The 71483-nt window shown below is 44.8% G+C and overlaps 2 protein-coding genes across 2 annotated transcripts; one reads left to right on the top strand and one right to left on the bottom strand.

The window, feature by feature from the left end:
• The first annotated feature begins 22562 nt into the window (after nt 1-22562).
• LIG3 (DNA ligase 3) lies at nt 22563-42803 on the top strand. The gene is made up of 19 exons (XM_007937316.2): nt 22563-23112; nt 25040-25180; nt 29167-29364; nt 29928-30079; nt 31262-31428; nt 31554-31631; nt 32130-32298; nt 33844-33999; nt 36013-36144; nt 36509-36588; nt 37605-37692; nt 38084-38161; nt 38594-38717; nt 39291-39433; nt 39734-39808; nt 40226-40372; nt 40898-41087; nt 41268-41389; nt 42570-42803. Exons 1-19 carry the CDS (start codon nt 22563-22565, stop codon nt 42801-42803), a joined length of 3024 nt encoding a protein of 1007 aa, XP_007935507.1.
• Nucleotides 42804-48741: 5938 nt separating this feature from the next.
• Nucleotides 48742-66101, bottom strand: RFFL (ring finger and FYVE like domain containing E3 ubiquitin protein ligase). Its single transcript, XM_007937313.1, has 6 exons — nt 65922-66101; nt 57786-58196; nt 54199-54282; nt 52826-53036; nt 51595-51618; nt 48742-48923 (listed from the first exon to the last, which is right to left on the bottom strand). Exons 1-6 carry the CDS (start codon nt 66099-66101, stop codon nt 48742-48744), a joined length of 1092 nt encoding a protein of 363 aa, XP_007935504.1.
• Between the last annotated feature and the right edge of the window lie 5382 nt (nt 66102-71483).

Here is a 71483-nt window from a genome sequence, read left to right as displayed (position 1 = left end):
AATTTGAGATGATTGTAAGCAGTTACAGGGGTTAGTGGCTCTATTCAACATTGGAAAGCTCCTTTATACCTTTTTGAACTTGGTCAAATAAGTTTTGGTGTCAGACTGAACGTCACTAAACTCACTGCCGTCAAGTCAGTTCAACTCACAGTGACCCCTCCTTGGATTTCTACAGAAGTAGATTGCCCAATATTCCAAGGAGCAGCAGTTTGTACTGCCAACCTTCTGGTTAGCAGTCAGATGCCTTAGGCACTACACCACCAGAGCTCCTGAATATCACTAATATTCCTAAATGGTAAGGATTAGCCCTAGGATTCCTTCCAGTCACTTGTTCTCTGTTTGTAGAACCCCGTAATTCAATCCATATCAAGTTAGAATTATTGCTAATGCTACAAAAGTATCCTCTCACCCACTCAACTTAACCATTTCAGTACAGTTCCCTTAACTTGGGGGAAAAAAAAAAAAAAAGCTGCTCTCCTAGTCTTAAAACGTACATTTGTCCAACCTGCCCCCCCCCCTCAAAAAATAATATAACCTACTGCCATTCAGTCATTGCCGACTCATAGGGACTCTAGAACAGGGTAGAATGCCCTGTAGAGTTTCTAAGGTGGTAAATCTTTAGGAAGCAGACTGACACATCTTTCCTGGGGAGCAGCTGATGGGTCCAAACAACCAACTTTTCAGTAAGCAGCCAAGCTCTTTAACCCTTGCACCACCCAGGCTCCTACATTTGTCCAGTGCCTTAAAATTTACAAAATGCTCCCATGTATATTTCATTTAATGTTGAAAGTAGTGACTGCTTTCTACACACAGGAAACAAAATACGAGGCTGCAGAATTCAAATGACAGGATAAAGAATATAATTTAAAACTAAAACCTTTCGAGGTAACAATCACTAGGTTAGTATGGAGTGATGGAAAGAACAAAGAACTTGGCAGTAGAAGCCTGCATTCAAGCTCCCACTCCACCTTAGGCAGATCACTTCTCTGAACCTTAGTTCGCTCATCATAAAGTGAGGATATATACTAATGATAAAATGAGGATAGGAATTAGTATATAATTCCTCACAGAGATGTGGTGAGACTCAAATGAAACATGCATTTGAAAGAGCTTCGTAACTGAAGTGCAATAAAAGTATTACTTCATGCTAATACCATCTGGTCTTCTTCCCTGCCCCATGCTACTAACTTGCTGACTCGATCTTTGTCTAACAATTTAATATCCCTTAATTTCCTTTTTTAAATGAGAGAATTATACCAGATGATGTTTTGAGACTTGTTTTAACTTCAAAACCTTAACTCTGCTATCGTTGGTTGACATGAAACAAGTGGCATCTCACCTTTTAAAGATTTTAAAGTCGATCCATTGGCTACCTGGAGGCAGAGATAGCTAAAAGTATTTTTAATCATACATCTGAGATTTTCTGAGGATTGCCCCAGTTTACATGCTATATAATTAATAGTGCCCCCTTTGACTCAACACTCCCTTTTGGGACCACTTCCTCTCCAGAAAAAGTTATATTTTCACTTACCTAAAGGTTTAATATGAGGAAAATCTACAACTCAAAAATAGAGCAATCTGAACAGAATGGAAGGTCTTAACGGAAAAAGCTTGTTTCATGTCAATGAAGCATGAATTGGCTAGCTACTTGGCTAGATGTTGTATATAGGATTTGAGTAAACATATGGGTAGAAGTGGTTAGATGACCTTAGATTGCTTTTTAATATTGTTGTTGTTGCTTTGTGCTGTTGAGTCAGACCCGACTCATAGCGACCCCTCCTTGAGTTTCTGAGGTAGTATCACTATGGAAGTAGATTGCCCAACCTTCCTTCTGAGGAGTGGCTGGTGGTTTGAACTGCCAGCCTTCTGGTTAGCAGTCAAGTGCCTTAGGCACTACACTACCAGAGCTCCTTTTTTAATATTAGAAGTCCGTTATATACCTGTATTATACCAGGAATTTAGAAGCTTTAAATTTGAATAGAAAAAAAATCCTGAAACTCACTGTATTCTAACTACCTTACCTCCCTCAGCATGCCATTCATTCCGTGGGTTCATTCATCACCTATGTACTGATGATTTTCAGTTGTACTCCCAGCCTTGACCTTTCTAAGCTTCTGACTCATCTAACTGCCTACCTCACCTCTCGAATGGATGTTTAATAGGCATCTTAAATTTACTAAATCTCAAATAGAGCTTTTGATTTTTTTTTTCCACAACTGTTCCTCCCCTAGGTCTTTCCTATCACAGTGAATGGCACTTGAGTGCTCAAGGCAAAACCCTGGGACTAAGCCTTCATTCCCTTCCCTTATCCCCCCAATCTAAAGCATCAGTTACCTGTCAATTATACCGCTAGAATATGCCCAAAATATGTCCAGTTCTTTTTGTCTCCACAGATCCTACCCATCAGCACTCTGCCTGTTCCCCCCTACCCCAGCCACAATCTATTGTCACCAAGAAGCCAAAGTGATCTTTGGAAAATTTAGATCAAGTTACTCTGAGCCTTAAAACTCTCCATTATACACTTCATCACACTTAAAAAAAAAAATTATCCAAGTCCTGATGAATCCTATACGGTGTTCAAGGGTGGCTAATTCATGTGGCATGGTGCCTAAGGCATTTGACTGCTAACCAGAAGTCTGGCGGTTCAAAGCCACCAGCTGCTCAGCAGAAGGAATATGGGGCAATCTACTTCTGTAAAGATGTACTGCCTTGGAAATCCAAAGGGAGTCACTATGAGTCGGAATCGACTCAATGGCAGTGGGTTTGGTTTTCGGTTTACTGACCACAAGCCTCTGTTAAAGGGAAGGAAAGTATAATTCTTCTATATTGAAATTGTTTGGCATTCAGGAATAATAGCCTGGCACAATCAGGTTTTCTTTAAGTTCAAGAGAAACTGCAAACCAAGATTTTTAAGTGAAATCTCAGAAACTGTTGGGTGAATGTTATCCATGAGTCTTCACTTTGAGATGTATCACTCTTCTTTTACACTCTTCTCCCTGAATCTCTTTGTCCATTCTCACTGGTTAGTTTTCTGTCTCCCAGACATGTCAACTCAGGGCCTAGGCCCTTGTGGTTCCTTTTGCTTATCTGACTTCAGATAACATGGCAGTCTGCTCATCATACCTAATACCTCTTTCTCAGAAAGGCCTTATCTGATTAACTGATGACATAAACATGCATCCCCTCACCTCCTGTCAGTCTCTAGGACACTACTCTATTTTACGAATTATTTTATGTGTACATAAGTTAATGTCTCTCCACACCAGAATGTAAACTTCACGACAGCAGAGAGTTTATATCTGACTTGTTCACAACCTGAACTAATGCCTGGCACATAAAATAGGGCTTAATAAATATCTGTTGAATAAATAATAGCCATAGAGCAGAAAGTTGCTTGAAAAGTGGTTTTAAAAACAAAAAGACCAAGCTAACTCGTGGGAATTATAACCAGAACAGCAGCTTGAACAAAGGGCTAAGAAATCTTCCTGCCATGTTTCTCCCTTACTTCCCTGGCACAGGAATCCCCTACCCATTCTGAGAGCACACAGCAGCATGAGGAGGCATACACAACAGCCTCTAGAGTGCAATGGGCCACCCCTGCATTTAGCAGCTAATAGGAATTCCTCATGGCACCAAGCAAACAAAAAGGGATGTCCATATGGCAGCGGGAGCAAGTGGGCAGCCCTGATTGTCTAGAGGCCTCTTAACTGGAGAACAGAAGGAAGAAAGTGATTCAGTAGCAGGGTAAGATCAAAGAGTCAGCAAATACACTCTGCCTCCCAGCTGCTCTCAGCCCTCAGTCCCCTTGTCTGCCATCACCACTGCCTTTGGCTCACTCCTCCTGCTGCTTGGCAGTCAAAGCTATTTCAGAAAGAATTTTTGTGCTCAGTCATCCTTCACTGAAAGCACTTCCACTCTCTCAGAGGAGAGAATTCCATCTGGCTGCACCTCCATTTTGCTAATGGCATTTGGTTGGCTTCCTGTATACTTGGGGGCCGGTGTTCACCTTTATTGGGGTGAGGAGGATCACACTGGTTGGGTAGTTGATGGTAGTGGTGGTGGTTTTTCTATTGTGTGTCTGTTTGCTTGTTTTGCCAAATATGGTTTGAGTATCAATCAAGCCAGGCTGTCAGATTAATAAAACTACAATCTACTGGACACCTACTATGTAAGTCCTCAGAAGGAAGACTAGGCAATCTACTTCCGGAGAGATACCGCCTCAGAAACCCAAGGAGGGGTCGCTATGAGTAGCAGTGAGTTTCGTTTTTGTGTTTACCATGTATGGCACTATGTTAGAGTTTGAAATACACCATCTCTAATCCTCACAACAACCCCGTAAATTACATAATATCTTCATTTTACAGATGAGGAAATTGAGGCTCAGAATTGAAGCAAGTTGCTCAAGGCAACATCCTGAAGCCCCTGTTCTTCCCACTGGTGCCCTGCATTGTTACTACTTAATGAGTGTATTGTATTTGTATTTGCACATTGAGGGTATTTTTCTCTCCACCCTCATATCAATCTCCTTCAAGTCTCACACCCTGCAGAAAGGCAACACAAATATTATCACCTTCATTTTAGATGTCTGATGACTTGTCAAGGTCATTCAGCAAGTTAATTGCTAAAGACTAGATGTAACCACTCCTCGGAAGGAAGGTTGGGCAATCTACTTCCGTAGTGATGCTGTCTTGGAAACCCAAGGAGAGGTCGCTATGAGTTGGGTCTGACTCCACGGCACATAACAACAACAGATGTAACTTGATTCCCGTTCAATATTTCTTCTACTAACTAATAAAATGTGGAAAATGGAGGAAGATCCCCCAAACACCCAAGAATCAAGGTTAGGGATTTTGCTGTCAAGGTTAAGGGAATTTAGTGTTCTTCAGAAACCTGTCTGGATGGGAAAGCCATATATTTTGAAGTTTATTACCCTCAGATTCTCTCCACACATTCACCCTGCCCTGCCCTACCCCCATTTCACCCGCAATATTTTATCCCTCAGTAGGCTCTGATGGGAAGAAGGACGATTTCTGTTGCAAGACATTTCAACTAGGAAATAGCTACACAGTGCCCTGTTATCCACCACTTTTTAACAATGTGACCTTGGGCAAGTTACTTCCCCTTAGTTTCCCTCAACTTTAAATCAGGGAGAGTAACCATTCCTACCTTCTGGAGTTATTGAGAAAATTAAAGGAATTAAATGCACATAAATGCTTTTAGTACAGCATCTGCCTCCTAGTAAGCATTCACCAACTATGAGCTAATATTATTCATTATTCATGTTAATATGTGTTTTATGCATTATTCATGTTTATATGTATGTGTATACACACATTTACACATCAACCAGTATATTCTGTTGTTAGGTGCCATTGAGTTGGCTCCAACTCATAGCAACCCTGTGTACAACAGATGGAAACACTGCCTGGTCCTGTGCCATCCTCACAATCTTTGCTATACTTGAGCCCATCATTGCAGCCACTGTGTCAGTCCATCTTGTCAAGGGTCTTCCCCTTTTTCACTGACCCTCTACTTTACTAAGCAAGCATGATATCCTTTGGTTTGATATCCTTCTCCAGGGACTGGTCCCTTCTGGCAGCATGACCAAAGTAGGTGAGAAAAAGTCTGGTCATTCTTGCTTCCAAGGAGCATTCCAGCTGCACTTCCTCCAGGACAGATTTGTTCATTCTTCTGGGAGTCCATGGTATTTTCAGTATTCGCCAACACTGCAACTCAAAGGCATCAACTCTTCTGTTTTCCTTATTCATGGTACAGCTTTCACATGCATTGAGGTGATTGGGTTAGGCACACCTTAGTCTTCAAAGTGACATCTTTGCTTCTTAACACTTAAAGGTGTCTTTTGCAGCTGGTTTGCTCAGTGCAGTATGATATCTGATTTCCTGACTGCTACTTCCATGGATATTGATTGTGGTTCTAAGTAAAAGGAAATCCCTGACAACTTCAATCTTTTCTCCATTTATTGTGATGTTGCTTCTTGGTCCACTTGTGAGGATTTTTGCTTTCTTTATGTTGAGGTGTAATCTATGCTGAAGGTTATACTTTGATCTTCATCAGCAAGTGTTTCAAGTCATCTACACTTTCAGCAAAATTGTGTCATCTGCATATCGGAAGTTGTTGATGAGTCTTCCTCCAATCCTGATGCCGTGTTCTTCATATAATCCAACTTCTTGGATTATTTGTTCAGCATACAGATTGAATGAGAATGGTTAAAGTATACAACCCTGATGTACACCCTTCCTGATTATAAATCCGGCAGTATCCATTTGTTCTGTTCTTGGTCTATGTACAAGTTCCTTATGAGCATAATTAAGTTTTCTGCAATTCACATTCTTCACAGTGTTATCCATAATTTGTTATAATACATATAGGTGAATGCCTTTGCATAGTCAATAAAACACAAGTAAAGATCTTTCTGCTATTCTTTGCTTTCAGCCAAGATCCATCTGACATCAGCAATGCTATCCCTCATTCCACATCCTCTTCTGAATCCAGCTTCATTTCTGGAAGTTCCCTGTCAATATAATGCTTCAACTGTTTTTGAATTATCTTCAGCAAAATTTTACTTGCATATGATATTAATGATACAAAAAACTAAACCAAACTCACTGCCATCGAGTCAGTTCTGACTCACAGCGACCCCCACTGGGTTTCCAAGGTGGTAAATCTTTACAGAAGTAGATTGCCCCATCTTCCTTCTGTGGAATGACTGGTGGGTTTGAACCGCCACTCTTCTGGTTAGCAGTCAAATGTCTTAGGCACTACACCACCAGAGCTCTTTGATTTTGATAGTATTGTTTGTTAATTTCCACATTCTGTTGGATCCCCTTTCTTTATTCTAGGACACTGCTTTTTCCCCATGGCACCACCTTCAGTGGGGTTTTTTGGGAAAATACAAAGTAAGGGGTATGTGCTGTTGGGGATAATCTAGAAGTAGGAGAGAACCTGGATTAAATAGAGAGAGGTACTTCCCAAGATGAGCCCTGGCAGTGCCGTGTTTAAGCTCTTGGCTGCTAACCAAAAGGTCAGTGGTTCAGGAGAAAAACGCAGCAATCTGCTTCCATAAAGATTACAGCCTTGGTAACCCTGTGAGGTAGTTCTGCTCTGTCCTGTAGGGTTGTTATGAGTTCGAATTGAGTCAGTGGCAACAATTTCATTCCCTCTCATTTGTATATCTGACATTTACTGAGAACTTACTGTGTGACAGATACTGGGGATCCGAAGATGTGGTCCCTGAACCAAGGAATCTCTGTCTAAATCATGGTTTCTCAACTTTGGCACTATGGACATTTGAAACCACGTAATACTTAGCCAGAGGGAGATCCGTATGGGCTGTCCTGTGCACAGAGACAGGGAATGTATACAGAGTGTTGGGGAAATAGTAGCTTTGAGTACATGGAAGGTAGTGGTGAGAGGTAGGACAGGAAGTCTACTGGGTCCAGATTGTAAAGGGCCTTGTATGCTACCCTAAGGAGTTTAGATTCCCACTCAAAAACAGAAACCAAACATGGTAAAGAAGAGAGAAAAGCTAACTCATTTCTGAGGAAGTCTTATCTTCTTCAACTGAGAAAAGAGAGGATGGACAAAACTGAACAATTCTTTCTTTTAGTTTGGATTTTCCTTGTAGTTATGGATTGGCTCTTTACAACTTCTAAAAACCAAACTAAACCTACTGCCACTGAGTCAATTCTGACTCATAGTGACTCTTTAGGAAAGAATAGAACTGCCCAATAGGATTTCAAAGGCTGTAAATCCTCATAGAAGCAGACTGCCTCATCGTTCTCCCACAGAGCAGCTGGTGGGTTTGAATTGCCGATCTTTTGGTTAGCAGCCAAATGCTTTAACCACTATGCCACCACAGCTTCTAGAGCCCTTCAAATAAGAGGAAGGTAAAAATAGAGATGACCTCATTTACTTAGAGCAGCTAATATTGGCTTACGTAAAGGGCCCTGAATTTTTCTCTCCTTTTTAGAGTTCAAGTCCAAGAGGCCATGTTGCAAACCCTCACTTTGGAAGGTGGTAAGGTGATCACATACCTCTATATGTGCATGTGTGTGTTGTGTCTCTTTTTTTAATTTTCAAAAAGTTTAATTATGAAATACAAGCATACAGAAAATAATATAATAAACAACATGTATTCACCACCCAGCATTTTTTTCAAAAATTAAAACCGTTTAGAAATGGCTAAAACCAAAGTTAAGAGTGTTGAGTAGACACATTCTGCTGACCAGAGAACTGTTATTGACATATCTCAAAGGAGCTCAGGGGTTAAAGTAAAAAATTTTTTGATAGATGCTTGAGCAGACAGATACCTGACCAATGTTTGTGCCATCACATCAGTCTGTAGATTCTGGATGAAGCCTTGTCTCACCTAGTCAGCCTGAACAGGCCTCCTTGAAACAATAGTTCCCTAGCCAAAATATACTCAATCCCTCTATCTTGGCCTACTTGAGATTCTAGGTCAGTGGGTCTAGGTTGGAACATTGGAAATTTTTTTTTTTTTTTTCAATTTTATTTATTTTGTTGTTGAGAACACACACAGCAAAACATACACCAATTCACCAGTTTCTACATTGACAATTCAGTGACATTGATTATATTCTTTGAGTTGTACAACCATTCTCACTTTCCTTTTGTGAGTTGTTCCTCCCCTGTCACAGAAACTCATTGTCCTCTAAGGTTCCCAGCCCTCCTGCTGCCACCACCCCTGGCTCCCAACATAGATGCTGTCCCCTGGGAACCGTAGCTGCTATCACTGACTCCCGTTTGACTAGGCCCGTCGACATTTGAGCCCTTCAGCCCATTGGTCATGCTCTCAAAGAGGCTAGGAGCAGCTTGGTTCAGGGAGACCGCAGGAAAAGTGCAGTGGGGGACCAGGGAGCTGCTCGGAGAGAGCCTGCTGGGTGCCTTGCCCTTCCTGTCGGAGGATGGCGAGAGACTTGGCAGGGATAGCGGGGTGACCTCGCCTGGTCCCGAGCAGCCCCATCTCAGGGCCTGGTGCAGGGGCGGGGCAGCAGCACAGAACCAGACCGGGTGCTGGGGCCGCTCCGCTCAGCCAACGCACCAGGAGAGGCACGCAGTCCACAGGATGCAGTCACCCTTCCCTTCGCGTGGGAAGGAGGCACCGTGTCAGCCCTGGCATACAAAATCAGGGAGGCGCTCCTCCCAGAGGCCGGCTGACGTTTACAGTTTTCTAAGCTTTTGGTGGGCTTGGAGGTTGCTGTGCAGCACTGGAGAGCACCTGACTTTGGGAGTGTATATGCAATGTTTAAGGTTGAAAACCAATAAAATCGCAAGAGCAAAAAAAAATCTTATCTATCTTATCTTTCATGTTGCTGTTGTCAATTTGATACCATATAACCAGGGACAGGAGGGGAGGGAAAGGAAAACTGCTAGACAGGTAAAACAGGAGTATTAACATGGGTGAAAGGAAAGGCAATTTACCAAATCAAGTGACCAACACAATAGCACTAAGGAAAAGGAAGACAGGTGCACAAGAGGTACAGACAACAAAGCAAAGATAAACACTTTCACACATACAATACTGTGTTATCAGTGATAACAAACATTAAACTACAGATAAATAGATGAATTAAAAAAAAAAAACCCTCACTGCCATGGAATCAGTCCCGACTCATAGACACCCCTCCTTGGGTTTCCAAGAGGTATCTCAACGGAAGTAGATTGCCCAACCTTCCTTCCGAGGAGTAGCTGTTGTTGTTGTTGTTATGTGCCGTCAAGTCAAACCTGACTCATAGCGACCCCTCCTTGGGTTTCCGAGGCAGTATCACTACGGAAGTAGGATTGCCCAACCTTCCGAGGAGTAGCTAGTGGGTTTTAAAAGCAGGCCTTCTGGTTAGTAGTCAAATGCCTTAGACACTAGATCACCAGAGCTCCTAAATAGATGGATAGACAGGCTGAATGATCAGGTGTGTCCATGCAAAAGGGAATCTACTCATGACCACATATAAGGTTGGCAGACAGTATTTCTATGTACAAATTTGTATGTGCTATAAAAATGTCCATATAAATAGAATTAACGGGGCAAAGTTATGATAACTTCTTAAGCACAGTTAACCACCCTGATGGAGTAAGTTGGACCTGTGGGCTCAGGACCATAGTCACAGGGGGCTTCAAGCTCAATTGGCATTAACATACTACATAAAAACATTGTCCTACATTCTACTTTTTTTTTTTTTAACAGAGCAGAGTTTGTTTTACATTCAATATTACATGTACATTTAGTTTCACTCCCCATTTGCCATCCCCTCTACATCCTACTTTGGTGAGTACTGACTAGGGTCTTAAAAGCTTGCAAGCAGCCATCTAGGTGAAACAATTGCTCTCCTTGTCTGGAACAAAGAAGAAAACCAAAGATGCATGGAAACAATTAGTCCAAGGGACTAGTGCACCATGTGAACCTTAGCCTATATGACCGTGAGACCAAAACTAGATGGTGCCCAGCTACCACTGTCAACCACTCGGAAAGGGTCACTGCAGGAGATCCTGGATAGAGTGAGAGAACAACGTGGAACAAAACTCAAAATCATTTAAAAAAAAAAAAAAAAAAAACAGGTATACTGGTCTGATAGAGCCTGGTGAAACCCCCAAGAAACCCCCTAGTTACCTTTCAGGCCTAGAATTGAACTCATTCACATGCCTTTCAGCCAAACACTAGACAGGTAAATAGGGTGAACATTTGCATCAAGTAGATATACTCCTTAGAACGATCAATCATGGGAGAACAGAAGGGCAGTGTTTGCACAGGGAGACAGTTCAGGGGTTAGGAATGCACAGGAAAGAAGGACACAGCAAAGAGGTAACTACAGGGAGGAAATGTGGGGATTGTTGTCAACGTCATGAAACAAAATGTGTATGAAATGCTGTATGGGAAATGAATTTTCTCTCTAAACTTTCACACAAATCACAATAAAATTTTTTTAAAAAATTGATCCCATATAGATAGTTAAAAGAGCATAATACTCGAGAGATATTTTTGCTAGTTAAGCTAAAACCACTACTTGGTTTTAAGAAGACTTCAGGAGATATTTTTGGTTTAAAGACTATCTCAAGGGCAATAGTTTGAGGGATTTGGATACAGCATTTTAAACAAGTTCTTCAGGTAATTCTGAAGTAGCAGAAACCAACCCTTGAAGCAGTAAAAGTAACCTATCTCATTTGTTGAGATAATAATAGAACCTGTCTCATAGGGTTACTATGAGAATTAAATAAATACACAATTACTCAGCACAGTGGCATATAACAAACACTCAATAATACACTCAGTAAATACTTATTAACAATAATAAACATTCATTGAGTACTTCCTTTGTGTAAGATACTGTACAAGCACTTATAAGGAATTCAGAGGTGTATATCAACTGCTCCCCAAAAGCAGCAGTTTACCTTATTCACCCAGAACCCAGCCAGTGCCCTGCACAGGGCAGACATTCATATACTTGTTGAAAAAATGAATGAAGACATGGCCCTTACCTTCAAGAAAACTACAATCTGGTTGCATTGTAAACAGTATAAGAAATTGGGCAGGACATTATCATTTATTGAACTCTTGGTATAGTTAGTGGAATGAGGGCTAATCGAGTCTAGGGTCAGAATCCCACCTCTGCCACTCACCAGCTATGTAATATCTACCTACTCAGTTCACCTCTCCAGTCCTAGTTTTACTCCTTCTGAGTATTGGGCTGTATCTGAGTACTCTCTAAGGTTCCTTCCAGCTCTGTCTATCAAGGCAGGAGGTGAAAGCAGGAGGGAACACAGTGGGCTACATGGCGAGAAAGGCTTCAAGAAGAGGGCTTGGGTGGAATCTCCTGTGGAAGGTGTGGTGGTTATGTTTGTATGTCAACTTGGCTAGGCCTGGTTGAGTGGCTGGGCAGCTGGTGGTAGTTATTCCCCATAATGAGACTGGCAATCAACTCCATGGTGGGATCTACCACAAGCAGTTGAGTAGCTGCTTTGGGTATATGGTCTGCTTCCTGTATATAAGGAGAAGCCTTGGGAATGGTCTCTTGCATATGACATGCTTGGACACTCCATGTAGCCATGTCGTTGTTCAGCAGCTTGCTATGCTCTGTCGACCTTGGGACTTACAATGGACTTAAGTTAATGGCCTGCTGTGTGGTTTGGTAACATCAGGACTGTGCCTTTTTACTTGTCAACCTTGGGGCTTCTCAGCCTCAGCAGCCAGAAGCTGTTTGAGTGAAGAAACTCCTCTAGCTTCAGTGGGCTGGGAGCAGGAGGAAGAGCTGGACCCCAAAGTTGAGGGGCTTTCAAGCCCCTAGAGCCTGGCACTTTGAACTTGGACTTAAAGCCTCCAAATTGTAAGAATAAACTCCTGTTTGTTAAGGCCATCTCATTTGTGGCATATATTCTTGTCAGAGCGGCACTAGGTAACCAGAACAGAAGGGGAGAAGAGTGGTGGGCTTCTCCTGGTGTAAAGGAAATGTGTGAGGAACAACAGAAGCAGAAGGTGTTCAACCCAGTCTTCAACCACTGCCACCATACCAAAGCTGGAAAAATTGTCATCAATACTACTTATCAACCAGCCAAGAGTCCAGTGAAGATGACAAAGTTGAACTTTGGTACTCAGATAGGTTCATCTCTTCGTAAAACCTATTTTCCCTTTGAAAATTATTAACTTGTCTCCTGAATAACATATCCACCAGGACTTAGGACTAGAAGGCCCAACCCAGGAGTGGCAACAACTTTTGAGTCTTCCTCACTCCACACCTGTGACCTCAACCTTCTCTTCTTATCCCTGCCCCAAAAGCCTTTGTCTCTCTGCCATAGACCAGTTACTCCCAAAGGCACCCCTGACTCCTCTTGGCTCTGCCCTACCTCAACCTGGCAGCTACAGCACAAAGATATTTAAAGGAGAGGCCAAGAAACGCCTCCAGTTAAAAATCAACGTCTGTAACATTTATTGAGAATGAAGAACCGTGGGCCTGTTTGAATTATTGTTATCTTCCAGCAGCTGTTTCCTTTTAAATATTTATTCTGGCAAACACCACCACCATTTTTTACAGCTTATTTTAATTGTGCGACTATTAAGCAAACCAAACCATTAAATCAGCTCTAGCTGCTGAGATTTATGTGGTTCACAGACCAGAGCTTATTAAGAAAGAATCTACTGAGAACAAACGAGCCTCACAAATGTCCTGCACTCTCTCTGGAAGTCTTTTCCCTGTTCCTGCCAGGGTTCCCAAGCTTTTCATGGTGAGTGGCATAGAAAATGAGCAAAATCTACCCATTTCCTCATGATTACGTTTTCTGCTTAACAATCTTGATGGTCTAAACTGGAGCTCTGAGAGGCTCACAAACAGGGTAAATTGCTCTGGAGGATTTATGATCAAGGTCTAAGGGAAGGATTTAATCATGGGACTTTGATGAAACAGCTAGGAATAGGCATGAAGTATCCTCATTATTCATCATCAAGGCAGTTCTTAAGTTGGACCAAGGAACTATTTTGACACTCCAATACAAGCTCTCCCCACAAAATGCACATACACACAAACATTTGTGTAAAATTTCAGGATGTTCAACAACACCCTTGGGCTTCTCCACAGATCCCCTAGGAGTCCATGAGCCTCAGGTTATTTTTTCATTACTTCCATTTCTACCACCCTCCCCAAGCTACCCTCATTTCTCCCCCCAGGTTATTGCAGTAGCCACCTAACTTGTTTCCCCATTTCTACCCAGCACCTAGAGTGATCTTGTTAAAGCCTAAGTCAGATCATGTCATTTCTCTGCTCAGTAAAATTCACTGATTTCCTTTCACCTGGAATATAAGCCAAAATCTTTATAATGATTTACAAGGCACTTCAAAATCTGCCTCCCTACGATGTGGAACAAAACTCAAAAAAAATAAAAAGGCCAAGTTTGCTGGTCTGATAGAGGGTGAGACCTCTGAGACTATGGCCCTGAGCTACCCTTCAGGTCCGGAACTGAATTCACTCTTGCGTCTTCTAGCCAAACAATGGACAGGCATATGGGGTGAACATTGACATAAGGTAGATACACTCCTGGGAGAGATCTATAGATCAATTGTGGGAAAAGAGAAGGGCAGTGTTTGCACAGGGGAGACAGCTGGGGAAGCAGGAGTTCATGGGAAGGAAAGACACAATAAAGAGGTAACTATATGGAGGAAGTGGGAAGAGAGCTGTTACATTGTGAGGAATTGCAGTCAATGTCACGAAACAAAATGTATATGGACTGCTGTATATAAAATGAATTTGCTCTGTAAACTTTCACTCAAATCACAATTAAAAAAAAGATCTGTCTCCCTGCTACTTTGCTGATCTCATCTTCTGCTCCTCTCAGCTTTAACTCTGGAGTAGCCACACAGCTCTCCTTGCTATTCTCTCATACGCCGGGCACATTCTAACCTCTGAGCCTTTAAAGATGTCCCTCTACCTTATATCTCTATGTGGCTCTCTCCTTCACTCCTTCAACTTTACTCAGTTGTCACTTTGTCAGTGAGACCTTCCTGACCACTGTATTTAAAACTGAAACCTCCCACTCTGTGGGCACCTCTGGTCCTCCTCAGCTTCCTTTTTCTCCGTAGCACCCATCATCTTAATCTATGCAGTGTACTTTGTTTTCTTTTTCAAACAAAAGTTCTTACATATTTATTGTTGAATCAATCTATCACTGGGTAAGCACAAAAACAAAGGAAGAAACCAGAACTTTTCCAAAATAACATGATCAATTGTTCAGACAGCAGCAAAATTTTCAGCTGGTTATGGAAAGATGCTAGTCAACATGATAGAGATAAATATGTGAGTCATCACGTATATGACTCTTTATAGACCTAGCTTAGTTCTTCTCCATTATCTCCATTGTTTCATTCATTCCATTCACTCATGGGTTTCATTTACTTATTCATAATATTTACTGAGTGCTTACTATGTGCCAGGCACCGTTCTTGACAATGAGAACAAAAAGATGTATAAGACACAGATGCCACCCTCCACAATCTGGTTTGAAGTCTAGGACAGTGCTGTTCAAAAGAAATGTAATGCAAGTCACAAAAGTAATCTTATATAACGTATTAGCCATGTTTTTTAAAAAAGCAAAAATAAACAATTACCATATTTTCATGCAAATAACATGTTATAGGATTTTTTTTGCAAACCACACAACCTCCTCATGTGCTAGTGTCTTATATGTGTGTGCATGCTATTTACATGGGTGTATTAGATGAGAAAAATACAGTAATTTTAATACATTTAACCCAACATATCCAAAATATGATCATTTAAACATGTAATCATTATAAATATATTTTTATTGAGATATTTTACATTCTTCTTCAAAATAAGTGTGCATTTTATACTTACAGTACATCTCAATTCGGACTAGCCACATTAAAAGCACTCAACAGCCACATGTGGCTAGAGGTTACAATATTGGACAGCACATGGTGAGGGGAAGAGACAGCTACATTCAAGGAGATTTTCAAAACAGTGTAATAAATGCAGCGATAGAGAGGACCACTCAACTACCAGAGTTAAGACCTGAGCCTCTAGTGAACTTCCAATTCCAAAGCCCTTGTTTATTCTGCAGGATGTTAGAGAAGAGGCTTTACCCCACTTCAAACAATTGGCCTGAATCAACCAAGCTTAATATATCCAAAACAAAGCTCATCCTCCTACTCCAAATACCCCCTCCCCCTCTCATTTTCTGTTTCAGTTGATTATCTATTATGTACTTGCTCACTCAAGTCATGCTCATTTCATCTTTAGATAAATGAGCATTTTATCTAGAACAGTGGAATCTAAATGTTTCTCAAAAGTGCATCTTCCTCTCCATTCTGGGTTTGTTCAGGCTATTTTCATCTTTCTCATGGGTCACTGTAAGAGCCTTTTAATTGGCCCCCTTGCCTCAGCTTCTCCCCTACTGAGCTTCAACAGTAATTTCTATACAGAAAAGCCCTCCACAGCTCTGTAGAATGAAGGGCAAGTCCTTTAGCACACAGCACACAATTCCACCAGGTTATGATGCCTGCTTCTCTCTCCAATAATGCCCAAATGTTTGCCATTCTCAAACCCTGAACAAGGTCACTAACTTTCTCTGAGCCTGCTACCCATTTATAAAAATAGACATCCTATAACCAAACTATGGTATATACACACAACAGAATACTATGCAACCCTAAAGAATAACATAGAATCTGCAAAACACCGCATAACGTGGATGAACTTAGAGGACATTATGCTGAGTGAAATAAGTCAATCACAGAAGGACAAATATTGTATTAGTCCGTTATTGTAAAAAGTCAAGGAAAGGTTTCCATATGGAAAGAAACTTTCTTTGTTGGTTACCAGGGGTGGGAGTGAAGGGAGGGAACACTGCTAGATAGGTAGAGCAAGTATTGATTTGGGTGAAGGGAATGGCAATGCACCAAATGTGAGTGATCAACACAGTGGCACTGAGGAAGAGGAAGACATAGAAGTACGTGGGAGATACTGACAACAAAGATGAACCCTTTTGCATATATAGTACTGCATTGTCAACGATGGGAAATATTGATCTACAGGTGGATAGATAAGTGGACAGGCTGAAAGATCAGGTATGTCTAGCAGGGGGGAGTGTGCCCATGACCATGTATAGGGTTGACAGACAATGTTTTTACAAGTGTATTTATATGTTCTGTAACAATGTCCAGGTATATAGTAGAGCTAACAAGGGACAAGGTTGTGGTGACTTCTTGGCCAGAGCCAGCTACCTGGAGGGAGCAAATAGTTGGACCTGTGGGCTCAGGACCATGGTCTCAGGAGATATCAACCTTAATTGGTACAACACACTACACAAAAATATTGTTCCACATCCTACTTAGATGAGTAGCAACTGGGATCTTAAAAGCTTGCAAGCGGCCATCTAGATTCAACAATGGGTCTCTCCTTGTCCAGAGCAAAGAAGAATGAAGAAAACCAAAGATGCACAGAAACAATTAGTCCAAGGGACTGGTAGACCATGAGTCCTCAGCCTATATGACTATGAGACCAGAAGAACTAGATGTTGCCTGGCTACCAGTGTCAACCACTTGGAGGTGGATCTGTTTAAGAGATCCTGGATAGAGTGGGAGAACAATGTGGAATAAAACTCAAAATCATAAAAAAAAAAAAAAAAGATCAGGTTTGCTGGTCTGATAGAGCCTGGTGAAACCCCTGAGACTATGGCCCCTAGCTGCCTTTCAGGTCTGAAATTAAACTCACTCCTGTGGCTTCCAGCTAAATAAAAGACTAGCATATGGGCTGAACATTTACATTAGGTAGATACACTCCTTTGAGAGAGCAATCATGGGAGAATAGAAGGGCTGTGTATGCACAGGGAGACAGCTCGTGGGGCAGGAGTGCATGGGAGGGAAGGACACAGGGAAGAGGTAACTATAGTGAGGAAGTGGGAAGAGAGCTTGTTACACTGTGGAAAACTGCAGTCATCACGAGACAAAATGTGTATGAACTGTTGCATGGAAAATGAATTCGCTCTATAAACTTTCACCCAAAATAAACATTGAAAAAAAAAGACATTCCAGTCTCTCATAGGGGGCCCTGGTGATGCTTCACTGCTAATTGAAAGGTCGGTGGTTCCACCCTGTCAGTCGCTCTGAGAAAAGATACGGCAGTTGGCTTCAGCTTCTATAAAGAGTACAGCCTTGGAAACCCAAAGGGGCAGTTCTACTCTGTTCACCAGGATCACTATGAGTCAGAATCGACTAAACAGCAATGGACGTAATCTCTCATAAAGCTGATTTAAGGTTTAAAAGAGATGATGCACTTCAAAGTATATATAGGCTCTCTCCTCAGGGTTTTACACACCTGGAAGCCAGTCCACTAAGTAGTTACGAGGCCAAGTGGAAGCCAGAGCTACAGCTCCCACATGACCTTTCTGGCCCAGATGTCAATCATTGCCACCAACCTGGCAATGTGCTCTACTGTCGGGCACACACTGGGCCAGGCCATCACTGGAGGCTTTAATGGAGGAAGTAATACTGAGCCCTCAAGGCCTGGCATCACATACCTGGAACCTCAGGAAGCCCACCATACCAGCAGCAGCAGCGTAGCCTTTGTCACTACAAGATGAAACAGTTTCTGAAGTCTGCCCAGAAACCTCAAGCTTTGTGAGGGTTTCATCAAGATGCTAAAGCAGTGTAGATCTGCAAATGGATTAGCATAATGAAGAAGTTCCAATTGAAGAAATGGAAAATTGGTTCTCATGACCAAGTTAATTTGGCATAAAACTATAATTGATAGTGACAGCATAAAGTGTACCAGCACCAGTTAAACCTCTCCTCCATCATTAAGTTTCCTTGCTTCAGAATCATCACGGAAGAGGGTGTTATTATACTGAGATGAGGTCAAGTTTGCTGGGCAAACGTTAGTGAGGCCTTCTGTTGTGTAGGGAATTACTTGGTGTGGCTCTTCTAGGCATGGTCTTTGTGATGCCTACCAGATGACTGAGTGGAACTATGTGAATGTGAGGTGCTTGTGGTCTACCAAGGGAACTGGAGAGCTTGTTAGTAATGTAACAAGGTGTAAGGAACCCTAATGTGGGGATTGGTCAGTTTTGTCATCCGCAACGCTTAAAATGAGCCCTCCCAGAGGCAGAAAGCGGGGATCTCAAGGCCATCAGAGAGAAGAGTCAGTGGTGGACTGGAAAGCATTCTTGTACCTGGAATCCCTATGCTGGATCTCCTTAGCAAGATGGTGGCAGAGATATGGCAGCAGAGGGGTGGTGGCAGCAGAATCGAGAAACAGAGTGGTGGGCATGCCAGCCCACAAAGTGAGAAAGCTGAGTGCTTTTGGGCAGGAGGCCTCCTGGCAGAGTGGGGTACACCTAGGTGTACCTATTGCCAAGAGCTAAACAAGCTTTCTAACACTTACTGGAGCCGGGCAGAGGCCAGGCAAAGAGACCAAAGGCCAAAGAGAGGCATGCCTGAAGGCATTGCCAAGGGAATACTATCCTGATTAAAGAATTGTAGCCTGGGCCTTCCTGAACCTGAATGGTAAGAAGTTACTCCCCTAATAAACCCCATAATTGTGGGTCAGTGAGTTCTCTGTGTCCACTGCAACAAATTATTGAACCCGTAAAAATAGTGAGTGTTGTGGTAGGGATGGCTGGTGTTAGAATTGGTAAAGTTTGTAGGGTGGTGGTATATCTGGCCTCATAGGAATACGCCTTGGGTATTCTTGGTGATTCTGTCTTCCCCTCATTAAGTTAGAGGAGGTCAGAGGACACCAACTCCCATGTCCTTTTTGCACCTCCTTAAACTAGATGTTGTTAATGTTAGTTTGTTAATTAGAATAAAGTGATTTTCTTCCCTACCAAAAAAAAAAAAAAAAACTATATATAATGTAAGGGGTTATTTTTCCATCTTCCCTTTACAGAGTTTCATATCTACATATATGTTTTAATTCAATATTTTTTGAATACTTACTACATCCTAAGTACTGTGCTAGGGATCTCTGCCTTCTTCAAGCTCATTATAATGTAGTTTCTCAACCAGTATGTTTACCTAGATAATCGCTAATAATGAGAAAATCAGCGAGATCCTTGGAATTTCAGGCAAGAATGCACTTCAGGGCACAACCACATGCCCTCAGCTTCGCTCCTTCAGGACCTGATCAGACCTAAATAAAGCCCCCTCAGGTCAAACTCACTCCAGAGACACCGGCCACATGCGGCAGAAACTGACCACTACCCACGTGATAGACCAGGGGCGGAGACGAGTCGCGTAACTTAGGTCGTCGCTTTTACGCCTGCGCACTGACACGAGCTCAAGGACCCGGATTTAAAGAGACAGGCGTTACAACCGTCTTGGGCTGCGCGCGGCCTGTGGGCGCCTGGTCCTGAGGCCTACGGTGTGCTCCGGAGCCCGGAAAGCAGGTGAGAGACGGCGCAGCGGGCAGGACACTGGAGGGAAGCGGGCTAAGGCCCGAAGCTAGGCGCGGCCCGGATTTAGCCCCTTCGGCTCCTCCCCCGCCCGCCTGCTTAGCCCCGGGGCACACCCTCAGTGACGTGACGGCCCCCTGGGAGCACATGGGGGAAGTTGGCGGCTTCTCACGACCCCCCACGGGATCCACTCGAGGGGAGATACCCCTTTGTTCCCCCGGACTTAAGTCCTCTAGGGGCTTCCGCAGGGGGCTTTTCCGCCATCTGCACCCTTCTCGCGTTGAAGTTGGTGACTTTGGGAGCCTTTCTTGTTACCTCCCCCACATCTCTTGGCCTGGTGAAAGAGTGCTCAGTTCCCCAGCTCCTCTGCCTAGTGCTCATGGATCCCCCGCCGGGCTGAACCTGAGGGACTCGGGGTTGCTGGAAACACGCCTTCCCAGCTACCGCGCAGGCCCGCCTCGGCACCCTGGATAGTACACCCAGCCCAGTCTCAGAGCGCCGTCTGCCCTCGGGAAAAGCGGCTGCAGAGGTTTCACTCCCGGCCCGGTGCAGCTCACCGGCCCAGGCTCAGCGGTTTCCTCCTCGGGTTCCTTTGATGAACTGCTGAGCTGCGGCCGTCGGGAGCTGTGGAACGGGCAGTTTCCTTCCAGCAGCTTTGTGCCCCCGGAGCTGCCAGTCACGCTGAGGGCAGGCCGCTGACGCCAGCCTCTTTAATTATTCCCACGGAGGAGGGGGCGGTGACTTTATAGGTGGCTCTGCAAAGAGAAATACCCAAACCTAACTTGTTCTGTGCTTCTGTTAAGGATTTGCCATACTTTCACACACCTGATTATTCAGGTTTTGAGAATTACAGATTTCATGTGATTCTTATGAAAGTTATGGTTCTTCTGTCCAAAAAAAGTACATTTACAAATATGTGCATTTTGTGTATGTTTTCAGGGAGTTCAGAAGCCCCCACCAGCCAATCCATGGAGTCATTTTAATTTTCACAACTATTCTGTGAAGTAGTAATATCTTCCCTGTTTTAAAAATAAGAAAGCTGAGACTCAAAGAAGTGAAGGGATTTCTCAAAGGTAATAATCATAAGCTGCATGATCAGACTTGAAGCCCCACGGTAATTGAAACGTTTGTCACATATTTAATGCATGTGCCAGTCAGCAAACTAAAAGGTTAAAGGTTCAGGTTTATCCAGAGGCGTGTTGTGAGAAAAACATGGCAGTCTACTTCTGAAAAATCAGCCATTCAAAACCCAGTGCAGCACAGTTCTCTGACACATGAGGTTGCGGTGAGTAAGAGTCAACTCATGGCAACTGGTAAACTGGTATGATCAGACCTGACCTCCCAGGACTTCCTGATACCAAAACTCTGTACCATGTTGCACTACAGTAAACAGAAGCCTACCTTTTATTATAATGCAATAGCAGTTTTACTATGGTGTGCAAACTGAAAATAATTTCCAGTCTTTTTAAAGTACAACTGTAAAGATACTTTCAAAATATGAACAGGAAGTGCAGGTAGAGGAATGCCATTAGATGTAATCCCTCTTTCTATATGGATTGATTTATCTGTTCCTTTGATTCTTGCTGTCCCATCACTTCAGCATACCCTGATTCAAGTTGCTGAGTTGGAATCAATCACATAATTGTACCTAGGAAGGCATTGCTTAAAGGACAGCTTCATTATAATAAAGGTTAACATTATTGAGCCCCTGTTGTGTGTCTGACTCTGTTCTAAGGCCTTAACCCTTGAGATAACCCCTTGAATTAAGTACTATTACTATTCATACTTTATAAACGTGGAAACTGAGGAACAGAAACTGAGGTTAAGTTACCTACCAAGACGCAGCTAAGTGGTTGAGCTAGGATTTGAACCCAGGCAGTCTAATTCTAGTCTCTCCTAGTTAGTTGCCTCTCAAAATGGGGCTTCTGATTAAATTTCTTATCTGTGAGTTGCTTAGTTGTTTTCTGAGGATGGCATACATGTTATGTTTCACATTAAAAACTTCATGAACATGGTATAATTTTCTTGATGATTAAACAGACATATTGTTGTTAGGTGCTGTTGAGTCAGATCTAACTCATAGTGACCCTGTGTACAGCAGAACGAAACACTGCCCAATCTTGTGCCATCCTCACAATCATTGCTATGCTTAAGCCCATTGTTGTAGCCAGCCACTGTGTCGATCAATCTCGTTGAGGGTCTTCCTCTTTTTTGCTGATGTCTACTTTACCAAGCATGATATCCTTCTCCAGGAACTGGTCCTTCCTGATAACATGACCAAAGTATGAGAGACTAAAAGACTTTAGGCCCTTATAAATTTTAAGTCTTGACTTAAAGGTCATTGTTCGGTATGAATATCAAGTATTGCTGATGGCCATAGAAAATGAATAAGCTTTTATTTTATTTGGATTCTTTTAATTGTGATTTACTAGATATGCATGTGTTCATTAGGTAATTGACTAACCTTTTGCAAACTGTATTTTGCTGTTGGAATTTCTCTTCATCCTATGGAGAATAAATCTTTAATATTTTGGGAAGCTTTTGATTAGTCAGCATGAACTGTATAGAATTCTGGCCTGTGAGAAACCCAGCTTCTCATTTATATCTTACTTTTTCTGCCTTCATGCAGCTATATGACTTTGGCTTTCAAGACCCTCTTCCCACAAACCCTCCGTGTACTCAGCCGAAAAGAACTATGCCTATTCCGAGAGCAACATCACCGGCCTGACCTACGACAGTTCAGCCAGTGTTCAGAAACAGATCTTCTTCATGAGCACTGCCTCCTCGTGAGAAAAAAGTGTGTTCTGTCATTCCTGAGAGGCGGTATAAGACCACGCGCCACCTGTCTTGTTTTCTCACCAGGGTCGCATGTGGGACTTTGCAGTGGCTCCAGTGAAATGGCTGAGCAGCGGTTTGTTGTGGACTATGCCAAACGTGGTACAGCTGGCTGCAAAAAATGCAAGGAAAAGATTGTGAAGGGCGTTTGCCGGATTGGCAAAGTGGTGCCAAATCCCTTTTCTGAGTCTGGGGGTGATATGAAAGAGTGGTATCACATTAAATGCATATTTGAGAAACTGGAGCGGGCCCGGGCCACCACGAAAAAAATCGAGGACCTCACAGAGCTGGAAGGCTGGGAAGAGCTAGAAGATAATGAGAAGGAACAGATAACCCAGCACATTGCAGGTGGGATGGAAAGCATTGCTTTTTCATCTTAACTGATGCAAAGAAAAAATGCGATAAGGAGAAGAGAAGTCCAATTTTTTTTTTCCATTTTAAAAACCTTTTATTTGAAAATTATTTCAAAGTCATAGAAATGTTGCCAGAGTCAAAATGGTGCAAAGAACAATCATAGTCCTTTTACCCAAATTCCCGTATTGTTAATGGTTTACCCCCTTCACTTTATCATTTACACTCACACACATTCTCCTCTTCTCTCTCTCTACACCCACATACACACACTTTTTTTTCCCAAACCATTTGAGTGACTTGCATACATCTTGGCCCTTGATCTTTAAATGACTCAATGTGTATATCCTAAGAATAAGCTTATTCTTTTATATAACCATAATACAGTTATCAACTTAAGTAAATGTATATTGGTATAATACTGTATCATCTGTATCTCAAATTTGTCAGTTGATCCAATATAACATTTTTTTTTTCCCTCTAGTATAGTATCCCAGTCTAAGATTAGGTGTTGCAGTTAGTTGCCATGTCTCTTTGGTTTCCTTTAACTCACTGGAACATTTCCATAGTCTTCCTATTTGTTTATAATTGACATTTTTAAAGAATAGAGTACTCATCATCCCCTATTGTATCTATCAGTTTATTATCTGTTTAGACTCATGGATTACTATTTTTTTTCACTGGCTTATAATTCATAACTGTACTTAATTATTTTGGTACTTGTCCTATACTTAGCCAATAGAAACTCCTTCAAGCTAGGTTTTTTTGTTTTTTTTTTAATGTCCTTGTGACATGTGCTCATCTTTGTTAATTTTTTTTTAATGATTTTAAGTACTTCCTTACTTTCTTGCAAAACAAGATGTTCTCAGGTTCATCTTGTATATATCCTGTCTTAGCCCTGGCATCAGCCATTTCTTTTAGGTGCTCTACTTTCTGTTAGTGGAGAGTGGTTTTAGAGACCAAAATCTGAATGCTAGGTGTCCCCATTTCCACTGAATGTCTTTGCTTCTAAACTTATTCAACAGACAGAGCTAGAATGTATATGCATGTTTATACACATAATTAATTACACATACAGACATACATACAAATACATGTGCACATGTACATGACATTCATATATATCTGCATATGTTAGAAATCTTAAGTTTATACCAATACCTCTAAATCCAGTTAGTTCTTTATTTCTGTGTCCTTATTTATAAAGTAATATTCACATTTTCAGTTAAGTATAATTCTGGTCACTGTAGGAGGACTCTAACAGTGGCTATAAAAATAAGAATCTGTCCTTGTGCTTTAAGTGGAAAAAAGACTTGCAGAATAGAAAATCTCTTTTTCGTGCAGTCCATGCTCAAGCCCTGCCCAACCTAGCCACTGGCTTCAGCCCTTGTTACTTTTTGACCCCTCTTTCATTCAGAGGAAGAGAAATACAAGGTAGAACTGAACTGTCAGCACAGCTCAGATGATTCAGCAGCTGGAAATTTTCTTGACTATGCCAAACTGACATTCTCAGTGATCGTCTTCATTTTACTTTTTCGTTAATCTATAAATTATGTCTAATTCCAGGTGAGGTCCCCAATTATCTTTTGAGATGTGATTTCTGATTTCCACTAAGTCCTGTCACTTCAGGAGACTACATAGGTGGGATAAAAGGTGGGGAGGGTTGATGAAAATTTAAGTCACTGATAGAAGCAAATGATAGCTGCATCTTTTGTACCCAGAACAAGTACCTCTTCCATCTCTCAATACTCTATCACCTACAACCTCTACAGAAAGACCAGCCAGCCACCAGTGTTGAAGTAGTGCTATGGTAGTAATGTACCAAGCAAGATTTTAAGAGCAGTTGACGGATAAATTCATGAGAAGCTTTGTCAGGGATATTTCACTGAAAATTATTTTCCCCCCTTCTTATGGGGCCCTACAGATCTGTCTTCGAAGGGATCAAGCACACCAAAGAAGAAAGCTATTGTCCAGGCTAAATTGACAGCCACTGGCCAGGTGACATCTCCAGTGAAAGGCACGTCTGTAACCAATACCAATCCCCGGAAATTTTCTGGCTTTTCAGGTGAGAGAGATTAGAGCTACTTTAGCTGTTATGTGCCTTTATTTGCTTTAGTTTTATTTGCTATCCTACTCTGGCTAAAAGTGAAAATTCTGTGCTATTTACTCTCATTCCATAATTGCTCCTTCTGCCTGAACAGAGACAGGTAATAGCTAATGCTCAGTGTTCCACTTGTATTTCTTCATACACTTTTATCTCTTTTAGGGCAGAAAAATACTTGTTTGTTTTGTCAAGACTTTTCTCCCTTGAAATAGTTACTTGGTCAGATAGAGATTGTTATAACCTGTCCTTTACTTCCTATTTTTTGATAATGAAAGAATTTCGAGAAATTACATCCTTAAATTTGCCTGAACTGGAATTGAAAGTTTGGAAGAAGGGAGATGTCGTGCATGGATCACATCCTTCGTTTCTCTTAGTTTTACAGCTGTTTGTTCAAAGGGGTGGCATATTTGTGAAATATGGATCAGGAGTTAAAAAGGCTCTGAAGGGTATTTTCCATTTGCTGGGGGACAGTATAGCCTAGTAATAAGGCATGTGGACTTTGGAATTAGTCACCTGGGTTCAAATTCTGTCTCCAATAACTATTAGCTGGGTGACCTGGGAGAAATTACTTAAATTCACCTGTAAAATGAATTCTCAGTTCCATATATGGAACAACACCTTCATGGCATTCGAAGACTTACATGAAATAATAGTTGTAAAGTACTCACACAGTACCTTGTATGTAGTAGGTTGCACATGTTGTTGTTATGTGCCATCGAGTCGGATCTGACTCATAGCGACCCCTCCTTGGGTTTCCAAGGCAATATCACTACAGAAGTAGATTGCCCAACCTTCCTTCCAAGGAGTGGCTGGTGGGTTTGAACCACCAGCCTTCTGGTTAGCAGTTAAGTGCCTTAGACACTATGCTACCAGAGCTCCTCTGGTTGCACATAAGTATTCAGAATTCATTTAGCACATATTTTCTGAGTGCCTACACTAGCCCACCACAGTATGCGGTACTGGAACTACAGTGATATAACCTGTCCTCTCATGGAGCTAATAGTCTTTGGGAAGATGTGCAGTTTCCAGAAATCACTAAGAAATCTATAAATCCAATTTGATGCAGGCTATAAGGGAGAAGTATAAACAGTGCAGTAAAAGTATTTAGTGGGATCCTGACCTAGGCTAGAAATGAGGGAGGGCTTCTCTGAGAAAGTTGAAATTTAAGCTGGAAACTAAGTCACAGGGAACTAACTAAACGAGTGCTTTGTAGCTGTTATTTGTATCTTCTTGGCAGGATAAATTTTCTTCCCTTTCTCTTCACCTATTTTATATATATATATATATATATATACATACATACACACACACACACACATACATATATACATATACATACACATACATATATGGGAGCTCTGGTGGCATAGTGCCTAAGGCATTTGACTGCTAACCAGAAGGCTGGCAGTTCATACCCACCATACACTCCTCAGAAGGAAGATTGGCAATCTACTTCCATAGAGATACCACCTCAGAAATCCAAGGAGAGGTTGCTATGAGTCAGGATAGACTTGACAACAGTGAGTTTTGTTTTGTTTTGTTTTTAGTGTGTGTGTATATATATGTACATGTACATATATATAATGTGTGTGTGTACACATACATGCATATATACCCATATACACACATGATTTCTCTCATATGAAATATAGAATTACTGTCTCACAGGTGAGAGTTGGGAAAACTTTATGAGGACATTTGGTGTACAAGGGAGTTGGAAAGATCAGTTATCATTTATTAGCGTTCCCTAACAGGTAGCATTGGACCAATCTAGGGCCTTTTCCATATGTAGTTTCATTTTTCTTCAGTTAATCCTAGGAGGTAATTTTACCAGGCCCAGTTTATGAATGAGGAAGCTGATACTCAAGGTCAGTATGGAGTTCATGTTTGCACTGATGTCTGTTTGACTCCAACACCTATGTGTTTACCCTACACCTTGTTGCCTCTTTACCAGTGAGAGACATTCTTAGGACTGACTCAGCCAAAGGATATTAATAAAGCCAGGCCACTTAGACTCCGAGGTGGTTTTGGGAGATAGCTTTTACATAGTTCAAAGAAGCCTCAACTGGAGGTCAGAAGACTTGGGTTCTGGTCCCAGCACTGTCACTTGACAGCCTTCTCAACCTGAGCAAGGTCCTTCACCATTCTGAGCCTGTGGGCCCACATCTGTGAAACGAGAATGGCAACACCTGTGTTGTCTACTGCACAGTATTTTCACAGGACTGAAGGAGATGATGTTGCAAAAACGGTACCTGATGGTGTGGGAGTTTTCTTCTTTAAAATTCTGGGGCTTTTTTGTTTGCTTTCTGTTTAATGTTAGGCCAAAGATAGAAATATGAGAGTCCAGGTAGTGAAAAGGACAGCGTGTTTCTGGAAGGGCCCTGGTTTTGGAGAGGAAGTTCAGGAGGAGTTGAGAGACATGTTATGTTCCAGTTACCTGGTCATCTGCCTGAGCATCATGCTTTGGTGATTTAGTCTCCTAAACTCCTACTTAGACTCCAGGTCAAGAGATGAGGATAGATTTATAATTTTCGGGGCCCAGATAAGAAGAAGCTTGCATTGGTAGCCACCTTGCTAATGGTGATGCTGCAGGCCTGCAGAATGAAATTCACTTTACAACTGGTCATAAGGTGTTGAGAAGGAATCCCTAGAGAGTTGCACATTGTTATTTTTAGTTGTGTGGAGGGAAGTCCTTGTTCTGGTTCCCTGGTGCCACTCTGACAGGAAACATACCACAAATGGGATGGCCTTAACAAACAGGAGTTTATTCTTAACAATTTGGAGGCTTTAAGTTCCAGTTCAAGTGCCAGGCTCTAGGGGCTAGGTAAAAGCCCCTCAACCTTGGGGTCTAGCTCTTCCTCCTGCTCCCAGCCCACTGGAACTAGAGGCGTTTCTTCACTCAGACAGCTGCTGGCTGCTGAGGCTGGGAAGCCCCAAGGTTGACAAATAAAAAGGCACAGTCCCGATATTACCAAACCACATGGCAGGTCATTAACTTAAGTCCATTGTAAGTTCCAAGGTCGGCAGAGCATAGCAAGCTGTTGAGCAACGAACGACACAGCTACATGCAGGGTCCAAGTGTGCCATACTCTAGAGACATTCCCAAAGCTTCTCCTTAAATACAGGAAGCAGACCACATCCCAACGGCAGCTACTAAGCTGCTTGTGGTAGATCCCACCATGGAGTTGATCGCCAGTCTCATCATGGGGAATAACTACCACCAGCTAGCTGCCCAGCCACTCAACCACGCCCAGCGAAGTTGACACACAAACATAACTACCACAGTCCTGTTTGTGGATTGCTTGCCTTTATTGTGACAATAGGAAAGAAAGTAAAATGGTAATGGGGAGGGGTGGGAATGCAGAAGTGGGATCAGGCTCTGCCACTGCGGAGGTGGGTGATCCTGAAAATCTTGACGTGGTGTCATCAGTAAGAGGAAAGTCAACTGGAGCATCCTTCAGGCTTCTTCCTACTCTGACAGTCTGCAGTGGCAAGGATTTCACATTGGCTAGCGTGTCCCTTGATGTCTTCCTTCTTCTTCATCCCAGCTTTTCTAGAATCAGCTTTACAATGCCTCTGAGATTCTCTTGGCCATTCTTGACATGATGGTGACCTTTGTTCTGTGAAGCTGTCCCATAAAAAGATGCACATCAGCCTGGTCTCCTGCTTAGCTGTGAGGCCATTATTCCTTTGCCACTAGTAGCTGTGAGATTTTGGGAAACTATTAAACTCCATTTCTTTACCTCCATTTTTTAATGTGCTTGTTTTGTTTTATCTACAAAGTGAGTTTCATGATATCTACCACAAAGGGCTATTTGGGGGGAATAATGCAAAGCCACATATAAAGGACCAACAGAATACCTGTTAGTTTTGCTCCTTCCCTTTCTTTCTTCTCAGAAAGGCAAAATGAGTTATCTCTGCCATTTCCCTTTTTCTCTCTCCAACAGCCAAACCTAATAACTTTGGAGAATCCCCCTCAAGTCCTACTCTTAAGACTAGCCTATCCTCCAGCAAATGTGACCCCAAGCACAAAGATTGTCTGCTACGGGAGTTTCGGAAGTTGTGCGCCATGGTGGCTGAAAATCCTAGCTACAACACGAAGACCCAGATCATCCAGGATTTCCTACGGAAAGGCTCAGCAGGAGGTGGGGCCATGAGCATCCTGCTTCATGGGCACATGATTGATTTAATGTTCTGTTCTCACTATCTTAAAATTCTTAATACTTTTTCATTTCACACTGGGCCCCACAAATTATGTAGCTAGTTCTGCTCAGGGCACTTTGGTTTCCTTTGTCCTCTGCCCTTATTGTGTCCCCAGGAAACCGGAAGACCAGAGGAGACCAAAATCCCATTTGACCAGAGGAAGATTCACTCTCCTGTGTGTTTAATTAGGTTTTTGTGAACTACCTGCACAGCATGGAATGGAATCTTCCAATTGTTTCTTTCCTTCATCCAACAAGTAGTCACTGAGCATATGTAATATGCTGGTCACGGGGGCCACTAACGTGAATGCATGGCTCTGGCCTATGGGAGTTCATCTGTAGGCTAAAGGGGAGCAGACATATAAACCACCACCCACTGAACTGAGAGGACTGTGCTACAGTAATGATATGCACAACTCTGCTTCAGTCCAGTCTCTGCTCCCTTGAGTTTATGTATATATTTAAGTGCCTTTTCTCAAGAAGGGTTCCTTTTTCTGTGTCTCCAGATGGTTTCCATGGTGATGTCTACCTAACAGTGAAGCTGCTGCTGCCAGGGGTCATTAAGAGTGTTTATAACCTGAATGATAAGCAGATTGTGAAGCTTTTCAGCCGCATTTTCAACTGCAATCCAGATGACATGGCACGGGACCTAGAGCAGGTCAGAGGATGGGAAGGGTAGGCAGCATTCTGGGTGGGATTCTGCCAAGCTGAGCAATTGAAGCCTCTTATTTTTCCTCGGAAGGAAGGTTGGGCAATCCTACTTCCGTAGTGATACTGCCTCGGAAACCCAAGGAGGGGTCGCTATGAGTCGGGGCCGACTCGACAGCACATAACAACAACCACATTTTTGCTTGGGGTGCGTACTGTTTTAGGAGCCCCTAAGGCATTTGACTGCTAACCAGAAGGCTGGCGGTTCAAACCCACCAGCCACTCCTCAGGAGGAATGTTGGGCAATCTACTTCCGTAGTGATACTTCCTTGGAAACCCAAGGAGGGGTCACTATGAGTCAGGTCCGACTTGATGGCACATAACAACAACAACATACTGTTTTAGGAAACTGAAACCCATTTGAGCAAGCTTTTGTTAGAGGGGAGCTGAATGTAAAACTACAACTATTAATTGCACAATTTTCTGAGGACTGAGAATAGACAATGGCTATGCCTAGAGGTGGGAGCTCTGGTAGCATAGTGGCTAAGACACTTGCCTGCTAACCAGACGGCTGGCGGTTCAAACCCACCAGCCACTCCTCGGAAGGAAGGTTGGGCAATCCTACTTCCATAGTGATAGTGCCTTGGAAATCCAAGAAGGGGTCGCTATGAGTCGGGTTTGACTCGACGGCACATAACAACAACAACAATATGCCTAGAGGTAGAGAGTCAGGAGTTGAGACTTCTCTCTGTCTCTTCTGGGGCTGTGGTTCTCAGTTCTGAGTTTGCTTCCTCTTCTCACTTATAACTTGGACTTAGCATCCAGCTTTGGCTTGGTTCAGTCCTAGTTCCAGACTTGGCATCCTGGAAAAGTTCCATTCAAGAACCTCTGTTATCAGATGACTATATTTGTCTCTTAATTCAAATTCTTGAGCAGGAATCAAATTGGCTCAGCCCTTATTATTTCTTGTGTCCCTTCTCAGCTCAGGCAGGTAGGTACATCCTGTGGTGAATAGTGGTGCCTCTTCTAGGAACTCTGGATGGGATAGATTCTCTACAGAGTGAGGTAGATCTGTGGGAGATAGGGACAGAAGTGATGACTGAAATCTCTGATTCATCTTAGTCCTGGGTATTGGGGGATATACTTGGCCACCTTGCAACTGCAGCAGTGGCATTTTGGTTTTTGGAGACAGGGTGACGTGTCAGAGACAGTCAGAGTCTTCTTTGAGCAGAGCAAGTCTTTCCCCCCAGCTGCCAAGAGCATCCTTACCATCCAGGAGGTGGACGAATTCCTTGTGCAGCTCTCCAAGCTCACCAAGGAGGATGAACAGCAACAGGCCCTGCAGGACATTGCCTCCAGGTGGGGGCTGCCTCTGTAACCAAGGCCAGTGGGATGGGCCTGGGGGAGATGGAATCACTTGGGAAGGAAGGTTTGGGAGCCCAGAATTCTTCAAAGACCAAGTCAAACATGCCTTATCCCCCTAGGTGTACAGCCAATGACCTTAAGTGCATCATCAGGTTGATCAAACATGATCTGAAGATGAACTCAGGTGCAAAACATGTGTAAGTACCTGCTCCTCTGACAGCCTCAGCTGTCAGCTTCCTTTGTTGCCACCTGGCATCAGAACTTTGGAGTCGGTATGTGAATTTGAATCCCGATTCCACCTTTTTACTTTCAGTGGGATCCTGATCATTCACTTGACCTTCCCCAGCCTTCATTTTCTCATATGTAAAAGGGAGATAACAATGGAGATACTTCTCACAGAATGGCTGAACTTGAAAGTATATAAATCAATCTATGGAATGTGTTCCATAGGTATAGTTTGTGTTTCTTGGTTACTCCCATGCCCTGCTTTGCTAAGACAGCATCCAAGTAGGCAGAGTATCTCACAAAAGCTGAATTTTCAAAGGGCTTTTTCTCTTCTTGCAAAAGTGTTATAAGACAGTAGAACCAGCCTCTTCCCCATACATTGGGATCTCTGCTCTTTGTGAGGACAGACATTGCTCTCAAAAGCAGAAGGCTCAAAGGGGTGATTTTGTTCCTTCTGTCCCCCTTGACAGGTTAGATGCCCTTGACCCCAATGCCTACGAAGCCTTCAAAGCTTCCCGCAACCTGCAGGACGTGGTGGAGCGTGTCCTTCGCAATGAGCAGGAGGTGGAGAAGCAGCCGGGCCGGAAACGAACTCTGAGTGTCCAGGCCTCACTGATGACGCCTGTGCAGCCTATGCTGGTAAGGAGCGCTCTGCCTCTGCTCTTACTCTTCTCCTCTCTGAATGTCATGCTCTTCAGGGTGGGATCTGCAGGTTGGTAGCCCTTGTAGGTTGACAGGAGGAGTTTAGGGGAGGAAAGGTGAGAATGCAGAGGGGCATTTCCTAATGGGGAAAGGGAGGCAAAGACAGTGTGATCTGGGAGAAAGAGCTGAACCAAGCAAGCTGTAGAATCTTAGATGAGTTATTCAGCCTCTCTTGGTCTTTAGTTCATTGTGTGACTGACATCTGAAATTCTCTGAAGTATCTGCCTGGATTGGCTTATTTGTCATCTTGTCTGTCTGATAAGTGGATGTACTAAGTGACTCTTGAGGTGCTGTGACCTGCCCCATAGTAATTTTGTGAGTTGGTGGCAGAACCAGGCTTCCTGTGATAGGATGACATAGACCTCTTTTTCTTCTGGAAAGAGGTGAAGAAATTTAAAGAATGAAGGCCAGCTCTGACAGAGATCATCAGGGTCCTCTGCTTATTTCATGAGAAATGGGAACAACTGCGTACATTGCCCTGCCTACTTGTGAGGTCTTGTGAATTTTTCTAATGGTGTACAAGGCTGTTTTTGAAAGTGCATTATACCAAAGCTTTGGTTTGGAGTGGAGTTCTTTGTTTAGGGTAGGGAAGTGTTCTCTCTTTCCTAGGAATATGTGACAGCCAGCATCAAAAGTAGTGAGATCTCCGTCCCAAGGATGGAAACCCAGTCACTTGCATTAGTGGCCTTTCTGACTTTTATAGGAATTCATTTTGGTGTCTGTCTACAAATTGTCACTTGCAGAATGGCAGGATCATGTAGTGTAGTGGTTAACTACAGAGGCTTTAGAGTTGGGCCTGGGTTCAAATATCACTCCTGCTGTTTAGTAACTTTGTAACCTTAATAAGCAAGTCCTTAAACCACCCCCCCAACTTCAGTTTCTCATCCATATTTATACATAGTCTCATTTCGAGGATGAAATGAGATAGTATATATAATGTGACACATAAAATGCTCAGAAAATGGAAGCTGATGTTGTTTGAGTTCAGGATAGTGTGGGTATGTGAATAAGCATGCCTGTTTTGGGGATGTGCAGTCCTTAGAATCCGTGATCACTGTCATCTTGCCAGCTTCACTGTCACCTGCATTCTGAATCTTAGCTCTACATACCTCTTGTGCTAAGATACCCAGTGTATTTAATAATAAAGAGGCCCTGCAAGATCCTAAATTATTGAGGGAAGAAAAAGAAAGATGAACTCTTTCTTCTGTATCACAATGGAAGTAGATTGCCCAACCTTCCCTCCGAGGAGTGGCTGGTGGGTTTCCCATTGGAATTCTTTGCCATCATTGCATTCTGATTCTTCACAGTGCAGGCTCCTATGTCAACCAAAATACATCTCCCAGGCTTTCCATTCCCATCCCCAGGGTCTGGGCTTTGTCCTGACCACCTCAGTTCTGAGCCCTGTGGCCTTTCACTGTGAGCAGCACCTCATTATTGGAAAAACACCCTTAAGTCTCCAGGCTTTGCTTTCCCCACCCCAAGGCTGAGGCCTGCAAGTCCATCGAGTATGCAATGAAGAAGTGTCCCAACGGCATGTTCTCTGAGATCAAGTACGACGGGGAGCGAGTGCAAGTGCATAAGAACGGGGACTACTTCAGCTACTTCAGCCGCAGCCTTAAACCTGTCTTGCCTCACAAGGTAAAAGTCCCTTCCTTTCTGCCTGGACTGTCTTTCTCCTTCCTGCCTCTAAGAATTTTAGGGGCAGAGTTCCATAGCCATTGCACCTCTGGTACACAATAGGGATTTGTTTTATATTTGTTGCCTGAAAGAATGAATGAATTATTTGTTCATTTTTGGAGTCTTCCAGTAATGAGGAGTTGCTCAGCAGAGATAAGCAAAGAGCCCAGAACTGGGCTAGTTAGGACAGAACCCAGATGGTAATGTTTCCTCGCCATAGCAATGTCGTCGGGGGCAGGCACTTCAGCTCTCAAACATCCATGTCCTGTGTGCTCCCCTGAGCTAGATTAAGGCTCATGTACAAGGGGCTATTCGGCTTCAGTTCATTAATTTATTCAGCAAATACCTGTCAATTGTTTAGTCTCTGCTAGGTACTGTTCTAAGAGCTCTGGTAGCATAGTGCCTAAGGCACTTGACTGCTAACCAGAAGGCTGGCAGTTCAAACCCACCAGCCACTCCTCGAAAGGAAGGTTGGGCAATCTACTTCCGTGGTGATACCGCCTCAGAAACCCAAGGAGGGGTCGCTATGAGTCAGGTCTGACTCGACAGCCGTAACAACAACAACAAAGTACTGTTCTAGGTGGTAGGAATACAGCAGTGAAAAAAAATGGACAGAAGCCCTGGCCCTCATGGAGCTTACATTATATGAACACAATCCCATGGGGGCATCTGGAAGACTAGATCTGGTATGTAGCTGTGAAAGAATCAGGAGGGCACTGAGAACCTCACTCCTCAGTCCTTCTCAGCTCCTGGAGCCACTGTGAGCCTTTGGAGGAGTCTTCAGAAAACAGCAGGGACACATGGCCCTATAGACGTAGAACTCCTAGCCTTGCTGGCCTCTTCTTTCCTAGCTCAGACATTGTGTTTCAGAGCCCTCAGGGCTGAGGCTATGCTGTGTGGCTCATGTCCTTACCCAAGTCTTGCCTTCTTGTTGGAGTACTGAGGACAAACCAGTCGGCCATTTGCTGTACATATTTAAGGGGAGAGCTAAGCAGTGGCCTCCTCATGGAGCCTAAACTTGGGTTCATTGTTCTGTGGGGCACAGTAAGACTGCTGAGGAACTGCTCTTGGTGGGATTGCTATTAAATGGGCCCATCCTATTACCCAGGGAGAAGAAGTTTGAGTACAGCTTTCCTGAATGAAAGCCCTTGCTGTCCCTTTTCCAAGCTTCATTCATCTCTTATTTCTCCTGTACTTTTGGTTCTCCTCCTAAAGGGCTGGGTTAGGGATTAAAGGAGAGTGGGATGGATGTGCAGCTTTTCCTGCTCCAGCCCCAAGCATCCTGGGTCGTGATGGCCTGTGTATTCTGATTAGATAGGGAATTGGGCCACAGACATGCTTTCTAGACCCCATAGTTGGTAAGAGTTGGCAGGGCTGCCTTGGGTTGAAAAAAAACCCTCACTGCTGTGGAGTCAGACCCACCCCATAGCGACCTCTTCTTGGGTTTCTGAGGCGGTATCACTACGGAAGTAGATTGCCAACCTTCCTTCCGAGGAGTGGCTGGTGGGTTTGAACTGCTAGCCTTCTGGTTAGCAGTCAAACGCCTTAGGCACTATGCCACCAGAGCTGTTCCCTGCCTTGGGTTACAGAGGGGCTTCTCTCTTAACTATCAGAGACTAGGGCTTTGCTTTTATCAGGAAAAACTCAATTGCAAAAACATCTTTTCTTACTCATCATGCATTACAGCTGAGGGTTCAGAGCTCCCATTCAGACAAGGCCCAGCTCACTTTTTCTCACTGCTCCTGAGGTCCATTTCTTCCTTCCAAGCAGTCTGTTCTCCCCATGACCTGATCCACGGCCTGATAAATACCCATCTTCTGCAATAGGCACAAATCTCTGCCTGCCCATGAGCTGGCCGGTCTTCTACACGTTGGTGTTCTCTGTGCTTCCTGGGCCTGGGCTTTGTGCTTTGTGGCTGGGCTTCAGGTTCCTGCTCCCATTCATTCCTAACCTAAGTGTCCCTTCTCCTTCCAGGTGGCCCACTTTAAGGACTACATCCCGCAGGCTTTCCCTGGGGGCCACAGCATGATCTTGGACTCTGAAGTGCTCCTGATAGACAACAAGACAGGCAAACCTCTGCCATTTGGAACACTTGGTGTACACAAGGTACTGGCTCAGGGCATCGTGTGACTGCAAGTACAAGTGTGCATGTGTGTGTGCTGTCAGTCTGGATGGGGAGGAGTGCATCACTTCCTTAGGGTAGAGCTGATTTTTCATTTCTCAACTATTTCCAAATTAGCCCTTAGCTGAGATATGCCCTTTTTTAACATAAGAGGAGCTACTATTGGGAACCAGTTTATACTTGGGTTGGTTTCCATTCATCCTTTGTAGCCCAGGGGTGTCAAAGCACAAATAGGAGTTTTTCCATGAGGTGCTTCCAAGGGCTTTCAAACATAGACTGGTCTTCCCTATTTTTAATGCCCTCTTACTTTTGTCCCTCATTTACTTACTACCTCATTTTCCCTTATAGAAAGCTGCCTTCCAAGATGCTAACGTTTGCCTGTTTGTTTTTGATTGTATTTACTTCAATGATGTCAGCTTGATGGACAGGTGAGGTTGGCTCTTTAAACCCAGAGTCTATTTTCATTTCCTGGGTAAGGAGATGGGGAGTTCAGATTGGAAAGGAGAGAGGATAAGGGTTCTATGCCTATTTGTGCCCAGGATCTGGCAGGAGCAGGGACAGGAGGGAGCTGAGAGGTAGCACAGCAGCTACACAGTTGACCTCCCACGCAGTGTAAGGAAGAGCTGCTGTGTGACTGAATTTCCTGAGATCATGAGTCACAGAGAAGTGTGTCTGTTGCAGCAGAGCTGACTGTTGCACAGAAGAGACTGAGCATAGAGAGGTTTCAGTGTATTTCTCCAACAGCACCCACAGGGCAGAAGGCAGGTGTATTTTAGCTCAGAGGCTTTGATTTAAGAAGAAACCACCATCAGGAAGCTCCAGATTATAGGGGAAGCTATGGATGGGACCATCTTAGGGAAAACTAGGAATCTTGACCTAGCTGCGTCAATACTCCTGGGCCCGAGAAACTAGTCGGCCCCTTCCACACTTAGAAATGTTATCTTGTCCCACTCCTCTCACCATTGCCCATACCTTGAGAATATAAGGAGGCTATAGAAGAGAGATAAAACTGTTGGAGGTAGGAGTTGAGGTTTAGGCTTCAGGTCTGAGTCACTGTCTCAGCCTGCGGACCTGAGGATCACTCAGCTTTGGGGTTGGGGTACAGCAAGGTGCAGGGGATGAAAAAAATGAGAATCTGAGTCATTTTTCATGTAGGACCAGGGTTTATAAAATCTGGGTTGGAGGCCAGTTTTCCCCATTGGCTCTGGGGGGTAAGGTAAAAACAGGAATTACAACTATGCAGTGGCTGTGTGCCACAACTTACAGCTGTCTGTCTTTGGTCAAGGTGGAGCCTGCAGCCTGAGCGGTTATGCAGGAGGCTTTAATCCACATCACATCCTTTCAGGAAGTAGCAGTTGTATCACTGTTCCCCTTTCCACCTCCGAACTCCTAATGGAGATGGGAAAGAGTCTGGCTTTGACCTCAGCTCTCCTGTCCCTCTTAGGCCTCTGTGTGAGCGGCGGAAGTTTCTTCATGACAACATGGTTGAGATTCCCAACCGGATCATGTTCTCAGAGATGAAGCAGGTCACGGTGAGTAAAGACTCAACCCTCCATAGGGTCCTGGTGGTTGGAAAGCAGGGCAGAGAACCCCTTGGGTCACGTGTGACTGGGAGAATGAATCTTAATTATCTGTCTTACGGGCCCAGCTGATGTTTTTGCCTTTGGCTATTTCATAGGTTATATACCCAGGAGGGCAGGGCAATACCCATCCTTCGTAGGTAGACACTGTGTCTCAAGGCCCCCTAAGGTGCTGCAGCTCTCTGGATGGGGGTTCTCTGCTCTACGAAGCCTTTGTCTTTTGTATTCAAGTTCAGATGTTTCCAGTGGACACTACGTATGTGAAAGGGAACACCCTCCACATCACTCCCACATCACTCACTCTCCTCTCACACCAACCTCAGACATCTCTCTTGTTCCTCAGAAAGCTTCGGACTTGGTGGACATGATAAACAGGGTGCTCCGTGAGGGACTGGAAGGGCTGGTGCTGAAGGACGTGAAGGTTAGGTGATCACCCCTTTTGCTTTTTCTTGCAGAAGCTCTTAAGCTTTCTTCCCTGAGCCTTTCTAGCCCTGACCAGGAGAGGGCAGTGGTGGTCTTAGGTGGATTGGGTGGGTGTTGAGGGGTTCCTCTCCAGGGTTTGGAGTGTCTGCTCTAGAGCTGGAGGGTGGGTTTTGTGTGTATCTCCTATAGTGCCCACCAAAGGCACTTCCGTAAAAATTTACCACCTCAGAAACCCAAAGGGGATCACTATGAATCAGAATTGCCTCGATGGCATTGAGTTTTTCCTGTAGTGCCTGAAGCCTAAGGGGTCTTCCCCCCAGAAGAGGCTAGGCACTGTAATAGCTCTGGTACATAGCAGTGAAAGAAAGCGCAACCCCACCCTCATGGAGTTTCCGTTCTAGTTCTTGGTCTCTCTCTTACTTCCCCTCAGGGTACATATGAGCCTGGGAAGCGGCACTGGCTGAAAGTGAAGAAGGACTATTTGAATGAGGGGGCCATGGCCGACACAGCTGACCTCGTGGTCCTTGGGGCATTCTATGGGCAGGGGAGCAAAGGTCAGGATAGCTTCTGGCCCCTAGGATGGTACTTCTTTGGAAGGCCCCACTCATGGTATAGGCTGGTCTGTTTACTGACTTGACCTACTGGCACGGCTTCCAAAGTGCTGGGATCTGGGGTCCCAATCTGGCCCATGTCACCTCAGCAGGGACATCTGCGAGCTACAGACTTAGGCAGGGAGAGATCAGGTGAGAAGTCCATACACTAGCTTGACACAAGGAAGCGTCCTCGGGGAAAACAGCCATTTCCTAAGTGGAGGGAAGTGGAGGTCTGAAGAACTGATACTTTGAGACAGTCCACTATGTTATCAAGCACTGTTCCTTCCCTTATATTCTTCACCAGAGCCCTCCAAGATGGGGGTGCTTATCCCTGCTTTACTTATGAGGAAATTGGGGTTCAGCAAGGTTAAGTTGAAGTTGCACAGCTAGTGAGCTCTGACAGTAATGCCAAGACTCAGGCCCTTCCTCTCCACCAGGCTGCCTCTCATCAGGCACATGGGGCTCTTTGGGCCTCCGTGGTCTGGCCAAGCTGGCTCCTTCCACCCTACAACATAGCCCATATTCCCCACCCAGGTGGCATGATGTCAATCTTCCTCATGGGCTGCTATGACCCTCACAGCCAGAAGTGGTGCACTGTCACCAAGTGTGCAGGTGGCCACGATGATGCGACACTCACACGCCTGCAAACGGAGCTGGACATGGTCAAGATCAGCAAGGTGAGGACAGGACCGAGTTGGCCTCAGCCTCTGGCCTGGCCATCATTACTGAGACAGGACTGGAGGAATCATTTGTTACTTTGCCATGGGAGCAGCACTAGGCCTTCAGAGTCTGCTTGTGCCTACCTTGTGGAGTAGTCAGAGGACACGGGCCCACATGCCCTCTGGCCATATCCCAGCTGAGTAGGGAGGATCGTGGGGGGTAAGGGGCACCTCTTCCCACATCTCATCTCCAAGAAAGGAGACTGAAGCCTTTTTCCAGCTTAGGAACAGCCCAGGACAGCATCTTTTCTTTTCCAGGACCCCAGCAAGATACCCAACTGGCTGAAAATCAACAAGATTTATTATCCTGACTTTATCGTCCCAGACCCAAAGGTATCAGTGCTGTGGTCTGGGGTTCTCCTGTCTACAGAATTACCTTGCAAGTCCTCTATTGCCCCAGAGTAGGCATCTCAGCCCACAGGCGGAGGTCTGGATTATTCAGCCAAGTGACAGACATGGGAAACCAGTCAACACCAAGGAATTGTCATCAGTAAAACATTACCATTCCCTAGTCAAGGTCTGTTCTGGAAGTGCCCTGGCCCAAGCACTCCTTGTACTGACAGAGAACCTGAAGACCAGAAAAGGGGCAGGGCTTCCTAGGTTACATAGAGGCAGCAATAGAACTAGAACCCAGGTTTCCTGTTAGCCCCATCCTTGTTTTGTCTTGACTGTTGTTTTGCTTCTTGCTTGTATTGCTGATTGGGAGGTTTTCTTAACCAGTCACTAACCTGCCTGACTTGTTCCTGACAGAAAGCTGCCGTGTGGGAGATCACAGGGGCTGAATTCTCCAAATCTGAGGCTCACACAGCCGATGGGATCTCCATCCGGTTCCCTCGCTGCACTCGAATCCGTGATGATAAGGACTGGAAATCTGCCACTAACCTACCCCAGCTCAAGGTGCCGTCTCTTTGGCTATATGTGTGTGTGTCCTCCCCACTACTATCCCAGCCTTGGACACTTGGGCTTCTGGCCAGTCCACATGTTGTCCTCTGTCTTCTTTCTTGCATTCTACCAAGCAGGGCAAGGAAGGTCAGTTAGAAAGGGAACCCGAACTGTTGCAGGGCCAGGAGCAGCAGCAGCAGGCCTCTACCATTTCCATGAGCAGAGCCTTGCTGCAGCCACCAGACCCCACTGAGCAATCTTGGTCCTAGAAAGTAGGAGCTCCCTCACTGTCATAGCTTCCTTGTGAGGACTTGGCCCCAGGTAACAGTCCCTACTTTGCTGATAAGAACTGAGGTACAGAGATTTGCACCCTGATTGCTGAGGAAACTGACCCAGTTTGGGAAAGCACCAAGGGAGCCTTTCCCTGCCATCTTTCTTTCTTTCTTCTGCTCCACAGACACATGCACCTAGAACATGTCACAAAGACGCTGCCTCTGGGGTCTGAGAATGATACCCCCTGCATTCTCCTTCCCTCCTCAGGAACTGTACCAGCTGTCCAAGGAGAAGGCGGACTTCACTGTAGTGGCCGGAGATGAGGGGGGCAGCAGTGACGAGAATGAAGGCACCTCAGGGCCTGCTACGTCCCGCAAGGCCCCCAAAGCATCCCACAAGCCCTCCGCCAGTGCCAAGAAGACAGAAGGGAAGCTGAGTAGCCCCAAGAACAAACGTGGTAAGGGAGAAAGCCACTTTGAACTAAAGGCTTAGTGTCAACTCTACCCTTCCCTCTCACTCCTTGTAGAGGAAGCACCTGGCCCTTCCCTTTGCTGCCGTGGCTTCAGGGACCATTATTCAGAGCACTATCTGCTCCCCCATCCTTGTCTTCCTTCTTATCCTGAGCTCTCTCCTGCAGGCAACAAGCTGACTGCAGAGCCTTCCCCTGTGAAAGTGGGCGAGAAGCCGACCTTGAAGCCTTTTCCTGTGAAAGTGGGAGAAAAGCGGAAGGCTCCGGATGAGGCTCCATGCCAAACAAAGGTGAGGCTAAGAATATAACGCACCAGGGACCCCTTTAGTCCCGGGCCTCTTGTCTCCAGCCCCTCTGCCCATGAACTTTGAAAGATGAGCAAACATCTTCTTGGGGACATTGGCTAAGCTAAACCCCTTCCCTTCCTGCAGCTGCTTCTGTCCTGGGCAGGACTGGCAGTGCTGCTAGCCCCCTCTTATTGCCTTGCAGAGGCGGCCGGCCAGCAAACAGAGAGGAAGGACAGCTATGCCAGCAGGCAGGAGATAGAACAGCCAGCCTAGCCGAGGAGGCTGCGGGGACCTACCCAGCTCCTGGCCCCAATCACAATTGACATTAAAAGGGAGAAAGCCCAGTCTGAGTGTGGGAGTGCAGCAGTGTGAGTTTGTGATCAGGCAGGAGCCCGTCCATCCAGCAAGGAGAGAGGAAGAGAAGGCACTGGCTTGGTGACTGTCCTCCACCTGGGGAGCCTTTTCCCTTTCACACTCACATGTCAGCCTTTAATTTAGCCATGTCTGTCGAGCACCTACTGAAGCTAGGAACTAGGCTGAATACTGGCTCAATCCTGGGGGGGCTGGTAGTGCAAAGGACAGAGAAGTAACATGATCACTATAATGTGATTCCCTCCCACCCCCAACAAAGGGTAAGCCCAGAAGCCTGGCACATCAGGCCCTGAATCTAGTTCCCAGCAGGCCTTCAGAATTTTCCCATCCTTCTTTCCTACCTGTAGCCCTTGAACCCATCTAGAGTAATGAGCAGGGCTCTGGCCCTTCCCTGCCTCAGTCTAGGCTAGTTCTGCAAAGTAGACTTTGCTTGATCTTCAAGGAACGTCACTGAGTTTGGGGCACTGGTCTGAGAGCCACTAGCCCTGCCCACTAGCCACTGGATGGCCCTTGAGGAATTTACTTGTCCCATCTCCAGAGAGCTGCTGGCTCCATCAAGAATCACATGTGAAGCCCATCCCCTCTTTTGCCCATTGCCCTAAGGAGAGATGAAAGGGACTGTTAGTCCTGTGGCATTTGGAGTGACTGGAGGATGAGGGTTTGATAGCCTTCTCTCCAGAAACCGTTTCCATTAGTGTCCTGACCACTAGCCTTCTTCCTCTCTGCCCTGTACCAATCTGGGTGAAAACCTCAGACACTGGCACCCAGCCCAGGTCCTTCTGACCCCACTCCAACCCCTTTGCACTTGCAGGTGCTGCTGGACATCTTCACTGGGGTGCGGCTCTACCTGCCGCCCTCCACACCAAACTTCAGCCGTCTCAGACGCTACTTTGTGGCATTCGACGGAGACCTGGTACAAGAATTTGACATGGCCTCAGCTACACATGTCCTAGGCAGTGGGGACAAGAACCCTGAGGCCCAGCAGGTCTCCCCAGAGTGGATATGGGCATGTATCCGCAAACGGAGACTGGTAGCTCCCTGCTAGGACAACTCTGCCCTCCTCCTCTCCTGACTTGCACACTGCTGGACGGGCTCAGGCTCCGGCTGGAGGAAGGCGGCAGAGGGACAGAACAGGGTGGGGATGGGCTTTCCTCCCCCAGCAACTCGTCTTCCAAAACCCACCAACTCTTCATGATCTCATTTTGGATCAGGAGCTAGTTGCTGTGGGTTCCAGAAGTGAAATTCATTTCTTTTGCTGCTTTGAATAGATCTTTCAGTCTGGGTGCTGGTTTTCTCTCTTTATTTTCTTTAACAAGCTTAGTTTTAGGGTTTAAATAATTAAAACGCCTTGCAGTTCTGTCCTTTCACCACCTGCACCCTTATGAACTCCCTGGTGATTAAAGAAGTGAAGGCTAGGTTATTGACACTCGAGTCACAAAGCTTAACTCTTGCAGAAGTCTTCTCTACCCTCCTCTCTCACCCCCTTTACTCCCAGGCTCATTTTAAAGTTGTATTTAAGAATGCCCTCAGGAATCTTTTTTTTTTTTTTTAATTTGGAAAAACTTGTATTCCGCCCAGCATCTTTTGCCAGGAATGAAGCCTCATTTCAAAGAAAACAAAATGAACTTTTATGACTTTATTCATTATGTTCTCCTTTTACAGTGTGTGGGTCCCTGGTTTGGAAGGGAGGGGACCAGAATCAGGTAGGAAAATAGGGCCTTTATGAAGAGGAGGGGTTATTATTTGGGCTACTTCTCAGGAAGTGATATAGGATGCTGGGAGGCTTCTCCTTCCCCAAAATCCAGAAAAAAGACTGCTCTTTAAAAATTAACAATAAAGAAATAAAAATCATTTCACTACTTACTTATAAAGAATGGCTCCTGAAGCCAATTTATTTGAAGACTAGAAGGAAGACAGTAGAACTTGCTACAACGGTAGAAATGTCCTGTAAATCTGTATTGTCTAAACCAGCACCCACTAGGTACATACAGCTATCAAGTACCTGAAAGGTGGCTGGCACAATTGAGGACCTGAATTTTTAATCTTAATTCAAATTTGGGAGCGCTGGTAGCATAGTGCCTAAGGCATATGACTGCTAACCAGAAGGCTGGTGGTTCAAACCCACCAGCCACTGCTCGGAAGATTGGTCAATCTATTCCGTAGAGATACCACCTCGGAAACTTAAGGAGGGGTCGCAATGAGTTGGATGAGTTTTGAGTTAATTCGAATTTAATTAGTCACATGTGGCTAGTGACTACTCACTGGACAACACAAATGTAGACAGACCCAATTCAATTCCAGCCCTGAAGTGTAACAGCTCTGTAACCTTAGGCAAGTTACTTAACATTTGAGCCTCCATTTCCCCAAGTAGAACTAGGATGGGCACTGCACCCTGAATCTGTGAAGAGTAAGTGAATTCTGACAGGCAAAGGTTTAGAACATAGTTACCTAGAATTGGGGCAGTCAACATCAGTGTGTCTCTCCCTACTCTGGAGAGAGGGGGCTGTGCCTTTAACGTCCGCATACTCATCCGGTCATCATCTAGTTATAGCCTTATAGTAGCTGTCATGTTCTCCTGTTGACTCCTGTCAGTTCTTTTCATCAACAAACTAGCAGGCTTACCTGTCCATCTCGTGTCCATCTGGTTAATGAAACTCAACCTCCGGAACCAACTTGAGTATCTGGTCCTGTAAGGTTTCAGACCACCACCTCCCTCCAACTGGCATACTCACCCAAGGGAATATGCTGAAAGGCTATTTGCCAGTCAGCCTGCAGGCCAACTTTAACCAGATTGGCTTCAACCTATCTTTTAAAATGTGTTGGGGGGAAGGTGCAGGAGGGGGAGGGACTGCCCTGCTCCCAACCAGGACATTTGGTGTTTTGAATAGGCACCATTCAGTCTGGCTTCAGTATTGAGAATCTCTTTATTCCATCCTCTGTGGAGACAAAAGCCTCTCCTCCTCTGAGCAATGACCTACATAGATTCCCATCCCCCTCTCCAGCCTCAGGCCAAGCAACTGGACAGGGCAGGAGAACAAAGCTCACCACTTGGGATCCTGCCAAAGGTACCAAAGGACACTACACTGCCCTCTCTGGCCTGGCTGACAGACCCATCCCTACCTGCCCTCCTTACTGGTTGCTTACACAGGAGCAGCACCCTCACAGAGGGGTTCGGCTGGCTGCAGGTAATCATTTTATTAACGAGTTCCGCTCCCTGGCCCTTCTACCTTAAATTCACTGTCATGTCTTGTGTATTTCCTTCCAATCTTTTCTGATGCATGTTCTTTGCTGCTGAGATTATACTGTAAGAACAACCTCATATCCTTGCATGTATTTCCACGTGACCCTAAAGCAGCCTCCCTAGCACGATGCTGGAAGCCTGCCCTCTTTTGAGGCTTCTTTACAAGGTCAGCTGCCTATAGCAATGCTGTGACAAAGCCACAGACCTTTGCACCCTTTTGGCCAGATGCCTTCCTCTTCTCTCCACAGGCACAAGGCAGATCTGCACATAATCTTGTTTATGCTGCATCTCAGGAGTCTTCTCCCCTCCCCTGGGGCACCTGGTCAGGGAGAGATGTACAGGCCTGTGCACACCCAGTCTGCCCATGATGCTGGGCCAAACTTCTTTGAGCCACACTTCAACAACTGTACCACAGCTGTATACAGAAGCTACCAAATGCCTTCCAGGGTAGCCTGAGGACCTAACCGGAAACCCTGGCTACCCTCAGATTACCTTCCACCCACATCTTTTGAGGGCCAGCCTGCCAAATAGGCATGAATGCCTGAACTCACCTGGTGCTTCTTCCTATCTGGTCTTGGGAGTTCCTGCTTTCCTACCTAAGGTTCCGTGCTCTTCTAGGCTAATCCATGGCCTCTTCCAAATACTAGCCGTGAGGTCTTAGGCAAGTTTCGCCACCATTAAGCTCCATTTTCCTCGTTGTTAGAACAGGGCTTTGACCAAGGTGACAAGGCCCAAGAGTCTCCAGAGCAGTGCAATTTCTCAAGAGTGTGCCTGGGTGCATGTGGCCTGGGACTAGCCTGTGGTTTATGGATTCTTTGATCAAGCTTAACTATCAGACCTCTTGCACCCTCACACCAGATCGGACAGGCATCTATATTGAAACTTTATTACAAAATTATAAAGCAGAGCTCTGTAAAAAAAAAAAAAAAAAAAATACACATTTGGGTTACTTTAACACCCAAGTAGTCAGAAAAATCTCAGTATAAGCCACTTGAAGTAACACATTGACATCCAAAAAATTTCAACAAATTTATACAATATATATTGAGCACTAATGTCTGTACAGCTTATTCTTACTAGCTTGGATCCAAGTGTTCCAATGTATTATGAACCGGTTAATGTCCAGGTCTTTTAAAACAAGTCTCAACTGAAATCTCAAAACAATCACAGCAAAAGCCAAGGAATACTTGTAAGAATTAGATGTTTCCATGACAATTAAAACCAAGGATCCATGAAGGGTAGGTGGGAGGATTCAGGGATAAAAATCAAGTTTTTCTATACCTGGATTAGATACTCATTGGAATGGGATCTTGGAACTCCCAACTTTTATTTGATGCAATAATAAAGGTGGTAAAAAACCCGCATTGTTTGACACCTTTTTTTGCTAAATGGAAACCTTCACCAAAAGAGGGTAAAAAATTTAAAGGCAAATTCTTTAAGATGAGTCAATGACATCAGTTCTTAATTCTTCCTGAGGTTACTAACCAGCCATTGGGATTTTATTTTCAATTCATGACTAGCAGGGAATGTGGGGTGTTGGAGGGGAGAGAGAAGGGAGGCAAGGCCTCAATAGAGAAAGCATGTTACAAATAGGCAGAGAGCCAGCTTCTGCCCAGAAGTTATTGCTAAACATTAACTGAGTTGCCTATGTAAAGACTTGTTTCACAGTGGAATCAAGGAGTAGCTGAATGAATGGTCCTTTGCTAAACTGGTAGGCATTATTGTAAACTTAAGTATTTACTGTCCAGCAGAAAAGTGATTTCCCCCAACTCCTACAAAGGCTGTGACCCAAAATCAACCATCCAGGACTTGGTATAATGTCAAGGTAAGTGGCCCAGTGTTCAGCTGACAATTACTTTCCAAAATTACTTCATTTCCCCAAAGGGAGTTAGTGGTTGATGATGGAGAGAAGCGTAAATATATCTGTACCAGTATCAGAGGTCCCTGGGTAGAAGTTTCCCACTGCCTTCCAAAGTTATGATTGGTTCTTCTACTCTGAGAGATCTTGGTTGCCAAACCCAGATCTGCCAAGGTTTAAGGTTTGCATAGTACATCCATTTGCAATGGGAGGACACAGCATGTGTGTTTTGTGCTTGGCTAACCTGCTCCAGATGACTTTCCTTAAGCCCTCTGCTTCTCCAGTGGTGTCAAGATCCTAAGTGGGCTCAAAATGTCACCTACTCATTACATGATCCTTCCTAAAGGGCCTAGAGAATGCTTTGTTTCTGACTGCCTCCAAATCAGTGGGAATAAGGACTTCCCACCAAACTGGAGAGTTAAGGCTGCTGGCTGCCTACTCAAGAACAGAACCCAGCTCCTTCGGTACCTCCTAGTATCTTTTAGGTGCTCTGTCCTCTGTGTCTGGTCTCCAGGAATTTCATGAGAATTCAGGCTAGAGAAGAACAGGTACTTTGCCTGAATCCCTATACCTTCAATATGAAGCCAGTGAGACCAAGCTTAGAAATTCCATGGAAAAGAGGGACACTTCATTCTTGGGAAACTGTTTACTTTAATATTCCTGCCTGTTGCAAAAGGAGGATCAGAAGTCAAAGTTAAGCAGAAAGCCACTTATTCCTCCCAAAGCTTTCCCTTTCCTCAAGAACTAAAGTGAGGATGGTGCCAAATCAAGCCCTAACAGAGGACCCAGCAGAGATGACCCAGGGCACCGCCCTCACACACAGGCTGGAATTTCCCGGCAGCTTTGGAGCCAGATGCTTTCTCTGTTGGCTCCCAAGGTGGGATCAGAAGACTGAGAGCTTCCAATCCCAGCCCTTAAGGAAGCAACTCTTAACAACTTTGAAAAATTTCAGTAACATTTGTATTTCATTTCTCACCAGAGATTAAGTTTCCATTAAAAAAAGGGGGGGAAAAAATTGCTGTTGAGTCAATTCCCACTCACAGTTAGCTGCCTTACAGGACAGAGGAGAACTGCCCCACAGGATTCCTAAGGCTGTAAATCTTTATGGAAGTAGACTGCCACATCTTTCTCCCACAGAGCAGCTGGTAGGACTGAACTGCCGACCTTTCCTTAGCAGCCATGCAGTTAACCACTGCACCATCAAGGCTCCTTAACTCTTTTAACTTTGAAAATTTTCAATAGTATTTGTGTTTCATTTCTCACCAGAGGTAAATTTACTAGTCCAAAATTCTGTCATATGGAGGACCACTACTGGTCTGGTAAGCTAACATCTTTTTGGTCCAAATTGGACTTTAGGCAATATAGCGAGAGACTTCAGCAAAGGTAGATTAAAGCACAGAAAGCCAGAGGGACGAGAAATAAATCCACGTGTGCTGGGAAGGAAGAGAAACAATTTCTAGCAGGACTTCTGACTGATGAAACAGAGGCAAGTGTCTTGAGAGGATGAGCAGGGATGAGAGGGAGGAAGGGTGAAACTGCATGAGAAAGCATCGGTTCTCAGAGGAAGGGAGAAGACAAGGTCCAAGTTCTGGAAAGTCAATGTTCATCAGTTACCATAATCATCCCAAGATCATTGAAACGGGCAGACTTGCCTATGCAATTTGTACCAGTCCCACTGGCCTCGGGGGCTCTGTCAGCCAAGAGGTGCAACCGGTAGCAAGATAGACATGCCTAGGAGAGACATGGCATCTTTGCCTACCCTGGTTTTGGAAACACTCCACAAATTTTCTTCTGGTAGCATGCCCCTCTGCAAACTGGCCAACCCTGAGCCCAGATACCCAAGGCTGTGTCCCTATAAGGCACTGAAGAAGACGCTGCAAGCCCTCAGGACCTGAAGACGTGCACAGCTCGGATCACATACTGCCGGCAGATGGGACACTCGTTCATGCGCTTGCCACACTTGGTACAGGTTACCATGTGGCCACACTCCAGCAGAACACAGTCAATGGGTGAATCCATGCAGATCTTACACAAGTTCTCCTCTAGGCCAGGTGGCGCTGCTCCCCCTGTACAAACACACATGAAAAGGGGGCAAAGGGAAAGAGTAAGGAGATTGTCACATGTACGTGTACGGGGCAGTGGCAGTATGGAGGTGAGAGAGGGCAGACACACTGATAAAACCCCAAATCCACACACTTTCTTCCAGAAGAGCAAATCCAAGAAAACATTTCCTCAAGTTACCAGCTCCGGGGCTTGTTTAATCTACACCTCCTCCCCACAGAGAGCTGTAATTGGAAGAGTACAGTTGATCAAATACATCCCAGAGCATGAGAACTAAGGCAAAGTCCTCAAAGCTTAAAAGAAATCCTTTTCAGACAATTGAAGCTATAATATAGTGAGTGGCACTTAGGGACTCATTATCCCCTGAGGCAGAACAAGCTGAAAAGATAAAAGTGGTTCAGAAAAGTTTAGATATAAATGGAAACTGTAATGAATAGTTCACTAAGGTTCATGAGGCATATCTGTAAACATAACACCAGTTCAGTAAAGCCAAGGATCATGGGGCTCCCTTGTGCCATCCCACAAACTATCCCTGGCTTCCTCTGAGGAGACATCTTGGGTGGAGGGCCAGGAGAGATCACTGCTCCCTCTTCTGCGGTCCCCCCACAGAACTGTATCTATCCCCCCATGACTGCTTATCACACTGGATTACAAATTTGAGTCTGCCTACTTATCTCCCTCACTCAACAAATTCAATCAATTTCCACAATTATCTACTTAGCATTTGCTATATGCTCTGAGGTCAGATATTCATCTTTGAATCCCCAAAACTCCAATCACATACATGATAACTCCTCTCTAAATGTCTGATAAATGAAGTTCTCTGAAGAGAATGATAACAGCTAACACTTACTGAATGCTTACTATGAGCCAGGCAGGGTCCTCACAGCTTCACATGTATTAACTAATTGAATCCTCAGAAAAACTATGAAGTAGATACTCCTGATACTCTCATTTCACAAATGAAGCAACTGAGGCCAGAGTTAAGTGGCTTGCCCAATGGTGCACAGCTGGTAAGTGGAGAAGCCAGGATTCAAACCCAGGCAGACTGCCCATGAGCAGCAGTCTAGCTCCTGGGAAGGTGCCCTGAGCAGGGATTATGCAGCTAATATTAACTGTCCAGAGCCTGCAGACATCAATTAATGTCCACTATGAGCCAGGCAGGGTCCTCAAGCTTTGCATGTATTAACTAATTGAATCCTCAGAAAAACTATGAAGTAGGTACTCTTGATACTACATCAGGCAGGGAGTTACAGCGGGCATGGTCAGTGTTGATCTGCAAACAGGAAAATCTTCCTGTCCAAAAGCCCTGCTCTCCCTCACTTGTCTTAAATGGTAGCCTGAACCAGGGAGTCATAAATGGCAACTCACGCCTGATCACTTCTTCTGTTTGGAGGTTGGCAACTGCACAGGGGAATGATCCTGTCCCCTGTTGCTTCTGAACTTTCTTCACCTCTTTTCTGGACTGTTCAGAAAGTCAAGAAACACTTCCTGTATGAGGCAGGCTGGCTAAATAGGAGGTAGTGAAATCTGCTTACCTCCTTTGAGGAGTTATTGGCCCTAACAAGGAAGGTTTCCAAGGAATGAGCTGGTGGCATAGTGGTAAGACACTTGACTGCTAACTGGAAGGTCAGAGGAGCAGTCCAGGCCCACCAGCTGCTCCGTGGAAGGAAGACTGGGCTTTCTACTTCCGTAAAGATTTACAGCCTCGGAAACCCAATGGGGGTCGCTATGAGTTGGAAACGACTCAATGGCAGTGAATTTGGTTTTGCAAGATGAGCTGGAGCTATTTATCGAATTCTAATGACTTATTGCTTCTTTCAGGAGTAACAGTAAACTCACCCACTCAGTTGCCAGCACTCTCCCAGGGAGTCAGAAAAGGAAAGAAAGGCATTAGGCTGGATTAGCCTGAACCTAGTACACAGTGGTAGAACTCCAAATGGTTTTCAGGAACTAAGAAAACCTCAACTCTCAAGAATTCACACATAAAACTCTGACCCATTCTGAGAAAAAGGGCATTTTACTAAGTAACAAATTTGAGAAGCCTTCTGAAGAAGTTTCACAATGCTTTACAGGCCCCATCCTACTGTGAGAAAGTTTCTCTTGGGGAGAAGCACGTAACTATATTGCATGAGGCTTTCAAAAGCTTACAGCACACTTGGAAAGATGCAGTCAGGATTCCTGCAGGGTGGCTCAGGGTACCCCAGGCCCAGCGGGGTCTCTCACATACAGGCAGGTGTGCAGCAATAGAGTGGGGACATGCATGTTACACCCAGAGAGCACCGTACCTGATACCTTTCCTGACCCACCTGCCAGATCTGTACAAACAAGGCTCCTGGGGCCAATGCCTTTCTTTTTGGTTGACACCAGCAGCTGGTAAACATCCTGAGTGAAGGCTTTAGAGAGTACCCTGGCACTAGCACCAGCATTATGAAGGGTACCTGAGTGTAGCCCAGGTTCCCACTTGCTTTGTCGTGAGAGATGTTATAAATGCTGCCTTCCGAGCTTGGAGCAGAGACTTGCAAAAGGTGCTCAGAAGCCCTGGTTCTACAGAATGTTCCACACATCCCCTCTCTTTGTGATACACACAGCTCAGAATTCTTAGCTGTTAACAGGGATCAGGGTTAAGGGAGGTGAAGGACAGAAAAGCTAAGAGCCTCAAAAACAACTACATACCATTTTGATCTTCAGCAGCACACACTGAAAGGAAAGAAAAAGATGATGTCTGAATACGCTATGACATGACAGCGTGAGGACAGTCTCCCACCAGCCCAAGCTCATTTCTGACTACTCCCTGCTGGGAACCAGTTCTGCCAAGAGCCCAGGCAGACATCACCCTCCTCACTCATTCTGCATGCTCAGAACCCTCACCCCAGCTCCTGCTGCTGGTGCCTCTGGTCTAGTCTTAGAAAAAGGTATGCACGAGCTACACTGCCAAATAGGAAGATACTGTATACACACAATGTCCCTTTCTATTGCTTTTGAAGCCAGCGTTAAAGAAAGGAGAAAACAGCAGGCTGTTTCAGTCAGCCAGGGAGGCTGAAGTTCATAGGTGGAGCCAGCTCTTTAATTTCCCAGCTCCTCATCACACTCAGAGACTCCTGGGACAACACCCAAGGGAAGGCTGAGGCTCTACCTCAGTAGGTCTCAGGCTGTGATCCGGTGTGTGTGTAGCCAGATCTCCCCCAACTCTGATGAGCTCCAGCTACCGGAAGAAGAGAGCCTGAAATCCCAGCCTGCAAGGCCACACTGCAGGAGCTAAACTAGCTGGAGAGGAGATGGGACAGTGAGGGTTCTGTGGTGAAAAAAGTTTAGAAACAGCTGAGCTCAAAACAGCTGAAATGATTTCCTTTCTGCCTTTAACATAACAGTATCCGCCAGGAGTCAGTAACAGAGGGGCACAGTACCAAGTACTTTTTCCCAAACTCATTTGAGCATAGACCCAGGTATTTTACTGGGCATCTCCTGTAAGTGGTACCACGCAAAATGTTTTGAAAAATGAACAGAAGGAAAAGACCAAGAATAGATATATTCTCCTCACACCATGTGTGCTCAGATTCATCTCCTGATCTCTTGACTATTTATTTAGATTAAGTATGCTTAGAGGTTGTAGTGACTGTGGAGGGAGTGTAGTAAGGTGGAAACTAGGAAATCCTCAGTGCAAGTCCAGGCTCCACCATAAAAGAGGGATCTAATAATACCCGAGGATTAAGTAAACATATAAAGTGCCCAGGCCAGTCCTGGCACTCAAACCACAAATGACAGCTATTATTAGATGGTACAAATGTGTAAGGTGACTCCTTTCTCAGCTAAGAGTGTGGAAATTGAGTCAGGTCAATGACATCATGCTTTAGAGTGACAGCAAACACTTGGAAATGCTGCAGCCGCCACCCAGACAACCCCTTACCCAGGTGCTGGAGTCCTTTCTGGTCCTTATACAGCCACGTTACCCTCTCCATCAGCTCCCACTTCTCACAGCAGCCCTTGTAGTTGACAAAGTTGCGGGCCAGGATCTCTTTGAGCTGCCGCACGGTCAGCGCTTCAATGTCCTCCAGGTTGGTCAGGTCAGACAGAGAGGCCCTCCGGCCTGGGACAAAGCTGTCCTCTGAGTCAATGGACTGCAAAGGCAGAGACGACAGCAGTGAGCTCAGCTCTTCCCTCCCCGAGCTCTCTCTCCAAGCACTCGTGCCAGTCCTCTTGGTGACCGACCTCCAGGATAGTAACAAGCAGGAAGAGTACCTCAGGTGGTGCTTAGCACTGCACAATACACCACAGTCATTTCTGGACCTACAGTCCTGTGCTACAGCGCCGACAGCCACACACCAACCAGTCATGTGATATAGAAGGCTCTCTGGTTTGAGCAGGATGGCCCTTATTTTGAATCCCGATTCCTCCACTACTTAATGCTAAATAATATCGGGCAAGTTGCTTACCTCTCGGAACTTGATTACCCCTCTCTGTAAGAGAGAAATTACCTGTACCACACAGGCAACCTGTGAAAGTGAACTGTGGTAGGCAGGCACTTAAGAGCCCCTAGCATATAGCTGGCCTTCCTCTCTCCCCCAGAGAGTTCTGCTCTCCCACATAAGAGGCAGATTTCCCTGGCCAGCACTCTGTGTTTAACCTCGACCACAGCTCCATAGCCCTGATGGCTGTGCTCCTGAACTGGCCCTGGTCACAGCTGAGACCTGAACTCCCTCTCATCGTTCCTCCTGATCATGTGACTGCCCCCTCCTAACAATGGCTGCTATGTGCTGGAAGCAGGAGGAAAGAATGAAATTTTGCATAGCAGCACCAGGAGCCTACCCTCTGGTAGCTCTTAGAAAGAGACTAGAAACATAACGGGCCATGAGGCTCACTGGTTCCACTGGGGCCTCACATTTCCTAAAACACTGACAGTTTCAAGGGTCAATATGAAATGCTAAGACTAACCTCCACTGGTGAAAAGAGAATTCGGAAAGACTACCAATCACAAAAAAGGAGCCCTGGTGGTACAGTGATTAAGCACTGGACTGTTAACTGAAAGGTAAGAGGTTCTAGCCCACCCAGTGGCTTCATGGGAGAAAGATGTGGCAGTCTGCTTCTGTAAAGATTATAGCTTCAGAAACCCTAGAGGGCAGTACTACTCTGTCCTATGGGGTCACTATGAGTTGGAATCAACTCAACACGCCAATTCTTCTCTCTCCAAAGAGCTGTCAAGAGGTTCCTTCCAATACTCTAAGAACACAAGTGAAAGGTCAAAGGTCAAAGGCACAGACACAAACCCAGCAGCGGCCCCACCTGGGTCTCCTCCTCAGCAGGTGCTCTGACTGTGCCCTCCAGGTAGACAGGTTCCTCTTGGTCCTGAGACACACGGCCATTGGCCTGTGGGAAAAGAAAGGAGCCATTCACATCCACAGAGATGAGCGAATTTTCACAGCTCTTTCTAGCTCACACTATATCCAAAACATATTCCCATCTCCTCCAAATACTAACTTTGTGAGACAAACAATAGGACTTCAATAGATAAAAAGCTGCCCACTAGAGAAAAAAAAGAAAAGACATTAACTCCGCCCCCAACCAGGATGGCATCAGCCACCACCCACCGTCTCATTCAAGTCTCAGCTTGAATGCTCCAGTCCACTGTGGGGCTGCTCTCTAACTGCCATAGTTTTTTTCCTTTACACTGATCCCAAACTGCCCTCCCTTTAACTCCCACCTGCAGCCCCTGGTACTGCCTCTCAGACCAATATCCACTGTTTTATCTACAATGTTCATATTACACCTTTCCCGCAATTCACACTAAATCTCCCTGTTTTCCTCAACTGAGCCTCATGAACTGATGTTTCCAGACCCTCACCACTCTGTTCCCCTCTCTTCTGGCTAGTCACTGCTCTCACATTCTAGAAATGTGCTCCAGCACACTATTATGAAGGGCTGTCTTGAAATCTGGCCACTAAATTATTTTAATGCACCTACTAGCCTGACTTGATAAGACAGTACCTGTCCTACTCTACTCAGAATTCTAACTTCTCAAAAAATTCTTCTTGGGCATTCCTTTAGGAGGTTTCTGAAAGAATAGTCTGAACTGTGAGCCCTCCAAACCCCTGACCCAGATCCTGTTCGCCTACTGCTGCCTCGTAGCCAAGGGCCTGCTGTGAGTTCATGGGCCTTTTTTACCAGACCCTACTACACCAGGAAACCCTGGAGAAACCTGTCACTCACTGGCCCCCACAACACCCTGAATCAGGATACAAAATGTGGAGCTAAGAAGCAGAAGCAAGCAATTACAAAGGAAATGAAATGGAGAAATAACCAAAAAAATACCAAGTCATGATAAGATCACACATACTGCATACACATGGGATGAGTCTCAAACAAGCTTTCATGAACACCTCCAGTTTTCTCCTAAGTTTACTTACATGTGGCGGCCTTTGGAATAGTGTCACCTTGGAGTTATAAGGTGGCTTTCAGAATCTAACTTGTTCCTAAGTCAACAGTTTGTGTATGTCCTTTTTTCCCCTAGAAACAGAAACTGGATTTCCTGCTGAAAAGCAGGCTTTTGTCTTTCCAGTTTGCCCACTGGCCAAATCAGTATCTACAACGAGGACCTGTCCATGATATTGCTTATTCCACATACTTTCTTCCTTAGCAATGATTGCTAAGGCATTAAAAGTAAAGGGGAGAGTGCTGGTGGAGCAAGTATTCTGAGGTGATGTGCATTCTAGGTGCAGCTCACACATGGGCTTGGCAGGGAGCTTCACACAAGTTACTCAGCTTCCTCAGGCCAGTTTTTCCTGCTTGCAAAATGCACATCACACCACAACAGGGCATGTGACTGACACTCAGGCCCTCTGAAAACCCCAGAGGAAAAGTACTCAATAAGATCGGGTACCTAGCATGACCTGTAAGTGTGATCTGCAACTTTCTGGATAATGACCTACTCCTTTCTTTGAAAATCCCACTTGATGGTTCTTCAGGAAAAAATTATTTCCTCCTCCAGTTCCTCTGCTGGCTCCCTATAAACAAAGAGGAGTGCTCTGAAGAACCAGGGAAAGGGAGGGAGCCATAGGGAAGGACCAGCCAGAGCTTAGCAAAGAGTTACACTCCAGCTTGGGAGGAATCGTGCTCAAGCTGGCAAAGGAGTTAAGTGATTTTACTGAAGTTAAATTACGCCATCACACTGGCCTTTATGCCTCAATGCCATCAAGCGCTGAATCAGGGGCCCAGTCCTGGCAAAGGAGGTGATCATAAACAAGAGGCAGCAGCCATCCATCATGTGTGGGAACAGACTACACTAGTTAGAGACTAGCTCCAAGGAGCTCCAAGCTCTTTACAAAGTGAAACCTGTGAGAATCAGAATTCAATGGGACTGCCTGGGTTTTCCTCACAAGTTTTCCGCCTTTGACAGGGTGCATTTTTTTTTTAATTGTGATTTGGGTGAAATTTTACAGAGCAAATTCACTTTCCATACAGCAGTTCACATACACTTTGTCTCATGACCTTGACCACAATTCACCACAATGCAACAGCTCCCCTCCCACTTCCTCCCGACAGTCACCTCTTCCCTGTGTCCATCCCTCCATGCACTCCTGCCCCGAACTGTCTCCCTGTGCATAAACAGCCCTTCTTTCTCCCATGATTGTTTTCTCCAAGGAGTATATATACCTCAGGTACATGTTCAACTCCTATGCCTGTCTTTTGTTTGGCTGGAAGCCACAGGTGTGGGTTGAATTCTAGATCTGAAGGGCAATCCGGGGTCATAGTCTCAGTGGTTCCACCATGCTCTATCAGACCAGCAAACCTGGTCACTGACAGGGTGCAGTCTTAACCACTTCTCTTTCACTATCTGTTAGTGGAAAATATTTGCATTTTCCTTCCCTGACGGGTTTCCACCTTACATAGGGGTTCCGGCTTTCTGGTTTTACTGTATGTGGTATCAGACTACTCAGCCCTGCCAATATCCTTGCCAGATAAAAAATGGGCTGGCTGGCATTACTAACCCTACTTTACTGTTGAAGCTCCAAGTTTGTCCAAGGTAACCGAAGAGTCAGTGACAAAATTGGATGTGGAACCAGATCTTTTAGATGCTAATCCCCTCACTACTGCCCAAGTCCTATAAATAACAGGGTCATGTGTTAGGCACTGAACTGTATCTATATGACTGACCCCTGTACTCCTTAGGCAATGGGAAGTCCACTGGCCTCACTCCAATCTAACAGTTGGTTTATGTACTCATTTTCCCGCTCAGAGGTGGCAGGGACAGTATGTTACTCAGCTCTGTATTTCCCATGCCTGGTTCATAATTTAGTCAAGGTGCTCTTAGCTTCTCATTTCCGAGCCCCACTGGGATAATGGTGAAGCAGCTTACTATATAATAGTATGTCAATCACTCTCCCTCCCAAATGGTGAGCAGGGAGAGAAGCAGCTTCCCCGTTCTAGGTCACAGTGTTTACTCCCCCTCCCCTCCACATATTTCCTTTTTTTCCCGCGTGCCTTGTCATGGTTACTAAGGCACTGAGTTCCCCATCCAGCTAAAGATGACCACAACAAAAGTGAGTAAGTAGGAGGGCAAATTTAAACAGAACTATATTTGTAGAATTAATGGTGACTCATCTCAAAATATTTCTGGAACAATGAATTTTTTTTTAAATGTCTAACTGGAATATCTATGCATTAAAAACAAGCAAAAACCCAATACTATCCCTATCACCTCAGAAAAAAAAAAAAAAAAAAAAACATAAATGCGATGTCCAGAAGACATCATTTCTTGCACCAGTAGGCAGAAAGGCTTCACTTACTGAGACAGTAACCTCCCACCCAGCTCCCACAATGTAGGCCGGAGAGAACAAGCCCTTGAACTGGAAGAGACTGCAAATGGCCCATACCTGCTGGCTTTCCTGAGCCTGGGCTGGGGGAGCAGAGGTGGCTTGTGCAAGTGAAGAAGGGAGACTGGGTGAGGTAGGATGTGCTGTGCTGGTGTGAGGCTGGGTCAGGAAAGCCTGCTGCTCAGGGAAGTCCGGGGACAAGATGGGGGCATGAGTCCTGCCCTCCTGGGAGATGACAGGCTGCTGGCCAAGTACTAAGAACACCAGCTCCTCCTTTTCCCGGCACATTTCGGTGGAGATGTCATGGAGGCTGAGGTAGTCCCTCAGGTCCTTCACCTTCATCTTCATGAGCTCCTCCCGCTGAAAGGCTGTGGCTCGGAACCGTTGGCAGAGAAGGCAGAGGCGGGGCCCATTCCCCACTTGGCTCGAACAAGTCATGCAGAAATTTTTCTTACAGTCCAAGCAGGTCTGCTGTTTAGAGCAAGAGGCAGAGGAAACCATGTCAGATTGAGAGAACATGACACAGTGCGGGAGGGGAGCGTTAGGGCTGCCGAGCCTGGCAAGACCTCCTGCGACCACTCTTTTATTAGGCTAGCTCCTGTATCTAAGGATACAAGCAACGTTTCAGATTGTAGGTTAAAAACTACTCAGAGGTGACAGACCGACCACCTGTATGTATCTGTGTATCCATATACAGGACACTTTACATTTATTATCTCATTTGAGGTTTTATCCTTCCTTTTTATTGATGAAGAAAGTGAGGATATTAACTCAGTCTACCAGCTTCAGATCAGAAAGTCATCCTCCCTCCCTGCATTCAACATCACCTTGGCATGTTAAACTTAGCCTCCCTGACTCCCAGTTTCCTCATCTGTAAACGGAGATGATAACAGCATCTATCTTTTATTTGTCCCGTCCCCCCTTTTAAAATTTTACTGTGATTTGGGTGAAAGTTTAGAGCAAATTCATCTTCCATACAGCAATTCACATACACTTTGTCTCATGACATTGACTGTAATCTCCCACCAAAACAGCATCTATGTTATGAGAGTTAATGCACTTAGCATATCTGACCCTAACGACTCCTCTCTAAATGTAATTGGTTTCATTATTTTTGTTACAAAATATATACTAGTTAATGATGAAAGCCAGGATTTAAGTACTGCTTTCTGATCCTAAACTACAGTTCATTCACATTATTGCTTCATGGTGGTGGTGATTACTACTATTAACATTACTAGTAGTTTTAGGGAGCTCTGGTAGCATAGTGGCTAAGGCACTTGACTGCTAACCAGAAGGCTGGCGGTTCAAACCCACCAGTCACTCCTCGGAAGGAAGGTTGGGCAATCCTACTTCCGTAGTGATACTGCCTCGGAAACCCAAGGAGGGGTCGCTATGAGTCGGGGCCGACTCGACGGCAAACAACAACAACAAGTAGTTTTAGTTTAACTAAAGGCCTGGTGGTCTACTTCCAAAAGACCAGCCACTGAAAACCTAACATACCAGTTTTACTCTGACACACAGAGGGTGGCCATGAGTCGAAATCCACTTGAGCGTATCTGGTTTTTCCCCAGTTTTCACACACAGAGCTACATTCAGGTTTCCCTGGGTGATGCAAACAGTGAAGCACTTGGCTACTAAGACAAAGGCTGGCAGTTCAAATCTACCCCAGAGCTGCCTCGGGACAAAGCTCTGGTGATCCACTTCCAAAAAGTCACAGCCACTGAAATCCTATGAAGCACAGCTCTACTCTGACACACGGGTCACCACCGTGAGTCTACATCAACTTGATGGCAACTGGGCTGTTAAAGCTACACCCAGCTGGTCATTTGATTCTCAAGACAACCCTGCAAAGCAGTACTGGTGTTCCTCCTTGTTTCACAAAACAACTGAGGCTTACAGAGATTTAATTTCATTTCCAAGGTCAGGCTGTAAGCACCAGAGCTGGGATTCAAACTCATGATCTGTCTGAGTCTAATGCCCATGAGCATGCTCCTTCCACCAGCCATGCTGCTGTCTCAGTCCCATTAATGGCTGTAGTAGTGCTGAGTCACGGCCTGGCATTCCATTTCCTCAACTCCCAACCCAGAGCCCCATCAGCTGAGACGGGTGCCCAGGCTCCCCCACTACGGGAGGCCCACTCAGAGTGCTGGGAATTCAGTGGTGCGTAAGACCACATCCAATACAAATATTTAGACAGCTAGTAGGGGCCCTCTGGACATCAGTCAGGGTGCTCTCTCTTGTGAAAGTACAGAGTGTCTCAGAGTGGCTGAGTAACACATCTGACATGCAAGCTGGCACTGCCTGGCAGCAGCAGGTCACAGGATCACAAGCTATACACCAAGACTTGTTCAACCCACAGGAAGCACATTTCTCAGCCTCTTGCCCCACAGGCTGAGCCAAGATGGGGACATGTGGCTGAGCCTTGTTCCAGCCAAAGCAGGGCACACTCTCACAGGACAGGCAGTTACTGGGTGAGGGCATAATCCCGTAAATAAATTTAAAACTTTTCATCTTGTGGTGATTTAAGCATTAACCCAAATTGTTCTGCTCCCTCTTTTCTAAATACAGAAAAGCCTAAAACCTGTTCAAACTACAAAGAATACCCAGGAGACTTAAATTCTCATAGTGAAGATTGCAGACACTCTTGTGTAGGGCTGAAGTAAACATCTGCACAGTTAAGGCAGTTATGTTTAGTTTTTGTCTAAGTGTCATTCATGCAGTCAAGGGAAAAGGACACACTCTTGACCATTCAGTTTTGATGATTAACTCTGAGAAGGCTTTGTGAAGGGACATATATCAACCCCCCCTTATTCTTGACACAATTATAATCAGATAATAAAACATTCAGAGACTGACTAAAAAAGATGCAGGATTTCGAGGCGAGCAGCCACTCAGGTAGAGAATGGATGTTTGGGGGGGCTTGGGGTTCAGTCATACCTGAAGCTTCTCTATCAGGAAATGACGTGTGTTTAGCATGACTGATGGTAAAAGCCTTGTGTCATAAACTGTGGGTTGTGACATGGAACATTACTCAAGTCAATGCAGCTTGACAAGGCCTAGCTTGACACTATTATAAAGGCTTGAGTTGCTCAATCAGCCAGATCCAAACAACTCTTAGGTTCTTTCTTCAAATGTGTGTGGCTCGTTGGATGCAAGATCAGAATGCAAAGGCAGCAAGCGAACTCCTCTGTGGCACCTGCTCACCAGGGACTCTGAAGTAAGCCGGCATCTAAAGGAGTAGGATAATGCTAGAGGCTAGAATCCCAGTTTGCAGAGGCTGGAGAGAACAAAGGAAAGCAAAAATAAGGACTGTCGACTAATGTGGGCAGAATGAGCAAAGGAAATGCGAACGTATAAATTCTAGCAAACGGTTCAACCCAACCAAGTAACAAGATAGCATGAAAGATGAATCAATGGAGGCCGCGTGACTGCAGAGATGCCTGGAGTATGCTCACGCATGCAGCATCCACACGCTGGCCAGGCACCTCAGCAGGCAGCACCCTCTACAGATGCTAGGAGGTTGCCTGGCTCGTTCCTCTTTGACAATCTGCCCTTCTCATATCCTTTCCTGCGTCCCACCCCTACTATCCCCTGGTACGCTTGTTTCTCACCCTACCAGACCCTCCTCCTCGCCTTCCTTCCTACAGGCATTCCCTCCTCCAGCCCACTGGGAGGGAAAAGGGCAGGCTGAGGAGTGATGTGATTAGAATCGAGTCCTGGCTGAACCCTTTCTGGCTAAGGAAACTTGTGCAACCTCCCAGAGCACTGCACTCCTCACCTGTAAAGTTGGATAGGTTAGCCGACCTCAAAGGACTATTAGAAGTATTACGTGAGAAAATGTATATAAATCAAATCTTAACATAAGATGGGCACTCAGGACACTGCCACTGTATCACCTTTGGTTCCCTCTCCCTTCTGCCTCATCTCTGAAGTTTTGCCAATACTTAGGATCCATCCCTTTCTTTCCACTCTTAAGATTTGAGTATCTACCTCTTTCGTGTTTCTAAGCACAATCTCTTCCTCAACCTGGGCTAATGGAGCTTGACTCCAAACTTTCCACAATTCTAAGGGCTGTTGCTAAGCCACGTGCAGGTATTACCAGTCCAGGTGAGCTATCTGGCTGTGGCAGAAGTACAGCCTGCCATTTCTCTCCAAGAAGGGAACTCTAGGCAGAGGGTGGAGGGGTGGGACAGGAGATACATCTTATTTATGTTTCTCCATAAATGCTGTCTGTGTTTTGTATCTAGTTGAGTTTTTAGGACATACTGGCCATACTAAAAATTTTTAAAAAGAGAGAGGAAAAAAAAGAAAAAAAGACAGTAGGATCCATGTAATCATTTCAATTCAACCATTTCCAGAAAAGACATTTTAAAGGTCTCTGGTTGTTAAATGCCAAACCCTCAAGATAAGAACACTGCTCCACTTAAGCATGAAATTATAAATGAAAATCTCTCACACAGGAGAAAACATCCTTAATATTCATGAAATTCATACTTTTATGGTGAGAAAACACTGTTCCATACCCATCATTTACCACCCAGACCGGGAGCTTCTGCCGTCACAGCAGCGCCCTGTGCTACAGAAGCGTTCTTCTCGCCTCACTGTGCGGTTCCGTCTTTGCTCATCGTCCTGTCTGACTGGCCGTTCCCCGTTATGCAGGGATGGCCGTTTCCATCTCTGCCACCTTACTCCAGCCAATGCCTGACACACTGGAGAGTCAATCATTTATTTTCCAAGGAATAAGAACAGTTCCTTATGTCAATCGTCACTTGCTCCTCAGCACACAGGCCTAAAGGCCGTGATCTTCCACGCACCCTTCTCCTGTGCCACTTGATCTGTCTTCATTTGGGAGGAAACGGGGGATACTGGAAAAGGAGCAAGCTGTGGAATCAAATGATACTTGGGTCAACTTCTGCTCTGCTGCTTACTGGCCTTTTCCCTCAGTAGCTAAGTACTTTAGTATCTCTGGGACTCAGATTTTTCATCTCTCAGAGTAACAACTACCACTTCACAGGGTCTGGCACAAAGAGTTGCTCACCAAAGGGGAGATGTATCCATCAGCCCCTTCACCACCACCTCATAAGGCTCTGATCATTCCTCAGCAAGTATAGGAGAGCTTCCTAAATGGTACTCACTCCTACGCACTCCATCAAACCACCTTCCTAAAGAAGCCAAGTCAGCTACCTGACACAGGACTGATCACGCCATTCCTTCACTCAAAAATATTTGATGGCTCCTTGTTTGCTGGCTACAAACCCCTTCCTATGGCAGCTAAGGCCCTTCACCACCTGCTCCTATCTCTCCTCCCACCCTAACTTCTCCAGTATCCTGCACTCTGGAGAGCCAGGCCACTTAACAGTTCTCAAATACCCCTTGCACTTGTCCCAATCTGGTACCTTTACTTCAGCCAATGCTTTGTAAATCAATAAAACCTTCCTTGACCCAACCAGAATTCTCATGCCTCAATTGATCAACAGTATGTGATTCCCTAGTACCTAACTTACACAGCCAGTTATTATTAATTCTTTGTAAATATGGGTCTCCTCAGCTAGACAGTAAGCTCCTTGAGGGCAAAGCTTATGTCTTACACTCAGTTCTACATCGCCAAAGCTATAGTCTCTTGCTGCTAGCAGGCTGCTGGTACAGAATTGAGCCCTCGAGGTTAATATCCAGCATTGAATTGACAGCCATGAAGTAAGGAAAACAGAAAACTCTGTCCTACTTCCTCTTTTTCGAAGTGTTCTAGACTTCATTTATCTCTTCATTCATTCATTCATTTTTCAAAAATGTATTCCCTACCATGTGTCAGTCACTGTTCTGGGCACTGGGGATAAAGTTGTGAACGGAAGTGACAAAGTCCTTGTTCCCATGTGCCAACTAGGAAGACAGACAATAAACAAGCATATTTATGTCAGGTTGTGATTGATAATCACTAATGAAGAAAAATAAAGCATCTCCCCATTCTCTTCCAACCATTCTCCTTTCTTTGGGGGTGATTTCTTCATTCACTCTCATTCTCTCTTCTGGCTGAGAAATGTTAAGGACCCCCTAGATCCCCTGGCCCTCTCGAAATTTTATCATGCTGACCATGCCACTCCCCAAGCCTACATCACCATCATTGCCCTCTTTCCTCATTTCTATTCCACAGAATGTAACTAACGTTAAGACAAAAAGGTTCAAAGAAACCTACTGCTAACTCATGCTGCCTTGTTTAAACAAGGGCCTTTCCTATTCCTTTCTCATCCTTTATCTTGCCACTTTGTACCAACAGCTCTTCCCAGCATTTCTCAGCGTTAAACACTGAAAGCAGCAAGGCCTCTGGCTGTCCAACTGACTCCTGATGTACATGAGTACACACTTGAAACTACTGCTTTAGATGAAATGAACAATGTCTTCACCTGAAAAATGGCAATAAATAATAGTACTCTTCATACGTTGTAGTAAAGATCCAACAATAACACACATCAAGTGCCAAGCCCAGTGCTCAGCATCCAAGTGCCCAGCAGACTTACTTTGCTGTTCTCATCTCAGAACTCCATCCCACCTTCTGCATCACTGAGGGCTGAGGCCATGTGGCTTGGAAGCCCTTCTTCTCTCCGATTCAGTCTCAATCTACTAACTTGACCTTTCAGTCTAAGCATAAGAGGCACTTCTGCCCGCCCCCAGCCACAGCTCTCTACTCTCCTGAAGCAGTCTCTCTGGCTGAGTTCTCACAGTGACTGGGGCAGCCAAGCAAATCCAACAAAGCTCAGCTATCTGCCACCTTCACTGCTCTGCAGCACAAAGCAAATGTCAACCTTATCATCCTAAGGTACAAAAGGGTGCGTGGTCAACACTCAAGATACAGAAATTCCAGTCATTCTAAGGGTCTTCTGTAGGGGTGGTGCTTTGGAGTCAAAGACCTGGTTTGAATCCCAGCCCTGGCACTTAATAAATAATGTGAGCCCGGGGACACTACTAAGCATAGAAAAAACAATGAGTGTTTTTATACCTCTTAAGCTATTTGTCAGGAACTTGACACGTATGGTTTCTTTTATTCATTGTAGACCCTAAGCCTCAGTTTCTCACGTGTAAAATGTGAGTTTAGGGATTCTAAAAGCTGTATCATAGAGTTATCGAAAGAATTAAAGGAAACAAACAAATAAAAAAATCTAAATTGCTCAGAAGAATCCCTGGCATATTGTTGTTGTTGTTGTTATGTGCCGTTGAGTCGGACCCGACTCATAGCGACCCCTCCTTGGGTTTCCGAGGCAGTATCACTACGGAAGTAGATTGCCCCATCTTCCTTCCCAGGAGTGGCTGGTGGGTTTGAACCATCAGCCTTCTGGTTAGCAGTCAAGTGCCTTAGGCACTATGCTAACAGAGCTCCCCCCTGGCATACAGCAGGCGCTTAAAAACTATTTCCTCTCAAATTTCCAATTATCACCATTTGAACAACACATTCCATCGCTCCTCTAGACTGCAAATCTCATCCTGCAGAAGAATGCAGAATGCAGTTCTATATCCAGGTCAGTTACCCTCTGCCCCAAGCATGCGTACCATCAAGAACATGCTGCTTCCCAGGCACTGACAAAGGGATGGCCCACATCCATACACCATTACAGCCAATAATGTTATTTCCTGCTAGCTAATGTAGGAAGCACGGCTGCCCAGCAATGCAGATGAAATCAGCTATGGTAAACAAGCTCTAATCTTTGTCTTGTTAGGGTCTTGATGTACCGGAGGCATCCCTGACATTACTTTACATAAAAAGAACATGCTAATTTGCCATTAAATTTTTTTTTATGATGATGGCTAATGAAGGACACTAACATTGAGTGCTGGCTATGTTCCAGGCTTCACACTGGGCCCCCTTCATATTTAATCTTATTTTATTCTCTCTCACCACAACACTGTGAGGTGGGTGTTATTATTATCCCCATTTTATAGATAGGGAAACAGACGTTCAAAGAAGTTAAATCACACAGCTAATAAATGACAAAGCTGGTACCTCAATTCAGGCCTATTTGGTTCCAAATCTATGCTTTGCTTTTGCTTGGATTAGTTTCTCTTTAACAATCCTGTGAGGTGGACTGGGTCTCAGTTACCAGCAGTGCACAGGCAGCTGAGGCAGCAGGCATTCGTGGAGAAGTCAGCAGCCAGCCTGAGGCCCCAGGGCTGTACCAGCAGAGCAGGCAAGAACTCAACACTCACCTTCCTGGCTGTGTTGGCAAAGTGGGCCCCACAGCCCTTGCAGCTGGGTTCAGAGCCTGTTGGAGAAGGGAAGGAGCTGTATCCGGGGTTGGAATAGGCTTGCGTCCTGGCTCCCTGGGGTGGTGGGGCCTCTTCAGGCTGTCCATCCAGGCAGAACCAGTTGCAGCAGGTTGCCCACATTATAAAATCTGGTTCAAGGGAGGAAAGGGGAAAACATCAGAGTTAAGACATATACCTCTACTGCTGTTTACATTCCCAAGGATGCAGGTGTGCAGGGTTACACCATCCAATACCTGCCATCAGAGTTGAAGTGACGACATTTTTAGGGGCCACAGGCTGATTGCCACCACCACCACCAGTTGTTGTTCCACAGAACAGGAGGTGCATATAGGCAACTGATCTGCCGGAATACCGTGGGCTGCCAAGTTGGTACACTACCTTAGAAAGGCTGCTGACCCCTGATGGAGTTTAATCTGAGATCTAACTTTGTTGTTGTTGTTACATGCCATCGAGTCGTCTCCAACTCACAGCGACCCCACCTTGGGTTTCCAAGGCAGTATCACTACAGAAGTAGATTGCCCAATCTTCCTTCCGAGGAGTGGCTGGTGGGTTTGAACTGCCAGCCTTCTAGTTAGCAGTCAAGTGCCTTAGGCACTACACCACCAGATCTAACTTAAAATATATGTTAATTTTTTACTTTAGCAAATACAACTGGCCTAACACCTACTTTATTCAGGAATAGGACCTTGCCTCTAGAGCTCAGATTAAGAACTTCATCATGCACACACATGTTCACATATGATGTCATAGTTACACCAACTATGGGAAGAAGGTATTATTTCTTTCATGTAGGGGAGACAGCCCAGGCTCAAAGAAGTCAAGGCCACGCAGACAGTACACACAGAGCTGAGATCTAAAACCCCAGGTCTCCTGACTCTAAACCTAATGTTCTTTCCCTATACTACGCTGCCCCTTGATCTTTCTTCCCACCCCCAGGCATACTACTCTTATATCTGTACCCCAATACTAGATACATTTCTGTCATAGTACCTGGAATAGGCTCTTTCACAGATCTGCTTATTCTTTTTGTTTTTTCCTACCACTAACCCATAAATTCCTTGACGGCATGGACTACTTCTTATTCATGTCTGTACCCTAACAATGTCTGGCACATAGCAGATGCTCAACAAATGTTGCTTCGTTGCTGAATCAGTGCCTCTATAGTTTATTAAGAAGTTTTAGATAAGTATTCACATTTTACGTATCAAACTCTGATACATGAGGCGTGGGGGGAGATGGACCGACACAGTGGCTACAGTGAGCTCAAGCACGGCAGTGACTGTGAGATTGGCGCAGGACGAAGCAGAGTCTCGTTCTGTTGTACTCAGGGTCACTATGCGTCAGAACCAACTCAACGGCACCTAGTAACAACAAGAAGATCAGAGAACAAAGAGGGACCAATCTCTCAAACCTCAGAATAACCTAAAGATTACAACAGAATCAATTAAATGCCAAGTGTTGCTGTGTTGAAATAAAAGCCTGTTTTTCTCTGTAGACCAAGGCAGTCAATATGGACATTTTGAGCCTGGACTGTTTGTTTTCAGAGATAATAAATGAAACATTTAGTGTTAGTATTTGATAATCAGTTCACACAAAACAACAGTACTTTCTGCTCTGTCTCCTGACTCATTGTTCTAACAAAGGCACTTTCTTAGTTCGAAGACATGGAGAGCTGAAAGGAGGAGGTCATCTGATCCAACCATGGACACAGAGGGAAAGAATAAGGCCCAGCAAGGGGAAGGAACTTCCCTGGGTCACACACCTTTAAACTCCCAGCTTCACTGGGGCTTTTTCAGCTTTCCAACACACCGCCTGTGACAGAATTCACTCCCTTCTGTAGGAGTCTCTAACATCTGTCTCCCTATGACCCCATCAGAACAGGGGCCATGACATTATTACATTGGCCAGTAGACAGGTGGCTCAACAAGGAGAGTTGAGTGAATAAACCTTATACAACACTTAGGTCTTAACTAACCATACAGTCATTCAGTTTTCTGCACGTCCAAAACACTTCTGTCTGATTCACTATAACTTGTCTGATTACTCTAAGTTCCCAGAAGACAAGGATCTAGTCTGCCTTATTTGCAATTAATAATTCACATGGAATAATAAACAGCAGTAAAATAAATGAAGTATTTGGGGGCAAGAGACTGGAGACATCAGAAGATTATTAGCTGTCTAAAAGAGGAATTTTGTAATTCTTCAAGTCACATGTTGAAACAAGTATGAGACAGTGTAACAGTATAAAGAACATGGGATATGGGATCATGCTTGGGCCCCAAGCCCTGCTCTACTACAAATGAGCTGTGCACTCTCTGATAAATCCTATCTTCTCTGCACCTCATTCTCCTCATCTGGACAGAATCAAAGACTGCACAGGCTGTACATGACCAAAGAAACATTCACTTCTTGTTACCGTCATTCTAATGATGTCTGTAATTACAATTTCTCTGAACCTAGAGATTTCACCACAATTACTTTTTAGCTACAGTATTTTTCTGATTAGTCGCTAATTTCAATTAAAATCTCTACTCATTCATGCATGCATGAAACCTTTACTGAAGCCAATGATCACCTTCCCCAGTGTTAGGTGAGGAAAGGAAGAGTGCCTATTCTTAAGGAGTTCTTGGTCTGGGAAGAGAACTAGAAATGTAAAACCCCATTTGAAAATTTGAGTGTGCCTTAACAGAAGTTTGTACAATGTGTGGGGGCTACAGAGGTGGAAGTGATCAATCAGCTCGGTAGGGGATGAAGGGTGGCCAGAAAATACCTCTCAAATGTGCCACACATTCCAATTTCATGTGGGGGTGAGTGGGAATTTACCAGAAGGCCAAGAATAGAAGGAATTTTCAAGAGAAATCAAACAGCATGTGCCCTAATCAAAGAAACTACAAAAGGCGTGGCTAGGTCAAGGGTAAGAGGGGGTGGATGGGGTTACAAGTAAACGAGGTACCATCAAAGACCTTGTATTTCATGGTAAGGAATCTGGACTTCATCATGTAAGTAAGACACCAGAAGGGAGTTTTAGGTCGCAGGTTTCATGATCTTATTTGCATTTTAGAGTGGGCAGTTATGGTAGTAAGCTGCATGGAGAGTATCAGGAAGAAATGGGCATAAGGAAAGGGACAGATAGATTTTTTACAGAACGAACAGCATGTGTCAATTAACTGAATGAGATGGAGGAAAGGAGAGATGAATCCTAGGATTTCTTAGACAACAGAAGAGATTATGGAATCACTATGTGTAATAAGGCCTCAGGAGGAAGCATGTGTCCATGGAAAGGGGAGGGGATGTTAGGATGATGAGTGTTGTACCCGTGGGACATCCTGATGGATGCACAGCACATGGGGAGGGTGTGGGCTGAAGATGGAAGTTTGGGAATCCTCAGCCTACTGAGAAGTATTTAAAGCCAGAGCAGGGCAGGATACTGATCAGACAGACAGTCTGGGTCCAAAGAGGGCCTGAGAGAACTCTTGAGAACAAGGACCAGAGCAGAGGAAAACCAACAGACAAGAAAAATGTTCAAAGAGGTGGAAAAACCAGAAGAGGGTTTTGAACAAAACACCACTGCCACACGACCCAGAGAGCTGAAGATAATGAGGAATGCAAACATCCACTAGACTTGGTTTTCGGAAAGCATGTGTGTGTTCTTTGCCAGAGCACTTCAGGAAGAAAAAAAAGGCTGGCTAAACCACAAGTTAAAAAGTGAGCGAGAAGTTGAGGATTTGAAGACTACAAGGACAAAAGATAATTATCCTTTCCAGAAGTCTGTGAAGGAAAGAAAGAAGACAGTAACTGAAGGGGGATCCTGGGTCACTAAGATAAGAGACACATAGACCTAGATGCAGAATACAAAGGAAACTCCTAAAGACTAAGATTATAAAGGAAGGAAAACTGGCAATAAATAATGGGCAGAAGGGAAAGGATTAGAAAGAAAAGTGATCAAGTGAACAGGTCAGGGGCACTGATTACCTCTAGGCAGGAGAAGGGTCATCTCTTTCATCAAGTGCAGCAGAGGTGAAGGCTGTTTAAACAAAGGTAAGTTTATAGCATTAGCAGGAGAAAGGTGAGAGAATGAAATAAAAAGGGAAAGTGAGTTTAAGCACAAGAAGACCACAAACATTTCTTTCACACAATATAGTATATTGTACATTTTTCTCAAGAGGTAAGGACTATGCACAAGGGGGTAAAGGGACAAACAGCAGGAAAAAACTAGAAAGCTGGCCAACTGTAAAGACTGTTAAAATTCATGTGTTTAAACAAGCATTTAGAAAGCACCAACTGTGTGCTAGGACTGGGGACACACATAAAAAAGTGGTTTTGACACAATACCTGCCCCCAGGGGCTTCAGGCATTATAGCTCAAGTTGGTCATTGTGATAGCTGGAGCTATGTGTCAACTTGGCTGGACCACAATTCTGTGTGGTTTAAGCAACTGTGGTGTGGGTTGTTCCCATGATGGGATCAGATGTATTATGTTTTGAGCAGCCAATTCACTGAAAGGGAGTTTCCTTAGGGGTGTGGTCTGCTTCCAATATATTTATGGACATCCTGGGAAAAGAGACACTCTTCTGTGGATCAGGATTCTGTTTTGCTGCCTACAACTGTCTGTGAGCAAACAATCCACCATTCGGCCTGAAGATCTTGGATTCATCATTCATTGGAGTCAACAGCCAGTATACTGCCTGCCAACCTTGAGCTCCTCAGCCCCTGTAGCTGCATGAGTTGGGAAAAGCCTCCAGCTTGACGTTTGATCAAAGAACTTGGGACATACCAGCTCTTATTCCTATAAGTATGTGAGCCATTTTCCTAGTATAAATTTCTCTTTCTCTATATAAGCTTTACTGGTTTTGTTTGTCTAGAGAACCCAGTCCAACACATACTGGGAGTGGTTCTACAGAGACAAAATCCTAAGGATGGGCTTCCTAAACTAGTTCTCCAATTTGATTAATCATAAAGGCACTGGTGACCCTGCCTCTGTTAGTTAAGAGGCCCTGCTAATCTGTGGCATGAGATGGCAACATTAATATGCAAAATAGCACCACCAATAGATCAAGTACTTGTGAGAAGTGAGGTGACTGCATATTTGATACCTTTCTGCAATTCTGTCAGCATGAGGAGTGTAAGGAAGCTGGTTGGTTGGTCCTACTTAGACAAAGTGATGAAAGAGCGAGATGAGTTCAGGGCTGCTGAGTCACAGCTTAAGTGCTGCATAAAAGACCACAATGTTTCTAGTTGTGCCCTGAAAGAAACCCTTATTTCTTCTAGTAACAGAACTGATGCTGCCGAAAACCAAACCCAGAGTCTTATTGTAAGGATGGCTGAATTACAACGCCAATTAAATTGCCAGAAACCCAGAATGGTTTCTGAAGTGAGGGCACTGACTGGGAAAATATGGGATCTTGAAACCTGGAATGGGGACATATGGGCAGACAGTAAGGAAGATCAGGATGTGGACCCTGTAAATTCTGTTGAATCCCTCCCATTCTGTTAAATCCCACTG

Source organism: Orycteropus afer, unplaced genomic scaffold (assembly GCF_000298275.1).
Source record: "Orycteropus afer afer isolate SDZICR_OR568_19922 unplaced genomic scaffold, OryAfe1.0 scaffold00042, whole genome shotgun sequence".
NCBI classification, from domain to species: Eukaryota; Metazoa; Chordata; class Mammalia; order Tubulidentata; family Orycteropodidae; genus Orycteropus; species Orycteropus afer.
This window is presented reverse-complemented; position numbering and strand designations above follow the sequence as displayed.

Bases quoted from the DNA above. Each gene is read 5' to 3' on its own strand.
- LIG3 (XM_007937316.2), top strand. From the start codon at position 22,563: ATGACTTTGGCTTTCAAGACCCTCTTCCCACAAACCCTCCGTGTACTC. The intron at 41,088-41,267 runs GTAAGGGAGAAA...TCTCTCCTGCAG, and splicing joins TAGCCCCAAGAACAAACGTG to GCAACAAGCTGACTGCAGAG. The intron at 41,390-42,569 runs GTGAGGCTAAGA...TTGCACTTGCAG, and splicing joins AGGCTCCATGCCAAACAAAG to GTGCTGCTGGACATCTTCAC.
- RFFL (XM_007937313.1), bottom strand. From the start codon at position 66,101: ATGTGGGCAACCTGCTGCAACTGGTTCTGCCTGGATGGACAGCCTGAA. The intron at 58,197-65,921 runs GTGAGTGTTGAG...TGCTCTAAACAG, and splicing joins TTGCCAACACAGCCAGGAAG to CAGACCTGCTTGGACTGTAA. The intron at 54,283-57,785 runs GTATGGGCCATT...CTTTTCCCACAG, and splicing joins AGGCTCAGGAAAGCCAGCAG to GCCAATGGCCGTGTGTCTCA.